This window comes from Anopheles marshallii, chromosome X (assembly GCF_943734725.1).
Source record: "Anopheles marshallii chromosome X, idAnoMarsDA_429_01, whole genome shotgun sequence".
NCBI classification, from domain to species: Eukaryota; Metazoa; Arthropoda; class Insecta; order Diptera; family Culicidae; genus Anopheles; species Anopheles marshallii.
In genome coordinates this window covers 14,275,698-14,347,786 of record NC_071325.1, presented here as the reverse complement: position 1 = coordinate 14,347,786, position 72,089 = coordinate 14,275,698, and the positions used below count along the sequence as shown (strand labels likewise).

General features: G+C 43.9%; 2 protein-coding genes across 2 annotated transcripts; one reads left to right on the top strand and one right to left on the bottom strand.

The window, feature by feature from the left end:
* Positions 1-14,452: 14,452 nt before the first annotated feature.
* Positions 14,453-19,609, bottom strand: LOC128710403 (uncharacterized). The gene is made up of 4 exons (XM_053805460.1): positions 18,404-19,609; positions 16,537-16,650; positions 16,233-16,469; positions 14,453-15,103 (listed from the first exon to the last, which is right to left on the bottom strand). Exons 1-4 carry the CDS (start codon positions 19,607-19,609, stop codon positions 14,453-14,455), a joined length of 2,208 nt encoding a protein of 735 aa, XP_053661435.1.
* A 1,934-nt stretch (positions 19,610-21,543) lies between these two features.
* Positions 21,544-70,909, top strand: LOC128710392 (uncharacterized). The gene is made up of 13 exons (XM_053805449.1): positions 21,544-21,547; positions 32,846-33,171; positions 33,241-33,934; positions 48,226-48,546; positions 55,117-55,464; positions 60,250-60,606; positions 67,716-67,924; positions 67,997-68,320; positions 68,388-68,946; positions 69,496-69,960; positions 70,046-70,287; positions 70,352-70,516; positions 70,613-70,909. Exons 1-13 carry the CDS (start codon positions 21,544-21,546, stop codon positions 70,907-70,909), a joined length of 4,311 nt encoding a protein of 1,436 aa, XP_053661424.1.
* Positions 70,910-72,089: the final 1,180 nt, after the last annotated feature.

The following is a 72,089-nucleotide window of genomic DNA, read 5'->3' as shown; positions in this document are numbered from 1 at the left end:
AGCAACCAAATAGTTGTTATTAGTCTGCGGGGCGGGCCCAGTTGTGTACTGGAAGTGGTGCCAGTCTTCACACGACCGGACCGGTCCAAAATCCCACCCGGAGTAATCCCCCGTAGCAAGGACTGATTATCCGGCCACTTGGTAACATTAAATCTAGTAAGCCAGAAATGGCAGATATGACCTTGAAGGTCGTTACGCCAAGACGAGAGAGAGAGAGAGAGAGAGAGAGAGAGAGAGAGAGAGAGAGAGAGCGAGAGAGAGTATTCTGCATCCAGTCGCTATAAATATTGTATGTGTTCTAGGTCATTGATGATTAATATAAATTAAATCTGGATAAACTGATGATGGTTTCTAAAAAGATATTGTCAAACGATATAAAGATTTTGTTGAGGTAAATATGATTTTAAATAATTGACATTGAGATTGCAAGATGCTTCAAAAGCATGTCTGCCACCAGTGTGATATAGAATCAAGCTATTGAACCCTGCATAAACAGCGTTAGCCTGAAAAGTGCTACAAAAAGGAACAAACATTTTCACGATAAACCAAATTAGATTCTAATTAGACATGCTCCGTGTATATGCACCTTTATTCCTGCGAGACCCTGCATGAGGGAGACCATGGATACCGGTTTGTGAATCATGTTCTCCTCCGCGTCATGCCGCGTAACTCCGCGCGGAGCTACAAACCGATTCGCAATACTTCTTTGTTTTTGTTTTTTGCTCTCCCCTGTCATCATGTCCAAAAAACGAGATAAAATTGGTCGTTAGACCAAGACACTAGCCGAGCTGAGGGGCAAAGCCGGAGCGCAACCGAACCGCGCTGCCTTCCGTTGGCTACTTTTCTTTTTGTTGGTGTGCACCCGTTCAAGTTCAACCCCTTTTAGTGGATCGGGTTGCGGGGCAAACACGGGTTTGCCGAGGTTTGTTTTCGTGCGACGTGCGACTTGCTTTCCCAAAATCGATCTATTTATGTGTTCGATTGTGAGGTTAGGATGGGCACTCATTGGTGCGCCAACTGGGGGTGGTTTCCCCTTGATACTAGCACGCCGTTTTGGAAAGTGTGCATCGGGGTGAGGTAAGAGCTGCCTAGTGCACACGCACCAGCTCTAGAATGTTCTCCTGCCATCGTATACCGCATGCCAGACCACACCGAAGGACGTTTATTCGTAACGATTTTCCATTTTCAGACATGGCTTTTCCGCTATGGTTCCGCACACCGCACGAGGCTCGCTTGCGACACCGGACTTCGATTTCCACTCCGAGTGCACGGTGGTGGGGAGTCCACTTTCCTATCCCAAATTCGTGGTCGGAGTTTTTGTTTTCGTTCTTTGGTGGATGTGTTTTTCTTTTCGTTCTAGTCGTAAACCCGGGAATGAAACTTACGGGAGGGCACACGAATTTAGGTCAGCTTGTGTCGCTGTTCACGTTTTCGTTCCCTACCCCCCCTCTCCCCAGAAACACGACTCGGCTGTTCGATCAGCACGGCCGCACAATTTGTCTCACTTGCATAAGTGCGATCTACTCTCCACCACAAAACAACAGCTTCATGCGCGTTAAACACGCCCTCGGTGGAATGTAACGGCCAGCTAAAGCGAGGCTTCTGCATGTGTCATTGGAACACCTTGTCAGAGAGTATGGGCGAGTCCTCCACAGGTTGTGTTCCCATCGGACGGGTTATTCCCGGCCAAAAAGCGAGAGTTCTCCATGCACAACCCCGTAAACCTCAACCTATTTCTGGTGGAAGTTGTCCCCATGAGCGTATTGCGTAAAGGCAGTGCTACAATTGTTCTGAAAATACTTCTCCGTTGGAGTATGTTTCATCGTTAACATTACGCATTTTTTATCGCAAGTGCTTTATTTTTGTACGCCTCACTTTCAGGCGTCAACGCATGCAAAATGTTTCGCAGAAAAACATAAAGTGTTCGAAACCGGGCGAACAATATTTCGAGCTTAAAACCTCCCCAACCCATCAGCGGGCGCGTCAGCGAGGATGACAGTTCGCGGACGCACGTTCCATTATCCAACGTTGCAAATGTATCTAAGGGGCAAGTTCGTTAAATATTTGCACAGTCTTACCTGTGCCTTACGTCCTCAGGCGGTATTGAGAAGATTTAATGAGACACCATTTTGTTAACGTAATGACTTTCGAGGAATGTTACGCCTTGGCATTGGAGTCGGAGGGTTTGTTAGATTTTGTTTTTTGTAGCGCTTTTTGGAAGAGAAAGGTTGTCTGAATTTCAATTACCAGTGATGGTGTGGGAATAAAGGGAGAATGTTGAGGAGAATTGTTCTTCGTATCAATTAGCGTAAGAAGAGTCTGTTAGTGTGTGCCCATGTACGTCGCTTAATTTTAAAAGCAAATGCATTAAAACAGCTGCATTAAGTTTATAAACAATACATCACCTGCGAGGATATCAACATTTAAATTACGTGTTGAATGGTACCATAAAAAAAATATAATTGACACATTTCAATATCATCCTCGTTCCTTCGTGTTCGCTGCGTAAGCCTTTCGCCAAAACCTTATCATGTCATAGGTCTGATAGTTGTTATCTGGTGGATGTTTCGATGCGTGTTTTTGATTTCTTTGGAAGAACGGCACTGCCTGAAATCGAACCCAAATCAACCTGGTGCCTCGCTGTCTCATCCATCAAGATAACGCACCGCAAATGTAGTTACCTCCGGTGCAGAAAGTCATCCAGCGCTGATCGGAAACCAACGCACTCGAAGGCACACCGTAGTAGTCAAGGTGCATATCGCTAGTGTGGGTTGATCAGTGAAAAAGTGACTACAAGGGGGAAAAAATGCACGTTACATAGTTACCTAGCGTGCTGGTAACACACGATCAACATTGAGCTAAACGTTCGTTCCGCTTGGCTGAACTCGGCAACGCGCAATAAAAAGCGAGTGAAACGTTTTTTTTCTCCCCAGTTTTGTTAGTTCCGAAAATCAAAGCTCCAACTGCAATCAACTCGGTGCTCGGTTATAAGCACTAGCGGAGGCGCCGTCATCAACCTGCTCATCGCAAAAGCAAAGTCATCGCCAATCATGGGTAAATAACGCTTACACAAAGGGAAAGGAGTTGAAGGGGGAGATTGTCGGAAAGGAGATTGAAAATTGGGAATGGGACGTGGTTCAGCATTCGAACGTTAGGAGTTGTCATTTTCCAATAGTTTTCCGCTCGATGGCAATAAATTACGTACGCTTCAACTGCCGCTCCAACGAACGGTAAGACGATGGAACGATGGAGAGAACATAAAAGGGATGGGAAGCAAACATATTTCAATGATTTATAGAACGATAGTACTGAACAGTGTGTAAGGTTTACGCATTGAAAAGGACATAATTGTTCCACCCGCACGTTGTAACTTTCATAAAAAGGCTGAGTAAAGTCCCCAGCTCATTTTCTCTAATTGCGTGTGCTCATTTTGAAGCGATTGGGCTGTGACACACCGTAAGTTCAGGCTTCAATGAACAATATCATGATATCATCATTTTAATGAAAATTATTGATACCAGTATTGTTACGAGAAGTGCAAATTTACATAAAACGTTCTGTAGACTTTGCGTTTTGCGTTTGCAAAAGTATATCAAATATTTTTTTTTTAAACGTTTTACTCAAAAAAAAGGGTTAAAATAGGCCTTTCATCAGGACTAATTCCGTTGGCATAAGATCAAAATCATATATACCCATAAAAAGACATCGGTCTAGACGAGTTAGTTTTTTCTTGTTTCAAGACATCTCATTTGACCGTGATGATTTCTATTAGTGATTGGGCCTATAATATCTGCAACCAGTATTTATTTGTGGAATAAGTTCTGTCCTTGCAAAAGTTTGCCATAAAAACAAAAAGCATAAATGAGCCGTGGTATTGAAGGTTGAGTTATAATTTTCCCAAGACACGGAGAAATAGTAAGTGCTCGACAAATTTCAAAACTATGAACATTTTAAAAATATTTGATAAGCTTAGATGCTTTACAAAGATGCATTTCATATTCTAGGAAAGTAAATATATTGTTAATTACCATTTGTTACAAACGATGATTTATTAAACATAATGCTTTCATACGAATTCTTGAAGAAACTACTTCGACATGGTCGTTTGACCTAGCAGCACTTTGCTCCACATATTCAACCAGTTCTTGCGAATCTAAGCTAGTTCATTCCAGCAGACGATGGAAACTTGGATCAAACTGGGTTTCAAGCTTAAACGATATGAATGTCAAATAAATTCTTTGAATGGAATTCAATGAATAATTCTCATTTCTACAGATCTTTCATAGGGAACTCGAAACACCAGCAGACAGCAGTTCAACGAGTCTCCTAGCTAAGGGCGATATGTTAAGAAAGTTAATAAACAGATACTCGTTACGTTGAATAAGTTGCAAAAACAGAAAGTATGCAATAACCCTGAACGTTTCAAGAATTTATCAACTGCCAGTAGGTGGAGGATACTTCACTCTTTCTGTTTCTTTCAAATTGAATATAACTAGATAATTCTTACTTGCTGACTTCTCCAGCGATACAGCCGCTTCACGGTGGCCTGCTGCAGAAGTCCTCTAAGCTGCTCCTGTTCAAGCGCCGTCGTCTGACAAACCGTAATCCCGGTCTTTCTGGCGCACGCCATTACTCCTCCTCAATTTGGGCCTACCACACCTCTTTTGTCCATGTGGACGACCTTAAAGAACTTTACGGTCTGGGTCTGGTCCGGTGTCATTCTCATAACGTAACCAGCCCACCGGAGCCTGGCGAGTCTAAACCGCTGCACGACAGTAAGTTCTGCGTACAGCTCATAGAGCTCTTCATTGTAGCGGCTCCTTCATTGTATCTTCTTTCATTCGATTCTCAACACCAATGATGTTGTCGATGCTGACTTGACAGACTTGACCCAAGATAGATGGAGTTTTGGACGACTATGAAAGTGCGCTCATCTATTTTTACAATCAATCACCCCTGCGTAAGTTAGGATGTGTTAGCAGGGCTTCTGGTGGTGGCACCATAAACTTGGTTTTTGCTTCGTTAATCTCCAACCCGAGGTTTTCTGTCACCTGCTCAATACTTTGGAAAGCATCTGCTACGTAGAAGAGCCGAAAACTATGGATGTTTATGTCATCAACGTATGCCAGGATCTGGATTGACTTATAGAAGATGGTCGCCGAAGTCTTCACCTCCACGTCCGAGGATGGCCCTCTCCAACCTTTCCATTTTCCAAGATTTGCCACATGGTGAAGATCTGATCAGTAGTTGAATTCTCGATTCGAAATCTCCTCTGATAATTTCCAACTATCTTTTGCACGAATGGGACAAGACTATCTTGCAGTACTAGAGTGAATTCAACACCGTAAAACCCGTTTAGTTGCTGCAGTCTAGCTTATCTGCCTTCTTGTATATGGGGTAGATGATACCAAGATTCCAATCACTTGGCATTGATTCACTACCCCATACCTCAGTAATATATCGACGAATTTTATTTTCTAGTGCTGCACCTCCATTTTTGATTAGTTTGCGTATTATTCCGTCGGTGCCTGGTGACTTACTATTTTTTATCTGCCGGATGGCCTTTCGGGTATCATCAATGCTAGGTGGCAATAGTATGATATTGTCTACTAATGGTGCCTCTAGATGATTGCTAATATCATCTTATATTACCTAATAATAATATCAAAGAGGTCCCACAGCTCTACAACATCTTCAGTATAAGAAATCTATCAAAGGGTTTTGAAACCATGACGTACGTGTTGATAACACCAATCTTTACCTTTTGCACTATAACGCCCATTTTGTGTACGCAACGAAAGACTGAGTGTAAAAAAAACCACCAACACCACTCATCCACTCAATCAACAGCTTTTTGGCACGCCATGTTTGTACGCTTGAATTTTAATACAAAATGACCACACCCTATGCCAATGCGAGGGCCGTGTGTTGCTGCGGAAAACGGAAAACGATACCGTAACAATGTCACTGTGCGTGCACTCGACTCAATAGGTTGGTTGATTGAATCTCCATCTCTCCACCGGTTTGTCGATGCTTGCTATTGCGTAAAACTACCAACCCCGGCCGAGCACATCATGCAAGGGATTCCGGTAGCGTTTGATTCATTTCCATTCCTTCAACTATCGCTTCCGGCAGGCAAGGATATGTGGGTTCCGCACGTTCGAAAATCATCAACAGCATCATTACCGTCTGCCCAGGGTTTTATGCAAGTGCATCGAAGGTTTTCCATATGTCTGCGGCACAATGTCCATGATTACTAGGTTGGGCAGACATCTATAATCAACAGTGTACCGACGCTTTTCAGTGGTGAGGCCTACCATCGCTTGGTGATGGGCTCGCATATTGATAACCTTCCAACTAAGGCACCAATTCTTAAGCCGTTGCGATGGCTACCGAAGGTTTGGTCTCGTATCTTTGCCTCTAGATTTTACATTGCACCGGGTAGGTTTTCGATGTGCTTGGTTTCACTCAATTAAGAAGCCTCGGCAACACAGGAAAGTGTCTGCCCAGTTTGCACGAGCCGGTCCTAATGATCGGATTGCATCAGCCATCGGTCGGAGATGTTGTCTGTTTCCGAAATAAATTTCAATCAAAGATGGGTTACTCCAATATAGGGGACTGGCTTTACTGGTTGCAGCTTTATTTGTCTGCTGCACATTCAAACCCACACACCAGCAGTAAGAAAAACACACACGTCTCCCAGCTGCAAACCCGAGTGACAGTCGGGTTGGAGATGTTTTGCAACTGCGAGGGAACTCCCCAGACCAATTCTGGAAACAAAACCAGGCCACTGCATGCAAACCAATGTCAAGTTCGGGCCTTTGTTCATCTCATTCGATTACGATTTTGTCAAGACTTCTGAGCACGCCGCACCTGCCATCGCTGGTGGAGCTTAGTGGCACGATGTATATATGTATAGTATAGCAGGGCGTTTAGAATTTCAAATGAGCAAACCCTTGCACAAAACCCACCGCTCACTGATGTGGCTTCGCAATCGATCTATTTTATCGCATCGTGTTCGAGAAGTGATTGAACGTCGCCAGTAGATGTGGACGGGCACGTGCGCAATGGTGGGCTATTTCGGGAGGGGTCGTGCGGTTGCTGTAAGCCGCACAACTTATAACCACAAAAAAAACGCTTTTGATGATGATACTTTGTTGATGAAAGGGGGTTTCTTTCTAAACCGTGCTGTCGGATTGAGGTCGATGCGATCTAGATTTACAACTATTTTCGAGCAATGTTCGAGCTCGTTGCATGAGGCGAAAGTAAACGCGCGGAATGTCACGCGTGATATTAAATTACCAGTCGCATGCTGTTAACTATTCCCCTTCACATTACAACGAGGAACGTGGAACCCGCCACAAGGGAAAACAGTACAACGCCACCTACTGCAGCTCGCTTATCCCCAAACCGGATGTTACAAATATTATTTTGGCCTCGTTTTAAAATGCTGCTGTTCCCTCCGGGTGGAAAACTAATTAAAAGCAAAACAAAAACCCAACCCCCCTTAATGCTCGCGCCGTCTTAAGTGATGAATGTGATTGCGAAGCAACATGCGTGCCGTGGAAAATCTTTTTATTATTTTCAATTCGTTTCAAACGGTGGGGAAAGACAATATTTTTCCCCCGGAAAACCGCATTCCAAACGCGGCTTGCAAGCAGGAAAATTAGATTTTTCCAACGGCACATCACCACCCAAGCTTCGATTTGGTTAAACGATTTATTAAAAAGCAAAGCATGTTGTTAGGGGTAATGTAAACGGTTGCAAGTTGGGCGATGGGTCTCACGATTTTCGCTTCATCGCACACAACGTTGCAGCAACCACGTTGTGGGAAATTCGGTACCTACTGAATGCCGGAACCGAATGCAAGTATGCTGCAACCGTACCGGAAGCGTTCGATTTACGAGATCAGGAAGCAACTACACATTCGGTTGGTGGCGTTAGCAAACCACACCACACTCGTGACGACGGTGCAAAGTTGGCGCCCACGAAGAGGGGAAAATTTTGGAAACAGTTTGAAAACACCGCACACCAGTGCGCGTAAAGTCGTACAAGGTTATTAATTATTATCGATTAGCAGTACACGTGTTTGTGTGAAAGTTCCCTGCCGCTTTCCTACCTACAGAAGGAGCAAGTTTATTTCCGGATAATATCGTCCTCATTACTTAGGTAACACACTCCAAATCACATCCACTAATCTGGCTGCGTGTCGGTGTCGGACACGCTATCGGTCCTTGGTTGACCGACGGTCGACATACGGTCTGCTCTTGATGATGACGTGGGAAAGCTTGTAAGCTTACCGTTTGTCTGCTCAAACTCTGGCCGTCCCTGGGATATGGGGTATTACTGAGTGAAAAATCACGTGCCAAAGAGATATTCTTACTCCCCGGCCAACGAATGCTATACTTATTCTACCGATGACGTGTGTTGGGTGCGTTTAGCAGTTTCGCTCGCTTTCCCGAATGACTAACAACTACAGTGTGTGATATGAATATACAGTATATAGTTTTTTTATGCTTAATTACTTAAATACATAAAGAGTACACAAACATGCGCTGTCTTTTACATAGTTACAACTATTTTATATTAAGCTTTTTTTGTTCTGAAATTTATTTTCCACTCATAAATATGTCCCAGTACACAGTTTTATCACGACTGTACGAAATTAAATGGGGATTTTAATGACATTGTGTTATGCTTTATGAATTGTTTAAAAGTTGGCTTTAAAATATATCATTAAAACTATTTTTGTAAATTAACTTATGCATACTTTGAATCACAACATAAAAGTGCGGTTAAATGCGTTTTAAGACTGAATAATTAAACCTGTTATTCGTGTCTTCTGATCAACTAGTTTTCTTATACCAATATTAAAACAAAAGATTAACTTTCTATTAAATTTCAGTTAAACTATATTCGCTCTGTTCTTATAAAAGTTAATTGCGCTTACATGATATCAAGCGCTTTCGTTATGAAAATATTATACAATTAATTTTTAGACGCATAATTTTCTATTGCTGTTTACAATATATGTAGGGTATACGAATTTTTTATAACAATTTCAACACGCTAAACCAACTTTTATATTGTGGGAAATATGGTGCACCCGTACATACTTTTTTTAAGTTATTTAGCGAGCGTATAAGTGGTTTAAAATTATTGTCACAAATGTATTTTTTTTTAACAATTATGGCGTTTTTCCATATTTTGAGGCATGATTATTCATCAGTTAAGCTACAAATCATCATTAAAATCTTCATGGCATTAGTATCTGCTTATACGCAGTGACCAAAATGCTTGTAAATCAAAACTTTAACTATATGGACAGCAGACTTGGATCAATGCTAGTTATGATAAATTTAATGAGATAGTACCACAGTACCCGTTTATTATAGAAAGTAGAGTTTATTTTCTCGTAGTGCTAGAACATTACGTAGTCTAAGAGGGTTTAAGGGACGATCTTAACAACGTTCTTTGGTCTTTAAAGGGGGAATTTACTATGGTATCATCAGCACATGCAAGAGCTACATGTCCTAAAATAAGGTTTAATGACATGACGATAGCGACTTCATAAGAGCTATGATAAAACATAATTTTGTTTTTGGGATATTTTAAACAATTTTATAGAACTAGCTATGAAATTTTGGTTTTTTGTAATTAGAAACCTTCTAAACGGTTTTTGTACGAGTAACTCGCTCGACTAAAACGAATCGAGTTATGTCATGTCTAGCAACAGACAAGGAGGAAATGTTCTTATGTATCCGATAATAAGGCAAAGAGCCATCATAATTAAAATATACAAATAGAACTCGACTCAAACATCCTATACGTCCAAATAGAATAGACCTTTGCTGTGATGAAGAATTATTGACTCGTAATTTAGATTTATTTTCTGACCGCTTTTCCTTCAATGATCGCCAAATTCGAATAAGCTGTGTTAGAAATCATTCCCCGATGAAGGTTTAATAACTCGGAAGCAATACGTAACATCGTAACCCTTCTAATCCCACCATATATAACTATGGCCACTAGTGAATATTTTGATGTGATGTCGGTTATCCTAAATTCTTCAACATAAATTTCCTGGAGCAAAAAGAGTCTTATCTTAGTAATCAAATAAAACAGACATAACCATACGTTTCGCTAACCTAAACCGAGTTCAAGCTATAAAAAGTGGTATCAACTTTTGTAGAACACTGGAAACTTGCTTGTTGATCCCAACAATTTTACTTTTTTTTATCAAGAAGAGCCCAAAAATTTTATAATGCTATAGAACTAAACAACTTTAATACATTTGTATATTGCACGTGTGTGAAAATTTTGAAAAATCATAAAATTATTTTCATTTGTATTAATTATTACGTTGGAAAACAAACACTTAACATTTTTGTCTGATTATTTAAAAATAACATAATGAGCTTATAGTTATGTTATGAACTGTATTCCCATACACGACGTAACTTTTTTCTTCAAACCGTAGAGAAAGCACTAACACTAGTTTTACTCGGTATGAATCATCATGATTAGTTATGAAAATACCCTGCAATTTTTCTAGAACCTTCAGCACCGACCTAGACTTCAGCATTATATTATTAAAGAGAAAGTGTATAGCGAAAGCGCAAGAAAGGGGACGCGCTATTACCCTTTGAACACGTATTAAACGCATTGCACGCGAAACATTATGGCCTGGGGTTTATTAACATTTTTGCCCCTTTTATGCTGCGCAAACCTCTGCCGGAGCCCACGATGATAAATAGTGGGTGCCTTCGGTGGGAAGTAAACATAACGCTCCAGCTAGCGTCGAGACACAAAACACGTATGTTAACAACCACGAAAGACACTCCGGTTTGGCCACAACTTCCCAAGCCGAACCGAACAGTCCTTCGGAAAAACCAATCAAAGGCGTGCAGGTTTGGAAAACTTCGCTCAATCATTCAACGGCTACATTCATTATCAAATTTAATTAAAGTTCAACCCCACCCTACGCTGGGGTCGGACAGCTGGGTTGTGTTGTCGTTAATTCCCATACCCGAGATGCGGGAGCGGTTCTTTAAGTTCACCAATTAGCAAACTTCACTAGCCGTTGCGTTCACCCACCCACGGGTCGCACACGGTACGACATGGAAAAATGCGTTTGTAGGTGTGTGTGAGTGTGTTTGAAGATTTTTCCCGTACCAAATACGGTTCATTTAATCGAAAACGATATTTGCGCTACGCAATGTCAGGTGGAGAGCAAAATGCTCCTCGTAATAACTTCGCGTCGAAATACAGGCTAAGTACGGTTACGAGTCGATGGCGCAAATATTTACTCCAATTTTGACTTTTACCTTTTTCAAAGGAGAACCCCAAAGGAGTGCAGTAGTGCTAGTGAGGTGGGAAGGTAGGAACGGGAGGAGGTATGATGGTGAATACCTCTGCTCAGAAAAACGCTGCTCCAAAAGATCGATTTCGCACAGGATAAAGCATTCCTTGCTATTCGGCTATATGGCACGGTAAACGTTAAACCCCGTGCCGGTCCGTATGGGGTGAGAAAATGTTCCACCCCATACCACCGTTAAACCAACCAGTGTTCGCACGTGCTCCCGCGTGCCGTGAGGTACGGTGACGATGTTTGCCTCAGGAGTGCGAAATTAGTTTGCACGGCCGCTTGTTACCGATCGAATTGCAATGCGCGTAGCCTACCTTCCAGGCGTGTATGCGCTTCAATGACGATTGATGAGTCACGCTGTAGTGATGGGAGATTCGGAGTGGATTCATGTATCAACTCCGACTACGAAAATGAAAAACCGGATTCACATTCGAAAAAAAATCCGGTATCGACTTTGGATTACTTCGGAGCCGACTCGGGATATAACTCTTGATTATCCCGGAGGCGACTCCGTATTTGACTCCTGCTTACTCCGCAGTTGACTCCAGATAGATCCAGAGATGATTCGGGATTTGATTCCTGATTAATCCGCAGTTGGCTCCAAATTTGACTCAATATACAGGATTTGACTTCGGAATTTCACTCTAGTTAACTCCGGAGTCGACTCCGAATTTGAATTAGGAATACTGGGGAGTGAACACGGGAGTCATCACCGGAGTCGAATTTGGTGTTTACTCCGGTGTTTACCCCAATGCTAGCTCTGGTGTTTACTCCAGTATTAGCTTCGGTGATAATTGCTAAATATTCAATCAATCAACGCGGAGGATCAGATTGTATACCAAAGTTTTTAGCTTTTCTGCGGAGTTTCAAACAATGTTAAAATGAACTTCTCCCGTTTTTCCATAGTTTGCAGCATTTTTCTACATATTTTTTCATAGTTTACCTATGAATTTTCTACAAGTTTTTGTGTAGTTTTTTTATTTCTCATACACTATTAGGATTTTTCATAGTATTCGAATGGTTTTTAGTTTCTCAAGTAGTAGTAGTATGTATTCCAACCGGAGATTCTGGTGATTTTTAGTGTAAATTACTGATAGAGTTTAGAGTAGAGTTTAAATTTTGCATAGCTTTCCACTGGTATTTCAGAACTATTATTCTAGGATGGAAATTCTCAGTTTTCTAGCAAACTTTTAAAATCTACCAACAATGATTTTTACCAGTAAATCCTTGTTATTTCGTGGTTTGTCCTGATGGGATGATAGAGTAGTTTCCCAGCGTTTTTTTTCTATAAGTTTCTTGGAGCTTCTTGTGGTTAGCAAAAAGACCATCCAACCGAGGGCAAATGAAGTCAACGTAAGTCAGAAATGCTAGGCCCATCCCATTTCTCTATTCCCAATGAGGTATTAGCGCCACTAAAAAAGAAAACTGTCTGAGTGGTACAGACATGCAAATTGACGAGTTTGAAGCGCTCGCTCTCAACCGAATGTTGGGTGAAATCGTCGAACTGTCGAACCAGGATCTGTGGATTGGAATTTTCCCAACACTAGTGCACACCCTCAAAATCAGTGTGGTTTTTGGGGTCTGGGTTGAGTAGTGCGTGTATGTGTGTTGTGGAGCAAAGGGTGGAGTATAATTAATCGCAATTCGCGAAACGCCTCGATGGTGTCGATATCGAGTATCCAGCGAAAAGCCATCAACAAACGACGTTAGTGGCGTGTCGTGTGACGTACGCTCGACCTGCAGCGACCGCTCGAATCACCGGCACCCGGCGTGTGTGTGAGTGTGTGAGGCGGTGTGGTTACAGATGAGTTACTTCGCCCGTTAACGCAGCAGTAGCAGCACGATGGGCCTTTGAACTTGCGCGGCAAACGGTTGGTTTGGTTTCAGCCCGGCATCAGAGAAGAAAGGATCGCAAGACGCGGTGATAATTAATTCCATCAGGAGCACACCAAACGCTAGCTTCCATTTACTGGGTGTCATCCGTAAGCCGGGTGGTTGGGATGGTGAATTTCTTTATTTATTCATACGCCGAACACTGGCGTGGTGATCGCAGCAATGTCTGGCGGACAAGTTGCCGACCCGTCCGCACCGATCGTGTGACAGCTCGTCGTTACTCAGCAATACCAGCAACCGAATGTCAATCAAAACGTTCTGTGCCATATTGTGCGGGGCGAAAAATCCTCCCCGCCCTGGTCCTTGGATGGATTGCATCGGCATTTCGATGGGTATGCTGCGTACGGAGCAGGTTCATAAATTTTGACTACCGCATAATTACGTTCCTTCCCAGTGGCACAATCTCGGCAACTCCAGGAGGGGAAGAAGCTGTACGGAGGAAGGAAAAAAACAGTTTCCTTTCGCTGGAGGCCACCCATTACCAGCGTTGGGATGGAGAAACATGAAAATCTCATCGTGCTAGTGCGGCTCGGACGAGGTAACGAGTGGTCACAACATGAAAAACAACAGAAACCTTGCTTGGAGAATGTCCTGCTTTCGGACAACGGCCATTAACCGACCGACGGTGTCGGTTCACATGAATGCTTAATGAAACATTGCCCGACGCGCGACGGTTAACGGTCAGAAAGGGGCGAGAAACATATGGTCTTCAATTAAATTGTTCCGAAAGCGAAATATAACACCGGTGAAGTAGTAGATGATATGGTCGATATGAACGTCTTTTGTAGCAGGAGCTGTATCAATTGTGCAGTTTTTTTTTATTTATATGAGGTTCTATAAATATATTGGTAGCCTAGCCTTACTGTGTTCTATCTCGGGAAATATAGACATTCAGGATGGAAGTCCTGATAGTCTCAATCATCCTATGGTAAATAAATGACATCTGAAGGAAATCAAACGACACCCGGGGCGAGCTAAATGGCGTCATCAAATCGGCACCATTTTCTACCCATCGTCACGATGCAAGCCTGTCGTATAAAGCGCCAAATGGACGTGATGTGGCTGAAGGATGTGTGTTTCGGTATGGCGTTTCATTAAATCTGGTTACGGGTAGTAACACGCTTCAAACACTACATCATCCATGGTGGACATCGTTATACGCCACTGACGTAACGTTTTCCGATGGCCTTGTTAACCTCCGCGGGTGAGCGCCCATCTAGCGCGACAATATCGCTCCCAGAGAAAGCACACCGCACCGCAGCTGAGGCCGGCACCGAGCAACATAAACGGTAGCAGCAAGTGATCCAACCGGAGTGTCACCTGCCTTCCACTTCCCGGACGACCGCTACGGATGTACCGCGCGTGTACCTTAAGCGCCCGGTTCATGGCAAGCAGATGGGCGGCATCTCGTTGCCATTTCGCGTATAGGCCGTGCTGCAGAAAGTGTAGTATATGGTCGTTGGCGGCACGGTACAGTGGGGAACCGCGCGGATAAAGGTAGGCGAGCGTGTAGCTCCGGGGACATTCGCGCAATCGATGCAACCGTGCGATACCGTTCGTATTCAGGTGCTTGGTGGATAGCCGCACAAAGTCCTGGTTGCGGATGAGGCCAGCCGTCAAGCCGGCCAGCACACCGTAGGTCGACGTCTGGGAGGTTCTATGTTCGATAACGAGCCGTTGCTTGAGATTACCGATCGTGCTCCCAGGTCGTTCCGTGCCGAACACGTCCACAATGAGCGCTGGTGCGGTGACCGTGATCGTGAGTCCGCTCGCATCCAGTTCCGCGAGTGTGTCCAAGTTTTTCATGGACGTAGGCGTTGTGTAAACTTCGACTAGAGAACCCTGTAAGACATACAAGAAATTATTCTCTCGGTTTAAATGATTTATTCAAAACTCACTATTAAAAGGAGTAATATTGAAGGAAAATAACACTATGATGGTATCCTGAAATACGAGGCTCTTAGTTAACATTTTCTTTAACATGAGCATCTCAGCTGAGAACTCAGTCGCAGTGGTAGTTTCTAGTTTTGAGTGAGTCATATTCATGAAACATATTGAGCCAATTTTAATCTCTTTTCCAAAGAAGTCTTATAACTATGTTTCCATGGAGGTTTATGAATATCAGAGGGTACATGGGTCTACAAGGATTTGTAATTAAAAAAAATCTTCTCCAGATTTAATTGACTCCTCACTAAAGATTAATATGAATGACTCTTCTAAAATGATTCATTAAGCACCATAGTATTTTTACTCAGTTTTGGTTTGAGGTGACGGAAATCATTAAACCCTTGGAGAGCTTTGGAAGCAGCTTTGCAACATCGTGATATTTCCAAGTAATATTGATCAAACCTAGTTAAGTTTTACAACTCCAATGAAGAAGCTATGTCTTGTGGTTGTAGCTAGAAATGAGAAAATTAATTCCATAATTAATTAATTTTAAAATATTTTTTGAGATGATGAGAAAGATGTGAACTCTTCGAGAAACGGTGACAAACGCTAACAATCGGATAGTTACACGATCTATAATCGCAGCAGTGGCAAATTAGTTTGGTAGAGGAACCAAAGATAGGAGACACTGTCGCTACAAGTGGAAGATATTAGTAATGTGGGGAAAAGAACTTATCGTACATCGAAATTGTTCAGTGAATCACGTCTAAGTTATTTCCGCAATATCCCTAACGGGAGGAAGAATCAAACCACCAACAGCAGCAAAAAGTTATCGAACGAATTGAACTTTTAACTCCACGTATCACTGTACATGCACTATGTATTCTATTCATGTATATAAAGAATTGCATATACGCGGGCATCTTTTCAAACAACGCCAACCAGGTATATAATAAGCCCTACATGCTAGTCTTTTTTCAACTGTACCTTTATTAAACACAACCGCTCAGAACCTATTAGCTGTCGGGAATTAGACATTGATGAGGAGTCGTCGGTAGAATTCTTCATTTTACAACTCACTCACCTGGAAGGCGCCGGTTATCGTGAGTCCCCAGATCAAACCGAACGCCACGAACAGCTTCTGATGTGCGGTCGTCCGATGGAAACCGTTCGTCGGGGCGGTCAGCAGTGCTCCCACGATCTGTCCCACCATCCCAGTTCGGTCCAGTTCCTGCGGTCGTTCTGGAAAGAGCCGTACTGGGTAGTATTTTTTTAATGCGCACACCGAGCTACCATGAGGTTGGTTTGTGTTTGAGCTAACCTTGATGGTAGGTGTGATTCAGTCCGTGTGTTGGGTGATTCCGGCTTGGGATGGCCGGGTGGCGTACGGCAATGTACTGTGCCAGGGCTAGGTAGCATAGGCTCACCAGCACGACCGTACTCCAAACGATGATCCAAAGCGACGGTGTGAAGCAGCGAAAAATGAGCAACCATTCCGGCAGCTGAGAAACGAGCGGAGCCAGTTGGGGAAAAAGAACATTCATCGTTAACTGACCCGTAATTTACGCACAGTGGACCGTTTGTTGAGATTTAAATAAAAACACGACCTTTAATAACTGTGGTAGAAGAAACAAAGCCTGCCATTAAATAAATAACCAGGGCTTTATGTGAGCATAGTTGCCATATCAAGTTGTAAATTAGTAGCGGTACTTCCGAACATTCAACAATTCAGGCCCTAACAAGTTATTGAACGAATTTGATCATTGTGCTATTACGCAGTTTCAGCATGCGTCAGAGGAATTCTAACCTTACTCAACACACCACCGAGCGTGTACCGACATTCAACTTCCTTTCAGTGCTCCGATCCGTACGGGGCTTCTTAATGCCCCCTTCCAATAGAATCCTCGCGACGGGCGAAACAAAATCACCCGACGGCGGGGAAAAATCAATCCCGTTCGTATCGGTCGGTTTGTTTTCTTTTCATTTTTGACCTGTTCCTCGCCAGTTCCACTCCACAAGGGCGGCAATCGGTCGTCATCGTTCGATCGGCAACGAATCGATGGGGCATTTGTATGGTTAATGTGTGTGTGTGTCGGTGTGGATGGTTTGAAAATTTTAAATTCCTTGCTTTAAGTCCTCAGTATCTTCATTCCCTTCCGATCATAGCACTTTTCAACCACTTCTGACGACCGTATCGTTAGACGCTGTGCTTTGCTTCCGGGATGTCTGAGAGTCGATGGAGAATGTGGCATAGAGACGTACAGTTTGCGATCGTGGTCGTTGCTTAAAGTCGTTCCTACTCGTCAACCCACAGCTTGCTAAAGAATACCTCCACCCTCCCTTTATCTATCTCTTTCAGTCCCACAATCCCATTCCCTTGTACCACGACAAAGGGGTAGGCACATTCACAAATCTCGATGATTCAATGAGTGCGCTCTCTGAGTACGCCCGAAGCAGTTGATTCCTGGTCGAAACCGCAGCAATCTGGGATGGCTCAATGTGGACGTTCACTACACTTTCGTCCTGTTTTTAGCCCGTACCGCCACCCTATTCTCCCACCCATTTACCTTACCGTTTTAACCCGCCGGCTCAATATTAGTTCGAGCCAACTTCTACGAAACGAGAGGATTAAAGCCCGATCGCAATCGGGCCGTGTGGTACACTCGAACAGGCAAAGGTAGAAATAGTGACGATGGGTGTGCATTTGTGTGCTTGTGTATGTTGCCCAGTGCGTTTGGTATGAACAGCGGTCCGAATGGAACGGAAATGAAAACTGAACGAACGATGGAAATCCGTTTATTTTCCATTTTCATCCCCAGTGACGTTGTGTAGCGCGATATTAACAAACGGCACGTTACGTACGACCGAAGGGCTTAAGAACGGTCAACAATTCGTCTCGTGCTAGTCTCCATTTTTCCCCTCTCCACACACACGCATACACTACGAGTAAGACGGCAGCTTAGTGTGCGTACGTTTTGCTTAAAGTCGTTGATCCAACCTCAATCAAACACAGGACGTGTGGAATGGAGGGCAAAGCGGTGCAGGACGCAATGCGCCTGACGGGTATGCAATCTTCTGTCTAGTGTTGGTGCATGCAAAATTAACCATTCCTGCCAGTAGGTTGTATGCCTGTTAAGCAGCTTACCGGGGTTGGGTGGTGGGTGGAGGGGGTGCGGGGGTAAGTTTCTTAAGATGCTTGGTTAATGATACCATCGCATTGATCCGGTATTGGGGATTAGCGGGCTCTACACTCACCATACCGGCCGCCCGGACGAACACGCACAGGCTGTCCTGGTAAACACCCGCACTGAACTGCAACTCGCGCGTCTCGTAATCCTTCAGGAAGTACACGTTCAGGGACAGCCAGGATTCGCGCGTCAATAGCCGTCCCAGCACGCCCGTAAACGTACCGTTCGCCATCTTGAATCCAAAGTTTGCCCGCGTGTGGTACACCCGGGGCGTGAAGTTCATCCGGATGGCAAGTTCACGCACCGCATTCACATCCGCCCCAAATAGTATGTCCAGCAGTCCGCCGGACGTGTTTGTAGCATTGGGATGTACCGTCGGGAAGGTCCTTGGCATCATGTCGATGTCCTGCCGCCGGTAGGCCATTGCCGCTTCAAATCCATAGATGTCGACTGGCATTCCCTGAAGGTTCATGTGCCGTCCGAAACGCACCAGATCGGTCGGTAGCGATCGGTTCAGTTCGGCCACGGTGTAAAAGATGCCCCATGTCGCGGAACCGGTGAAGGGTGAAGGTGCCGACGCATTCATCGCGAAAAGATCGAACAGTCCGACCGAGATCGCTCCGGGCTTTGTGGAGCAGCGGTACCAAATGGTAGCAGTCCGGATGATGTGTTCCGTCTGCCAGAGGATGGACAGTATTGAGCCCGCGTTGTGTAGGTCTTCTTCAGCTGGACACTCACCAGAGGGTGATCTATTAGCGAGTAAAATTAATTTTAGTGCCAACGGGAAGGCACGACCAATCGATGGCAGTAGAATATCCGAGGTTGTTAGATGCGGGTGCAGCATAATCAACACGATGCAACTAGAATCGTTACCCGCCGTTAACTTGATGGAGGTGACCGCGTTGGCAATGTTATCCTCCGCATCCACCCTAAACACCACCCGTAAAGCAAGCGTCGGTTGTGTGAAAGCTTCGATTACCAATGAAAGGATGTCGGCATCTCCGTTCTCATCTGCCGCGGTACACAGCTGCAGGAACACGATCAGCAGTCCCTGTTCGGTGCAAGGATCTTGCACCAACCTCACAAACCGTCGCTCGAGAACAATCAAGCGCTCGCGAATATTGGCGTCCGCATCGAGACTGTTCGGCGTGCGGGAAATTAAATCAACACCCGCCAGATTTCGGCTCGTTGATTCGCCACACAGCGGATCAACAGCGGCGGAGAGCAGCAGCAACAGCGGCAGCAGACAGCACGGCACAACCGCTTCCGGCATCGTCCGGAAAGCGACTGGTCGACTAAAGCGCAAACCCAACGCATCCAACCCCTATCTCCGCAAAGCCAAACGAAACTGATTTATTTATTTCGCTTGGAACGGAAACGATCGGCCCAAACGAGACACCCGCGTCCGGAGCTGCGGCTCCCTCATCGGCGTCCGGTGAAAGATTGATGGTTTATTTTTCTGTCATCTAGAAATGCGTTGGGACCTCTCGCAAGGAAATCTTCACGTGTCCCGAGTACCTTTTATCTCGCAGCAAGCACCGCTGATGAATGCCGACCGAATCCCGGGCACCAGGTCGGTATTATTTGTTTGTCCGCCGGGTCGCACTACACACCGGCACCGTGACTGCTTTTGTCCTTTTGTGTTCTTTGTTTCGTTTTGTTTTGTTTTGGAGGTCACCTCATGGTTTCATTCTCTCTTGTCAACCCCTTGAATGGTAAGGGTTTGTTGATTCTGTTAGAGGACCCCCAAATGAATGAGCTTGCCGCTGACAACGAGTCAGGGAGAGAAAGATACAAAATTGGGTTTTTAGATTTCTCTAACCTTTCGAGACTGCCGAATGGACAAAGGTGTTTTTTTTTCACCGCTGCTCATTCCTTCCCCTTCTTGACAGGTTATCTTATAGCATTACCTGTCACCTGTGGTATTGACCGAACCGGGGAACAAACCCGGCAACCAACATCATCATCGCTGTCATCGTTAATCAATGTCGAACGCTTTGACCAGGGGTCGTGCAAAAATGGCAGGCAAAAGAAAACACTAGCATCAACAAACGATGACATTTCCAACAATAGTGCCAGCGCACCTACTAATACTCGGCCCCGAGTCCCCGCGATTGTCCCCGGATGTCCATGTGCTGGGGCTATAGCAAGTTATATCTAGTAACTGCTAGAACGGCAACCTAGGTGTGCGTATGTGCCGAATCGAACATCTAAAATCTTGCTGCTGTCGTACTGCATCCCAACACTAACGTCCAGGTCCAAACCATCGGGGTTGATGACCCATTTCGCTATCGCTTTTCGTGCATCTCAATATTGTTTATCTGCCACCGAAGGTTACGAACTGGTGAGGGCCGGAAGATGTTTTCCCTGATTCTTGTTTTTTGTTCATGCCCAACAAATGGCTCGGTCACTCGGTTCACTGTCGCAGCTCGTTTTGGGAGATAAGAAGTTCTCGCATCGCCACTAATGCCAGCGTGCTGGAGGCTCTCCGTTATGGATATCGTGTGCGGCGCAGCGGTACTGTTGATTCAAAACGGTCAACGCACAACTGAATTGTGCCAGTGTTCCACTCCGCAAGCGCTGGCTGTGAAGGCTACTTGACCTTTACGTCTTGCGATAACTTCCTTACGAAACTATTCGCCCTAAGGACATATTCATCCGAGAACGTTCCACCGCTCCTTTACTGATTGAATCGTTTTCGATTGTTTTGTTCAGCAGCGCCCACCCCCGCTTTTGATGAACCATTCTCAACCAAAGTTTCAATCGAAGTTGCTCGCCACTCATCCACCTGGAACCGAGACGAATAATGCTTGGGAGAGATTTCTGCAAGATTCAATTAGGGTAATGGATGCGAAAGCGGACCATCGTGCAAAGCATCGTCAGCGTTTGTTTCCGGTTAGATCCCAGGTGAAGATGATACCGCCCAACAACTCCGCGTGCATCGTGCCGCCTGATGAAGTCAGCAGAATCACCTCCGCATCGGAAGGCACCGGTTGCGGCGGGATTTCGCTCGTCGGTCAATCCCTTTCCTTTCCCACCAGAACCCGACGCGAATTGCCCTAGGTTATCGAACCGCAACCGTTAGCGTGCCAGCGATTACGGTGAAGTCTTCCTTGATGACATCCTTTGCATACACTGGTGGTCGTTTGACGTACCAAAACCCAACGGAGGGAGCTTTTCCAAATCTTGCAAAGCTTTCCTTCAAACATGGGTTAGTTGAAAACACCTACTTGCACAGTACAGGAAACTCACGGAAATTAGTTTTGACCGGAGAGTAGCTTCGGGGATGTGGCTTGAACCACTGGAAAGACGAAAGATAATCGAATGCCAACTCTGGAACGAACGTTGAAAGTGTTGATCGTGTTGGCATGGTTGGGCGTGGTGTGGTGGTCGTTTTGTGGCCGATAGCCCCGTTCCCCCGATTTTGGAATGCTTAGAAAAAAACACGGAATACTCGCCTAGAAGCGGTAGTGAAACTTAAAGATTCTCGATTCTTGAAATGTCCTTCAACGCAAGGATTTCAATCAGGAAATCAATCGAATAAATTGGCTTCATTATGGTTTATGTTTCATTTAATTCCGCTCGGTTCTTTAGCGAATGGAAAAACATGACAAAAGTAACTTGTAAGCATCGCATTCTGTACTTTAACCAACTTTTTTTTTGCATCAACGGAAAAACACTAGAACGATCATAAATAATGCACGTTATATGTGCACGCCCTCTGTTGGGAAAAGTTCACTGGTCGGCTGTTCTCAAATACCTCCAAACATCAATAGCAACAAGCAACAATTGCAATCACATTTATCATGTTTAGATGAACAGTTTGCCTGATGTGTCCACCCCTCCCCACCCCCACGTGTGTTGTGGGTGTGTGAGAAAAGCGGAAAACTTTTCACATTTTGCCAGCGAACGCTACTACTGTCCCGAGCGCTCGGTCGTAACAATAATGCCAAACGGTCCACTTCACAGCCGGTCCATGTAATGCCTACTTCCTCATTATCCTTCAACCAATATCCATCCACCCCCCTTTCTCTTCGTTCATCCCCGTTTCACCTCTCCCGTGGCAAAGGGGTGGTAAACTCTACACACTCGAATGCGCTATTTGCTTTACGCTGTGCGCGTACGTTCAGAGCGGTGCTTCCGTGCAAACGGTCACCGAAAAACAAACCACTTGCTTTAAATGGAAAAGTCTTTTCTGCCTCTCACTCCTTCACGCACACACACACACACACCTCCCACCCTTATAGCACGCCTTTCATCCTTTCATCCCGTTTTTGTTGATCCTCAGGAAAAACAGTTACGATTGCATTTGTTCAGCATTTTCTTTTTTTTCTCACCAAGCTGCGAGAGCAACGTTTTGTTTCCAAATTTACCCTCTCATACCCCCCCCCCCCCCCCACCTTCATTTCCCTTCCTTACCTCTTCACTCTCCTTTCATTCAGCGCTTCCTTATTCCAGACCGTGGCTGCGAGCGGTAACATGGGGGTGACTATTTGAAGGGCGCAAGCGTAACATCATATTTTACACCATCCTGTGAAAGCTCATAAATCATCAACCCCCACGCCTTCTCCTTCTCCTCCTCACCATCCATAGCTACAACCCCTTCCCCAATATGCCATGCCATTCCAATGAGTTCCAGTGTGTCCGAACAGGTTCGGGGAACATTTGTGCATCCTCACCCACCCTCTTGTTCGTGCGCTTGTGGCATGTGTACTCGCACGTATTTGTATGTGTGTAAAACTCTCTCTCTCTCTCTCTCTCTCTCTCTCTCTCTCTCTCTCTCTCTCTCTCTATTACTCTTTCTCTCTATGAGCTTTTCTGCCACCCTGTCTGCCTTTCTTGGGGCTCTTTTTCCGGCGCTTTTCTCGGCAGTTCGCGTACACGTAAAATTGCCACATGAACATGACAGTTTACAAAGCGTCCGTGGCTGCGCACAGTGGGAGTGAAGAATGGGCATAAAACTGGAAACAAAAGAATGTATTGGGAAGTAACCGTACCGACAATCAATAAAGTTTACACATCACAAGTAAATACAAATTTGCATAATCGTTTCGCACTGAAATCCATTTTGGCAATTCTGGCAAATTGCAAGGAATTTTCATTACTTTAAAATTTCCGAATCGATTTTTCCTATTGTTCGTTTTTGTGGTGATGCTGGAAGGGTATTAGAACATGTGAATGGTGTAGTGGAAATACTGGAACACAGGGTAAAAAGCGCGATTCACATTTCACTGCTTTCGAGCGAATAATGCTGAGCTGCTCATTCTCCCGAACGGAACTCCTAAAGAGACCGGCCCGCCCCAACCCTGATGCTTATCAACAGCCCGGAGGAAGTTTGCACGGGTACGGGTCGCGATTTTGAAACCGACATCCTTTCCCACCTCGTTCCCCCTTCTCGCTTCTCCCCTCCCGACCCAGCGCGTAAGAAAAGCCATATGGCTCGCCGTGCCACCCTTTATATCTTCGTTGTGATCATGAATGGACGGTGGTGTAAATATCGGGCCAAATCTCACGCAAACGGTCCCACAATTCTACCTAGCTGCGAAATCTTTTTTGGCGCAACAGAACTGAACCATCCGAACCAGCAATCGTTCATTTTGTCCGCCCTGTTTTTTTTTGTGCCGACGCGATGCCCGTTCGGTTTGATTGAGTAGATTTATTGGTGTATTATTTACGAGCACGAGTGCACGCCTGGTGCCGTATTTACACACACATCGTCACAGGCTGAAAGTGGCAGTTGACGGACTGGTACACTTTCCTGGTACGTTTCCGTACACGTTCCTTTCTTTGTCACGGGTATGGCCCGTTTACGCCCTCTCGCTCTCGCGACCGTTTTGTCCTCCTTGCGCGTATGTTTTATCGCTGCGTGGATTACGGTAGTGCACTGTTAAATGTTTCATGATACATTATACGGCGGCGGCTGATTGATGTGAGGGATACAATGAAGCAATCGACAAACGGTAAAGAATGGCATGAGCCCAACGAAACCGGAGACTAAACGTTGCTGAAGGTTGGGAGTTTTTCCCGAACTGCTTTAAACGGGTATATACACTGAGCAGCCTCACTAGAAAGACAGTTTTGAGATTTTTTTAATAGATGACCTCAATAATATGTATGTCTGATAAAGTATACAACATTCAAAAGTACGTTAGAAATGTACCTACAAATACTATAAATTTTAACAGAACATTCTGCAAAAAACTGTAAAAAACAAGTTTGTAGTACTAGCTGATTTATTTTCGAATATTTTATGATAATAAAATATAATATATAGTTTAATAAATCGAATAATGCTAATATTGTTTTTTGTAAATCATAACATGGTATACTTTTAAAGTCTATATCAACGATTTTTGGCTAAAAGTTGGAAATTACTTTGGCAATCATACAAAACCGATCTCCATTTACGGAAGTAAAACTCTCTACAGATAGTAGTAAATGATGAGAAGAACATCTGTTGAAAATTGCTAGTCAGTCAATTTTCAGATACTCGAGAAATTCTTGATACCGGTTTGCGAAACAATTTTTTGAGGAAAACAACGCGTTTGATCATTGAACTCCTTGGACTCTGAACGCCCCAGGGGATGTGTTTGCTCGTTGTGCGGAGTATTCTATCAGGCATTTCTAAAACGTAAAGCTTCGAGAAAGTATGCTATGAAAATTCGATTCTCGTATTTGATCTTTTCGATCTTGCTAACTACATTCAACTCCCAATCAAAGTTTTAATACATGCTGAAATGGAATTGTTTTTCAATTAGTTACAAAAAAATTGTTCGCCTATAACAAACTTCACGCGATTATGATGCACCCTTATGCCAACATCAGTTTTAGCGGTGAGCACAAATTTCTAATCGGTTCTATCTACATATCAACGCTTGATGACGGCAGTGTGTGCGATGGAGAAACCACTCACACTATGCCGTACCAAAGGGCGGGCCTGGTATCCACCACTAGCACGATAAAAAAAACATAGATAAGCGATAAATTCACGCCTCTCGCCTTTGCTTCTTTGGGAGTGTGATTAAGGATCGCTTGCAATAAACTTTCCACCCTTGTGGACAGCAGACGCACCCGCGGAAAAGGATGGGGAGGAGGTAGAAGGGAAGGTGCAGGTCAGCCCACAAGCCGGTCCCATTTCGGAATGCACAAATGAATTGAAAATGTTACGGAAGAGCGGTGGCCAAAGGAACGAACCACCACTTGCCGGAAAGTTTTTCTCGAGGAAAAGTGCATAAATTTATCAATTCATCCGCGAGCACCCTTCTAACAAAGGAGAGGGGGGGGGGGGAGAAACGCTGGTGGGGGGGGGGGGGGGGGAGAGGGTGGAATGTGGAAGACCAATGTGCGAGATGGTGGTTTCGCTCAAATCGCTTTCCCCGTTTGCTTCTCTGCACGACCCTACCCCCCTTCCTTCCTCTCCAACTCCACCCCACCCCCTCCGCCACAACCCTCTTCAACTTTTTCTTCTACGGGAAAAGAAGAAAGAGGATGGGAGAGGATTTAAAGATGGTAATAAATTTGAAATTCCCCAATCCGAAGGCTTCCCTTTAGACTGCGTTGCGCAGAACGAACTGCGTTGTTCATTCACACACATACACACACACATACGCACATATATACACACAAACAGTCACTCATACAAATGCATTTGCCGACAGAAGTCGAGCGGTGCCATTCGATGCCGGTAGCATTCAATATTCATTCCAATATTCAACGGTAAAGCGTTAGCGACCAGGCGTCTCCATTTCCGCATTGCTCGAGCTACGGTGTGAATTATTTTATATTGGCACGATTTCGTCTTTTTTTGCGTCGTTCGCCTTGTTTTTTGCGTTCCTATTTTCACACTCTTTAAAGTTGAATCATTTCTCGCTTTCGCTCTCATTGCTTCATATTTTGCGTAAAGGAGAATAAAAAAATAGCTCCGTCCTGCATCACTCATGGTGGAAATTTCATTTATTTTCCACCATCGGAAGATGATCGTGCGTGCGTGAAATAGTATGCATGCCCGCACTCGACCAATGTACTTATTGTGATATTGCGAACACTCTCACCCATACCCACCCCCTCGAATGGGGTAGAAAAACTCGTTCTTCACATGTCACTGTCCCGAGGGGAAATGTGATACGCCAATGGGAAGGGGAGGATGAAAGACGCTCGAGTGAAGGATTAGCTAGGTCGGATTTGGTCCGCTTCAGAGTTTTACGGTTTGCTTTCGGATGGTTGGTATCCAACTCTCCCTTTCGGACGCGGTAAACAATGGGCACGGCCAACAGTGGCAAAGGAGGTGCTTTCAACTTGTGCTTTATTTTGAACCAAAAAAAGAAAACCGAAAGAAAATTCAACATTGAAATTAAAGCAACCGATTTGAAGTAGCTTCAAAGATCAATGCTTCAAAAGAAACCTCCGCTTCAATCGGATTGCTTGATCCCGATCCTTTAGTGCTGGGGCTCGAGATTGACGAAGCTTTAACGGCCGGCCACGTGGAAGGAAGTTTTCCGACGAAATAGCGGCGCGTAGGGAACGGCACGGGAAGGAATGAATTAAAAGGCAGCGGTGGCATGGGTGGATAAATCAATGCAAGAAGTTTGTCACAAGGCGTGCCAGCCAGCCGAGGATCTTGCCGCTACCTTTACACTCGTCCCGACCGTGTTTGCTTTGATCTTCACGCGGTGCTCTCTGGATTTATTTCCAGTTTTTTTTTCTCGTTTTCATCGCCTTTTCTCACTTGCTTTGCCATTTTTCCGTTTTAGCAAAGCGAACGGTGTGAGCATGTTAGTTGAGCCGGAAAAATGAAGAGCGAAGAGCGAGAAAGCAGACTTCGTTGTATTCGACGCGAAAAAGGAGACAAAAAAAAACTCCTCACTCATTCGCCTTATCAGAGGCATTAAATCGCTTCTGGTAGCTCAAAAGGATGACACTTCCTTGTTTTTTTTTACTTAGTCTTCTTCTTCTTAGTTTCCCTTCTCTTTCTCTATGACCCTTTGTGACTAGCACTTCGCGGGACATCACTGTACGGAATGATAATTCGTATCACTTCTAGAAGAGCAATCCACAATTCGTATTTTTTACTGAACACTTTAGAGTGAAATCGGCTCCATGAAAAGGGGACGAAATAAATGAGCCTTAGCGGTAGATGCAATAAGCTGCGATGATGTTTAGAGTGTGTTGAAAGTGGATAAGGAAGGATTAGGAGATAAGCAACAATAAAAAAAATGCTTTTACATTTACCATTTCATTGGAAATCCCGAAATTGGAAATAGAAGACACTTACTCTTAATCCGCACCGGTACCGCACAAATCAATTGCCTCGAAAATCGTACGCAAAACACAAAAATAACAGTTTAATATTGACAAGCAGAAAAACAACACAATCGACCCATGCTGGTTGAAACACTTCACTGCCCGCTTTACGCTGCACGGTACTTCAATCTGTGCAAATATTTATCACCTCATGAAGTGTGTGTGTGTGTGTGCGTGTGTATGTAGCCAGTGGGTGGTACATTGAACGATGGCTGCCGGGCACGTCATCGATCGCTTTACTGGTTGGGAAGCTGTAAACTATGCTGAATTTATTGGAAGCATCCGATGCAATTGCGAACCACTCATCGTGAAGTTTCCACAACTTAGATTCCCACTCTTCCCGCTCTTCCTACTCCCCGCCATCTTGTTCACCTTTCCAGCGGTCGAACTCTTTTAGCAGACATTTCTCTCCGATGATTGACATTCAGTACGTAACGTTGGCGAAGATATGCATCATCTGGAAGATGCGCTCCAAGACGATCTGCCTTTCTTCCGATTCAGTTTTCACCATCTTTGTTCGCTGTCCCTCTCGCTCATATCTCTTTTGAAAGCGCACATACACTTCCATACACACACACACATACACGTACAAATCAATTTCCAATCGACCAACAAACGGGTTTTGATGCAGAGTGCAGATTGCAGTTGATTAAATTCAGCACGGTCTTTGTCTCTTTTTATACTCCCCGTCATGCTTTCAAGGCGAGGAGTTGAGCTGGCAGCCAGCTTCAAAAGGATAACATGGGCAGGAAAAGGGGGTTGAGCTGTGGCAAAGTGGAGGAGAGCAGAAGGGACCGAATGGCTGACATGTTTGTTTTAATGTTCATCCGGTATCAAGTGCCCGTTGATGGGAAAACATCCTCACGCTGACTGATTAGATACGTTTGAAGACGGGAACGCCATTTCCCGTCGGTGACTGGTAGCCTCGTTGCGAAAGTAAATCACTATACTTGATGAACAAGTGATATTGCAACAAGCTAAAGAGCAGCTTCCGGGCCGTCAGTCACATCAATCATACGTAGATGATATTATCTGATTGTACCACTATCCTACATTTGCCATTCCGAATTATATACTAACAATTAAAAATATGGCTATTTTACCCTGTATTGAAACACCCTTCTACAAACTCTTTCGCCCCCTCGATACTCTTCGCCGTCGATGAAAACAACAGAAAACAACATTTAAAATATTCTTTTGGCATAAGTTACGGGGCACACGGGGAAAGATTTACTTACTTTTCCGGCGCTACAACCGCTTGACGGTCTTGGCCTGCTGCAGAAGTCCTCTAAGCCATAATCCCGTCCTTTCTGGTGGACGCATCAACGCTATCACTCCATCTCAATTTGGCCTTACCACGTCCCACACGTCTCCGTCCATGTGGACCACCTTACAGAACTTTACGGGCTGGGTCGTTCAGTGTCTTTCCCATGACGTGACTCACCGGGGCCTGGCGAGTCTAATCCGCTGTAGGACAGTAAGTTCGTCATATAGAGCTCCTCCTTTAGGCGGCTCCTCCATTATACTTACACATATATGTAAGGGGCCAAAGATCCTTCTGAGCATCGTCCTCTCGAATGCGACTAAGAGGGTTTCGTCAGTTCTGGACAAAGTCCATGTCTCATAGGGGTATGTGAGTACTGGAACAATAAAAGTTCTATATAGTCCCAGCTTTGTTCGTCGCGACTAGTATTTTGAGTGGAGAAGTTTCCTCAGACTGTAGAAAGACCGGATGACAACCAGCACCCCAGCGCGTATCTTGGGTGAGGAAGTAAAATTTTGGACGACTTTGAAAGAGCGCTCAGCTATTTGTACGTCACCCCATGCGTAGGTTAGGATGTGTTAGCAGGGCCGCTGGTGGTGGCACCATCAATTTGGGATTTGATCTCCCGAGGTTTTTAATCTCCCGAGGTTTTCTTCCGTCTACTCGATCCTTTGTTAAGCATCTGCAACGTAGGAGAGACGTAAACCAATTATATCTATGTCATCAGCGTATGCCATGATCTGGATTGACTTATAGAAGATGGTCCCCGAAGTTTCCACCTCTGAGTCGCGGATGAACCTCTCTAGCTTTATTTTGAAAAGTATACAAGCTAGCCCATTTTGTTACCTTTGATGGTAGCAAAAAGCCCTGAGAGTTTTCCATCCACCATCACTTGGCATAATGTTGGTCATTGTGATTCGTACTAGTCTGGTAAGTCTGGCCGAAATTCCAAAGAAGCTCGTTGCTTCGTAAAGTTTTAGTCAGATTATTGCGGTTGCAACCTTGATGGCGTTGAAGAGATGGAAAGAGTGCAGCTTCTGCTCCGTCATATTCTCCAAGATCTGCCGCGTGGTGAAGATCTGATCAGTTCACAACTATTTTTTTCTACCAATGCGACAAGTCGATCTTGTAGTATAAGGTAGAATATCTTGTGGCATTCAACACCGTAGTCCTGTAATTGCTGCACTTTAGCTTATCTCCGCGCAAAGATAATCAACTTTTAATTCAATTTTTAAACCAAACTCACGATGGTTCTCACTCTCCTTCCTCCTCCTCAAAAATGGAAGTAGAATGGAAATTGTTTTCACATCTTGCCATTGCCACAGAATGCCAGATATAGCATTAACCGAACTTGCGTCCCAATATTTCAATTTTGCGCAAAGAAAATTTCAAATTGCCTTCTTCGTGAAATACCAACAAAAAAAAACATTCTCACACACAAACTCATCCCAGCGAAGACTTGATCCCGCGTTGTCCAGCGGTTCGTTCCACAAACTTTGACGTGTCCCGTGAATGATGTGGTGATTTGGAACGTACAGAGATGGTAAACTGTGGGCGCCAGGGGGTGTAGTGTGTAGGTGTTTACCTTTGATTTACTTCACCCATTCCGCCGCGGGAAAATTGGCTAAGGTGCGTGGTGGATGGTGGATGGGGAAAGGGGAAAAATGTGGGCACTTCGCTGGGCAGTCCATCTCGTTCGTCTGCGTGTGGCACACTCGAGATGATAAATCAGGCCAAGCAGGCCCAGGGAGCCTGCCTTATTAATGAACGCTAACAAGTGAAGCGGAGAAACTATTCCGAAGCGCTTTTGTGATGTGGATTGCATAATATTAGGGTACTCTTAACACTTATTTAGAAGTGTACTCGGGCATGAGTATGCAAAGCTAAAATTTTAAAACGACATTCGTGAAACAATCGAGCAGCAATCGGGCGATAAATTTAAAGCAGGTTGTATTGTGCTCAAGAGTTTATTTGGTTCGGCATAAAATTCAATCTTCGTTAATGTTAGGTTATGATAATGGAGTTATCCAAAGCTCAAATCATTTAATTAACCCAACATCGATAGTTTATTGTTTTATGACATTGATAGTTTATTGCACAAGAAATTAATAGGAAATTTTTAAGTTTGTCTACAATAAAAAGAGATTGCTGCAGGGTTTTATAAAAAATAAGCTTTGTAAAAAAAAGTTTTTGTTACCAAAAGTCATAACGCATACAAGCACAATGCTATATTAGCAGATTGTTTGTTCCACTGTAAACAAAACTGTCAACTGGGAGGCCACTCCAGAGCTCCGTGCAGTAGAAAGTACAGAGAAAAGTCCATTACAGCTTCCTTTCTTTATAAAAAAAAAGCAAAGTGAGTGAATCTTACCATCCCGCTTACCCGCATCCGCTTTGTATCGCCGAAAAGCAATCAAAAACTGACGACTGGTGGCACCCGCGAGTGCCGGGTACTAACGATGAAGCTGTCGATTTAAGCTAATTTCCTGTCGTCCAACTTTAGAGCGGGCCCCATCCGTATGTATTCGTGCTTCGAGTTACATTTCCTTTTATTTTTTACTTTTTGGTTTCCATCCTACCACTCCACCTCGATTGCTGATTTTGCCGTTCCATCTCGTTCAAGCCATTTTGATTACCGGGCGCAAACGTGAGAATGGCGAAATCTCTCGAAAAACAAAAAAAATCAAAGATGGATCACCATTGGAAAAAAAAAACACTCACACACACCACATCTCATCCAGGGGCACTGTGTCACAATAAATATCGACCAAACTGTCAACCCTTCCTCAAACTCTCCACCTTCCACCCAGTTGCTCCTTTCTACCCTTTTAGCGCTACCGAGACAGCATTTCGGCTGCGCACGAAAAATAAATGTGAAAGAAATTCAATTAAAATCGCACGCGGGAAAAATCCTTTGGCAAAAGTTTTTTTTTGCACCCCGGCACGGCTGTAAAGTGCAGTAAAATATTAAACCGTCCCATTGCAATTGCACGTACAGCACGAGCTGATACTGGTGTAAAAAGGCGAAATCGAAAAAAGAAAATAACCAGATTTTTGGGGCAATTCTTCACATTGACTGATAGCGAATGATCCGCTTAGGGTTCACCTCACTCGCTTGCTAATGGGAATTCCGTAGCATTTCCACGTTTTATAAATCTTGATTTCCTCGGAATGTGTTGCCGAATGAGTAACCGGATCGCTCGTCTATTGCACACTAGTCTATTGCACACACTAGACCTGGTCTGGCACAGACTGACACCGAGAGCGCTCACTGCACTGGAAAGTAATAAAATTTATTTCCGGGACTTTTCGGCGATATAAGCGCCCAAGTATGTAGCGAATATTCCACCGGTATTTCAATTGCATTAGAATGATTTGAACCCGAACCCGTCGCGTGATTGGACGAATTCGACCGGTGACATAATTTACCGGGATCTATGTTTAATCGCATTCTGAGCACCCATCGTGACCGGGAAGTATATATTCTTTCTCTCCATTGGTACCATCAGATCGAATCAATGTCTCGCTGTAGCACAGCACAAGCGTCATCGGTACACTGCACACGTCAGCGGTAATTGTGCGACACACGCGTAAAGCAACGCCCGTGGCTTGCGGTGGGCTTCATTCGATACGCATATTACGTTCGAGTGTGACCTCGGCTATCGTTATGCGTGTGCGTGGCTCGTCCGGTCATCTAGAACGTGGCGTGTGTAATTATGCGAATGGTCGGCGATAAATTCGATATCGAGTGGAAGTAAATCGAAACACCAGTGACGGAGGTGGAAAACCACAACCACCCACACTGCACGTACTGGTCGGTGGCCCGACCCATGACACCGCGCACGTACCCTTTTTGCCCGAAAAGCCGGAGGGGGATTCATCTGTCAGAGATGCAACCAAACAGGGTGACTAATGTGTGATGCATCTCTGTTATTTCGTTTACAGGCGATCAGCTCATCAGCCGCACTGGCGAACCCGAACGTCAACGACAACCATCACCTGAGCGATCTGAATCATCCTCACGACTACAACCGAAGCCGTTGACCGTCGGTAACAACACCACCACACCTTGCACCGGTGAACCGGAACGTATCGCACGTAAATCGCCACAATCAACAGCAGTTTGTCATAATGTGTCCGATCGAAGTGAGGTGTGCCCTTTAGCGGGAGATCGAGCAGAGATACGGTCGAAGGCAAAGCAGAACAGTACCGGTGCATCCAACACTACCGTTTCTTCCTTTCTAGCTGACAGCTACAACGCATCGGATAAAGTAAGTGCATCCCTTCGAAACCCGCTTCGAGTTATACTCGCCACTAAACGAACAGCGTACCTCCAACAGGTCCTCCAAAAGCTCGTCCATAGCCTCGGCAGATCGCTAAACACACGTAAGCGTGGCCGGCTGGAGGCGAAGCGAAAAGGTGGCTCTTCCTGGTTGCGCCACGTTCCAGGCTGTTGTTCCGGTTCGGGAAAATCGGTCTCGCCTCCAGCGAGGGACTCGATCGTGTCGGACACGGGCAGCTGTTTACGCTTCCGCAACGAACGCAACCGCTTGCCGAGCGTTACCACTGATACGCTGCTCGATCGGTACACACCCACCACCGGCCGGGAAGCAGCGCCAGCGGAAGTAGAAGACGACGACGAGCACGATCGAGATTTTGGTAGCGAATACGGTGTAGACATCGAACGACTCTTACCACCGCACAGAAATGGACCCTCGTACGGTGAGCGGTTTATATTCGATCGACTTCAGCTGGAGTTCCTCGAGTTGGAACCGGCAGTAGAGCTTACCTGCTATCAGCACAACTGCATCGCCTCCGGTGACGACGGCAGCTACGACAACGACCAAAACGAATACGAACGCGACGATCCGAGTGAACGCGAGTGCAGTGAACGAACGTGCGCACTGCATCGCAGTGCTAGTGAACGAACTGATCGTAATTGTCGCACCCGATCGAATATGGGAGCGAATGTGTCCTCCTCTGCGCGACAGCATGCGAAAGGACTTACCAGTGGACGACGGGCCCAATCGATAGGTGAGTGAATGCATTTTACCATAGTCTTAACATGTCTAAAAATATATATGGAAGCTGTCTTCATAAGTAATGATATATTTGCTATTTAAATTTTTATGCTTTTGATATTTGCTATTTAAAATTGTGATCAATACCTACTTAGGCCGGTATTATTGCAGTATACTATATAACACGCCAGTTTTGTAAAAATGAGACTGTGAACGAATGATTAAATGACCAATCATTAGGTCCTCACAGACATAATTATGTAAAGCGAGTGGTAGCTGGTCGTGAACCACAACGTATATGACCAGAACGTATGGCAGAACTCCAGTAAGGGCTCATTCAATTATTACGTAACGCTGATAGGGTATGGGGGAGGGGGTTAGTACCAGCGTTACAGTTTGTTACATAGGGGGATTTAACCTTTTGTTACGTAACTTTCAAAAAGATAAATGTTAGATTCCCCATAGTTTAAGTATGAAAAATTAACTTATTGAAGGGATTTTTAAACAAAATCCATGTTAACTATCTACTTCTTGATGTTTAAAGGTCAAGATTCTCGGTGTCTTCTGTTACCCACCCATTGATACATTCTGATGTCCACTCAGATCATGGTTTTGGATTCAGTTTTGTAATGGAGGATCCTGTTTACATCCATTTTCACACAACAAGCATCGTCGACCCATAAACCAAATTTTGAGCAGTGGAGCTCAAAACAGTATAAAAATTCTGTTGCATTTAAGGAAAAGCAGTATCAATTTTTAAATCAACAGGCATATATCCAAAATATTATTCAGAATTGAAAGTAAATTGCCTTTTGATGCATTCAAACTATCTCAAAGAACTTCAAAATTTATCATACGTCAGTCAGATCTTATTAATATTAAATAGTTCTCAGACGATTATTTTCGGAACAATGATCAATTTTCGGTATCTAGAACGTGCGGCTTCATGATCGGTGCTTGTATGGCCGTTTTTGAAGTCAGCATACCAGCTAGAAGAATTAAGTTGAATAGTACACAGTTTCATGATGCTTATCAATTCGTTTTAACCGGTTTTTTCCCCCATCAAATAGCAATTTTTCATTGACACTGTAATTTTGTATTTTTTCCAATCAGTGTTAAATGACAGAAAAGGAGTCAATAAATTTACATCATCAACCAATCATCATTTTTTAGAACCTTTAAATTTGTGTTTTATGTTATCAGTGATGTGGGGTGAGTAGTAATTTTATTAGGAAGTATGTTTGTATCCTTTTACACTTGTTGAAATACGATGGAATTAAATGGATAACCTAACCCGTTAACCGCTTAGCCCGACAATTTAGCGGTCAACAAAATCTTTCCACTGTAATGTGAGGAGTAGAGCGCGAAAGTTGTTTTGGCGTACTGGGTCGAAGCAGTCCACCATTTTATTTGATTCACGTTAAACTTAAAGGGTTATGTATAGATTTTTATTATCTAGTTGTCAACATCAACATGTATCAACACATTGAATTATGTTCTAGACAAGTACAATATATAGGTGACAATTTAAGAATTGAGTACTAACAAAATTAGCACAATGGGCAAAGGGTTAAAAACATCTTTTTTTTATAAACGAGGGGTGGGGGGGGGTCGACGAAATGTTATTAATAGAGGGGGGTTGCGTCCAGTGTTACGTTTTGTTACAGTAGAGGGAGGGGTCGATAATTGTTCCTTTTTGCGTTACGTAATAATTGAATGAGCCCTAATATCATGACTATGGTTCACACCGTCTACTAACTCAACCAGCTGTTTAGATGCTGTTGTAGTTCATAAGGATCGGAGTATTTTCGCACTGCCTTAAAAAGTTTAATTCTGTCTGCAAAATTCGTGTGTGATAGGTAACACGTAATACAGATAGTTTACAAACAGCGTGACGAGTATTGTACCAATGATACTACCCTAAGTTCCACGAAACGTCCAAAGGAGATCCAAAGGACTAGCAATGGAAGCTATGTTTAAATTCCAAAGAGTAATTTCGGACTGCTAAATTCAATTGAAGCCCGTATTTTTCCAACGTTTGCGAAATTAGAGAGCTTTACTAATAGATTATTGTAGATGATCCGTTGTACCAGTCTGTAGTCAGTAATCCGTATATTACAATCATTGAGAAATGAATTCAACGACGAGATCTCTTGAGGGCTGATTGAGTAACCTACTTTTTTAAGGACTTTTGACCCTGTCAACGGTAACGTGATTCCTCTGAAAATTTTTTCCTGTTATGTATTTTATTGTGTTACGCTGTTTGATTCTTGTTCGTTAATTTCGTTTAATCGATCGTAGTAGACTGGACAACATTGGAACTGGAATTTTTACACATTTCCGTTGATCAAGTATATTTACTTGAACGCCTGATTTTAAGTTTAGTAGCACTAGGATTGTGTTTAAGGTTTTTTTTGTATTCTATTTTGCGCTTTCAACTGACTCACAATTCTAGTCGTTACTTCAAACTATTTTTCTGTTCTACCTGGATTTCTGGTTCTATTTTTGTTTTGATTATATTGTAATGTAAATTTGCTTCTCGTCCAAAAAACCTGTTGGTATGCTGTAATTAACTAACTCATTAATTTATTGCTTAACAATTTCCTTCCTAACCTCTTTTATCCCCTCTCTAATTCTTCATTTTTTCTATATTTAATGGTACAGTTGGCATCCAGTGGTTAAGTGGGTACTTGTTTTCCATTATCTAACTTTTTCATTAGGACTTATACTATTGCTTCGCTGTACTATCGAATTTTTGTTAATGTTTTTACGTTTTTGTATGCATATGTTAAGCAATTCGTTTATTTCTGATGAAGTATTTTTTCCTCATCACTCATCATTTATGAATCCGAAAAGCTTCGCGAAACCTTACTTACGAAATTATAACCGTGAACAATTGCTGGTAAATCAAATTCTGTTCAATTTGTTTTAGAAATCGAATGCGAGCATTACTTGGATTTCTTTGAAAATGTGGATTTACTAGCGATTCATGCCTGTAAAAGCACTTGAATCAAAACTTTACATTTTATAAACTTATAAAACTAAACGTAAACTAAAATTAAAATCTTTCTTTAAAAAATATATTTCTCATTTCATTATCCATTTCCTCAAATTAATTCTGGCTCCAATTTTTGGAAAAGATCGGTTGAAACTACTGACAAATACAAATTTAGATGTATGTCATCCAATTGATGTAGTCAACGATGTGAATTAACAAATATTTACGTAGCAGTTTATCAATGTTAATGGATTAAGGGTCAATAGTTATGTGAGCTTATATAGATTTTATTACTATTTTTGGTCGCAGTTAGGAATTAATACACTAGTTTCCATTACGGATACTGCTGCTCCTGTGTCAATGGTCTGCGGATTATAAATTTCATTAACGATTTCTATTATCAGTTCATATTAGATTTGCTATAACGGTCATGGATACTAAAATCTCTACCATTTCAAGTGTTTCTTGGTGTAGGTAGGTTAGTGTAGGTCTAAGTGTAGGTTATTGATTTTTGGTTATTATTATTATTATTATATTATTGTATATTATATAAAATTATATTATATTATATTATTACATATGATTATTATATTGTGTTGGTGTTATCATATTTGTTGGCTCCCAAGACATGTGCTTGTGCTAAGATGGCATGCTTGCAGTTTTCAAAGGAATATAACTCACTAAGAATTAATTTCGCGACTGTTATTATACGATGATGAAACCATTGCCAGGGCGGTGTGGTTTCTGATTATAAACTCCAGAGAGACCGATGTTAATAAAGGTAGGTCAATAAAGTGTAGGTCAACGAGCAATTGGCGCGAATCAATTGAACTGAATCAGTTCTACGATGCCTTGCAATTCCCTTAATTACATCTAATGGTGAACTAGATGATAGGACCTTGAAAGATGAGCCGCCGCAAAAAAGGTGCAATGTTACTAACAGCCTACGGATCGGGTAGCGTCTAGCCGAGTAAATTTTTGGGTAATTTTGGGTTTAGTTTTCGATTAAAAGGGGAAAATGAGGGAAAAGGATTCCTGATTCTTTTGAGTTGAAACTCATTATTTTTTTTAGATTTTGGAGTTTTTGGTGGCTTTAACTTAACTGTCACTTGTTACGATGAAACTTTACACCGGGTCCACCTTATTGGTAATACTCTGTAGAGTAGTAAAGATCCTTTCTAGATCGTTGGCACTGAGGCAGGGGGACTCTCGATACTCTTGGAAAAGGAACACACTGGACACTCGCTGGAAACCCAGCAGCGCAATCAACCTGGGTTTAAACATTATGGGTATATACAGTATCTATTGTTGGTTTGGGTCGGCCCGATGGTGTATTGGTAGCGGCTCCGGTCTTCAAACGACAGGAGAGGTACAAAATCCCATATTGACTAATCAATCGTACGCAGGACTGACTATTCTGCTACAGATAAATAAGATCAAGGAAAGCCAGAAATGGCAGGGCTAGACCTCCTGTGATGTTTGTGTCGATAAAGAAAAAGGAGAATCTATTGTTGGTTTACTAGATTTTACATAATACCTAGGTTGTTAGGTATAATATTGTTCTTGCTTTCGAATTTCTAGTCGCTAACATTTGTTTCGATATTTGCAACTGAATAAATATTTGTCGGATTTGGGTTGTTTTACTTTACTCAGTATCCAGACGAATATTTTTTTTAGAGAATTCGACCCTTATTGGACGATCTAGTTTGTGTGAGTTCCCTACTGTTGAACGCATGTTGTATGTGCTACAGGTCACCCCATTGCTTTTTCTTGTTGTCTTTTGTTTTTACCCGCTAGCGTGCTTGCCTGTGTTTTAGAGAGTTGCCCTCGCTCGCCCACTTTGGTTATAGTCGTATCCTTGTTATTTTAAAAGTTTTGGTCTTGTTTTGCTTATTTACTTTTCTGTGTTTCATCATCGTACTGTACTTCGTAAGTAGTGGCTTTTAGGTTGTCCGTTTTTGGGGTTGTTCTCATTTTAGCAATTCCTTCATGCCTTACCTGTATGCGGATCGTTACATTTTTTGAGCGTTTCGTTTTTATAATGGGATGTCTTGAAGCTGTGTCATTTAATGTCATATCTTCATGATAAAATGAATTGCGCTTATTGTTTAGGTATAGCAGTTTTGCGACAGAAAAATTCAAATTTTTAAGCAAAGCGAGATCGTATTGTCTGTGAAGCGAGTAACCCTGTGTCTAGTTATAGATAATTAAAAAGTATCATCTCGCAGGCATACCATCGCTTCTTTATAGCTGCTGTGAGTGCTCTATTCTTAGATGCAATTCAACTTTGCTAAGCATTCCGCTATTAAGTGATTCATTTCCGTACTTTGCATTGATCTGTTATCGTTCTCACGGTCAGCTGTTATTTTTAGCGTACAATTTTCTCTTTCAATCAAATCAACCATGCAAATGAAGCATAGCTATAAATACCAGATGAACAACAAACGGCATCCCAGCAGGTATTACAGAACGGAAAATCACCTTAACGCTTGTATCGTATTTGAGAGAATTTTCTCCTGATCACATTTATCACATCTTATGACAATTTTCTCCATCGCAGTTTTTTTGCTTATAATCATCTGTCGGAGCTCTCCAGAAGTGATTGAAAATAACAAAAAAAGTCTTCAAGGACCTCCTAGCACAAAGCAAAACCTCTCATCTCGTCACTGATTTCTTTCGTCTTTTCGACGAAAAATAAAAAAAAAAGAAAACCCAAATGAAGCCACATCGAAGCGCTGTAAATGAATAAATAAAACATAGAATTGACCGGGCAAGAAAGGCAGGCAAAACGAAATCGCTTCGTCCATTTGATATGCAAGCAACGGTACCGACAGGAAGCAGCAAAACACGGGTTTCGATGTCTCGTTAATGCAGCCAGACAGATTCACCCTTGTACGGCTTGTTGTGTCTCGAGATGCAAGACGAACCGGAACCAAACAAAAGAACCTCCCCACACCCCGCTTCACACACGAACCGTTCACTCTACGATCCATTTTTGCCGTGGCGCTCCCGAGATCCTTCCAGTCCTGGGACGGGAAAATCAGCTCAGTAACGTGCCACGGCAAAAGGGGCAAAACATGAACCATCGTACCGTGTCTTACCGGGATCTGAAGTACACCGAGGCAAGTTCGTGTAATTGAATTTACATTCATTTACGATCATTTACGGAAAAGCCAGCTCGTGCTTGAGCGGCAGCTTTGGAAGCACCAACCAACTGCTGTCGGTCTGGGCGGTTTCGAACGCTTCCGCAGCTGAGCTGGGGGGGAATTGAATGAATCTGATGGGGCAGTTCCCGCCAGTGGTATGGGGTTTTCCGGATGGGATGGCTGTGGTGGGCTTGAATTGTGTACCCCGATCCGCGATTTCGTGCACCGTGGGGATGGTGATGCTGCTCGAACAAAAATAAGTCGACATATTTCGATTTGCCGTCGATTCCCGTTTTGTCCTGGGACAGTCTTCTGTCATTCTCGTCGTTGCGGCGTCCTCTGAATCGTTTGATGGCGAAAATGAACAATTTTTAGCTACCTGTATCGTTCGAATAAAATAACTCTCAAGGAGAAACCGATTGCTTGCTACCGTTCGTATTCCTAAAACGAATGGCCTGTTGAGCTAGTTTGATGTGTTGTAGGGGTCCTATCATCTATAAATGTACCCCGGCAAGCAAGAAACAACCCAATGAACTAATGAAAGTGTTCCTGGAATGAAACGTCCGCGGAAAAGTGAACTCGAAATCGTAGGGTTGTGAGAAAATTGGGGGAAAAATCACGAAACTCGTCCGCATTCGGAGCGCTTATTTCAATACTTCCTACTGACATGGTTCCAGGAAACCATTGCTTTTCTAAAAAGTTGACATTTAACCGCGTTCGATCGCCCGCCACAAGGAAAACTGGGGAAACACTAAGTGTTTCGTGGAAAGCGACATTTACGGTGAGCGTAAACAAAACCCAAAAATTGAACAATCCACGCAAAGTGAATTTTTTTTCAAAAGATCATACAAACACACACACACACTCAAACAACCCTATAAGCGTATTGAATGGATTAAACGCTAAGCACTTGACATTCGTTTTTGTTTGCATAAAACGAAACAAAAGAAGAACAAAAACACGCGAAAGGTTGTGACCATGTAAAATCCTATTGATGTAAATGAGCCGATGAAAAATTATCGAATAAACTAATGGGAATATACCAAAAACTGTATACACATGGCAAGAAAGGCTATGCGAAAAGAAATCAACGCGAAAGGAAAATCGGCTCCATAATGTTTCCCCGACTGTTACTGGTTACTGTTTTCCCGGATTTGCTCTCCCCACCGATGCCCAACTTTTTGCAACATTACAGGGGTTTTAAGAGGGCATGGTAATCCTGTCAAACCATTGTTGGATATTTGTTTTTACAGGTTGAAGTGAACTATGTAGAAGAAGTTGGAAAAATCGATTCTATGTAATGATTTCATTTGACATTTGTAAACCTTTCTGGAATGACTGATGTATCGAGTGCTCTACACAGCCTCTTTACAGAATCGATTTCATACCGGACAAGACTCAAAAAGTGTTAAAGAACTCCACCTTTTCTTTTTCTTTAGTGGTATTACAACCTCCAGCGGTATAAGAGCTGTCATTTTCTACTTTCTGTAACATTATACACTCGTAGCTGCAAAGTTAATTCTGCGTATACGGATAGGATTTGGTACTAGTTCTTACGCGTGAAGCCGGTGCTGCTACCAAAGAGGCGACCGGGACTCCATATCTGACGCAATAAATTCCAGTTCAACTTGGCTTGACTAAACTTCAGAAATGGCTCCAAACTTTACCAGTTGCACAGCCCTGTAAAGCGTGGAAAAGCGTGTGACAACGGTAAAAAAGAGGATTACACGTTTGGACGTGTTTCCTTCCAGTGTTTCCTGCCTTTATCCACCTGCCGCACCCTTTTCTTAAGTAACCTGCCTTTAATCCGATGTTGCCATATTTACAGCAACTTTGCCCAATGCTCGCTTGGCCTGAAAACAGCGCAATAACATAGATGGGCGGGAACATTTGGGACGGGGTAAAGGGTGCTTTTCCCGCCAGAAGACTGCCACGAGTAAGTAAATTTGTATCCGTGTGTGGGTGTGAGAGGAAAACGTAGAGGAAAAAAACAGAAAAAAACAAGGAAATTCCCAACAGCAAAGTACATGCTAATCCCACCGACGGTATACACCGCTCGACCGATGGGCAAGCTTGTTTGCATTTTTTCTTTCTTCTTTAGCTGTTTTTTCCCCTTACGGTATCCCGTGGGAAAGCGGAAAAATACGCCAGATCTGATGGTGGGTAAAATCGCGGGAAAAAAGGCAACAAGAGTAGATTTTTTTTCCCACACGAAGCGATTAAAGACTGAACGGTTGCGATGGGAAGAACGAAATAGGATCGGAAGGACGAAAACAGGGTTGTTCAATTTCCGGATGACTTTGGAATGCATCGTACTCTGGTGTAATAGCCGGGCATGTAATACCCAGTCCACTGTGTCTTCTGTACAGCACGCATATCCTCCCGATTGGAACGCACCGGATCCGTTAGTGGTCGCGTGTTGCAGATCCGGCACCGAACGGATCGATATCGACTCCGGGATGGAACTTAAATGATTCCGTTAATTGGTCGGGTTGCCACATCCTGCTACCATTGCAACTTTAGTAGAAAGTGGAAAATACAATAGGAAGTTGTAGTGCAATACAATAGCTTATTGAGCAAACTACTCTAATGCATTGAGTGTAATAAAAATTATGGAGAATAACTGACGGAAAAAGGATGACGAAGAATGCGGTAGTTGTGGTATAGCTAATTGTTCCAGCTAGTCATTGATAGATGAATAATTACACCGTTTCATTCTGTTCATTTGCTTACTTTAAGGTGATTTTTTATATCTACCTCAACAAAGGCAACAAAGATTTAAAAACCCTTTTCGTTGTTTCATGGCTGTCTGGTCGTTTAAAACCGAAATGTTGCCCTGACATTGTTTGATTAATGCCGAATGTGGTGAGCCCAGTGGTCGACAAAGTTTTAGACGTAAAGAGGCAAATATCTTCAAATTCCTTATATACCTTAAATTACCTAAAAACCCTTAATACCTTCCTTAAAATAACTGAAAAGTAACTCATTGACACATAACATTGACATATATCACTAGCATCTCAAGCAGGTTGTCAGAAGTGCACAGCTGTGCAACATTTGTCCGCTTTTTCCACATAGGAGTCATCCAGTAGTTTCCAACTTCAACGGATACGTAATGAGATATTGAAGAGTACAGCACCACACTGTTTTCAGTCAATTACCCAGAATTCCATCAAGTCCTGGATTGATGGGTTAAGCTTTTTAAGAGCAACAACTACCGAAGTAGGTGAGGAATCAATGTCTGACACAGAAATGCTGACCAAATCACGAAGAAAAGATCTCAGCACATCACTTAAATGACAAAGACCATTTTTGTGGTCAGAAATCTTATTGGAAATTTTATCGGAAATTGTGTTCGATATGTCGTATTCGTTTGTGATCATGATTCCTCATGACCATGAAACCTTCATCTTTCAGATCGTGTCATCTATCAGATGGAGCTACCAGATCTACGAGGTAGTTTGCACATTGAACGCTGAGCACCAGGCAACTATCGGAGGTATAGAGCATGATTTTTAGTTCGTATGGCATTACCTCTACGTTGTAGTATGTTTAAAGACGAAGTTTACTGAGATACTTCCGAATTGCGTTGAACAGGTCGAACGAGCACCAGCCGGTCTTATGTTTTCCTTTCCGCTAGATTCTTGTGATAGCCTTGCATCGGGGTTGATCATGTGTAGATCTCCTTTGACCTCTAACATAGTTGTTTGTGACTTGTTGTCTTTCATATCTGCATATTACACCACTGAGTGGAGTCAGAATTTTGTTATCCCCATTTTGCTGTTCGATCTTCGCTGGAATATGTCAGAATCATATGAAGTCCAACTAACCAGATGTTGAAAAATTAAATCAAACTCGTCCGAGAATCTTCGTCCGATCGTCCGAGAACCAGACTGCCTGTAAGACGGTTTCTTGAACGTAGAGGTACCTCGTTCCATCTTCCTATTGACATCCTTATCGACATTCAAGATATTGAGCCTAGTGTCGCTAAAGGTGTCACTAGAGATGACACAAGCCTTTTATATATTTTTAACTTTAAGTTGTTTTTTAAAAGCTTAGTTTATTAGATATTTCAGATCTTTGAAGTCGTTATATGTCTATGATTTTGCTGTGCGTGAATTCTATTTGCAAGTATTAATGTGAGATAATTTTTGAGGCCACGTTATTTGTATAGTCATGTATGGCACACAACGAAATCTTCGAATAATCGATGGCAACTGGTATAATGTCATCAAAACCTTCAAAAGGACATTAAGTAAAATCATCGACATTGGAACATCGGATTCATAGAAATGTCACATTAAAGTTGACAAAGATTAGCACATTGCCGACCACTGACGAAATGGCTATTTCTCTACACGACAATGAGCACCATTGAGATACGGAAAACACAGAACATCAACAATAAGTAATGTCAATTTTAGATCACCTTGGGGTAGATTGTGTGAGGTAGCAACTCCCAGTAGAATATTACAGTCAATTCCCATCCAAATAACCTTTTTCCCAACATCGAACACTTCATCTCAGTTGCTGAATTGATAACTTCAATTGAACCTTTCTGCGATGGGAAAGTTTCGCTCGAAGAAAAATATCCAATATATTTCACCGAAAGCATCTAGCCGGTCAAACTATTCCTTCCCGAACCCCGTTTCGCCCTTTCCGCTTCAATGCCCAATGCCCGATTCGGAACCCACTTTTGTGTACCGGCCACCGGGGAGCGCATCATAATGCAAAAACCCCCCGAACAACCTTGGGATGGCCGCACCCAAGCCCGACAAACAAAACACACCCATACGGAGAACCATCTTTGGGTCAGTTTTCACGAGATCGATTATGTAAACTGTGTCGGAAAAGTTTTGCCGCTCATAAATAAAATATCCCTGACCAGCGTCCAGCGTCCCGGGGCATTCCATTTTGCGTAGCGACGGTGCGGTGCTTTTTGCTTTCGCCACGGGCAGCCAGCACAAGAAACAAATGGCAGGAGGGAAAATCGCCAAGCCGGAAGGTAAATTTCAATAGCAAATCATCCATGTAAAAGCCACCCTAGCCGTACGCCACCAGTCGACCACTACCGCAGCTCGGAAAAAGCAGGAGCGTGAAGGCACCGGGAGGTGTCTTGAATATTTTAATTCGGGGTTTTTCGGTTGTTATTTTTGCTGTCGTCCTGGCCGCTGTCCAATCACTGTTGGGCATGCATTTCGTGGAAGATGGGACGCTGGGAGGGTAAACCTTAAAAAAGTATGCTAAACGAATGTTTTCAACATCCCGGGCACGGGCGTTGGACATTCCGGACATTGAGTAGCATCGTTGACGGACGGGATGGGTTCAAGGAAAACCCTTCGAAAAGTGACCTATACCTTCGGACGACCATCCATTTTTTTTTCTTTTCACTCGCCCTTAGGAAGGAGTTTATTAATGCCACCGTGAAAAAGCAGCAGCTAGACTACAGAGGCAGTCATAAGATTCGTGCTCCACAAAGTCCAGACATAACCGAACGGTGCCGAGTACGTTTTCCACCAGTCGCGTTAACGGTTCGCCTGCCTAATCTGCCCGATAACCGATCCACGTAACGCACCTGTGTGCTCACGGTCGGGTGATACATTCCGATAAAGCCGGAAGCAGCATGTGAACCGTACAGCCGATCTCACACGCATACCCCGTCGGACGCCATCCATCCCTCGTCCGTGTGCCGTCTAATGTCGGCCCGCCAGCAAGATGCCTAATGCCGGAAAATCCCGGGCATCTCGGCTGGGGGGCGATGCTTCAACGAATGAATAATTTAAAAGCACACCTACCCAATTACTGCTACCCCCCCGCTGCCGCCCCCACGGTTCATCCGCCCACACCACCCAGGTGTTTCGTTCGTTTGGCTATTGCATTCGAGCAAATTCCCGGGCATCGAATATCCGAACCGGAGGGATTGAGTTTGGCCCTAATGTACGGGGCCCACGGTACTACCAAAATGAGGGTTAACTGATGGTGCTTACCTCGAATGCGAAACCTCGCCCCGTTGCGAGCAGTGCCTTGTGCACGCTACTTGTGGCATTAATCTTCCAATCGAGATTGTGCATTCATATCCTATGGCCGAAACCCGGCTACAGAACGTTCCGCACAGTACGCAGTAACAGCTCCACACCAAACGCTCGGTAAATCTGTTCTCGTCGCTGACTTCTTCACGCGCTGCACGTTCCACCGGGTGCCCTCCATCGAATGGTTCGTCAACTTCCGAGGCAGATTCCGCTTTCGAAAGCTAATAAAATTTTATGCACAGCACTGGGGAAATAAGCTGGCTACTGATACTGCTATGAATATTAACTGGAATTACAGACATGCCGTTTGCAGACGGCAGCGGCACATCAGCCCAAAGGCGTCCGCGGGTATGAGGCCGGGCAGTTTGACCCGCCACGCTTCCGATCGATCGAGGAACGGGAATGGTAGTAGGGAGCTGGTGGTGGGGGGAGGGGGGTGTGGGGAGGGGGTGAGAGAAACAATTTCTACCACCGATGTTCAATATTTCGTCCGCCGGACGTTGGTAGGCGGTCCATCCGATGCGGCAAACGATTATTTGAGAACCGAAAACAGCGATTGAGTTTTTCTGATCAAGATAGCAAATATTTGTTGATGTACAATGATTGATACAATTTTGCCTTGTGATAAAGGGAGCAAAAGAGAGAGAGAAAGAATTGCTGTTTTTATTTATTTGTGAACAAAATTAATGAACGATTTAATTTCCGGCAAACATTCTTTTTTTTTTTAGGATAGCTACAAGATGATCTGCATTTCTGCAAATTTCACAATATTTATTTTCTGCACTCGCACTCTTCGTACTTCAGTCATAAATATTTCATACATCTTGATTCTCTGGAATATTCTACAACTTGGTAAAGGCTTGACCAAATTTCGATTCAAATCAACCCCCAACCTTCAAGACAACTAAACTGGAGCTCATCTTCCATGACTTGGACTAAGCCTGGATTTCAATTCTGCAGTTCAATTTTCCTTCCAATGAAGCAGAATTTTGATGCAGAACTACTATGCATATCAGCCTTATCTCGTCGAAAAACGTAATCTTGGATTGAGTTACAAAAGAGCTAAACACGAGAAGGATAGTAAAGCAAGAGCATTTTACAAAGAAATAAATCCCACATATTATTACCCTTAATTGAAGACTCTTATTCACCTGAAATGAGAACTTCTGATTAAACTTCGCATCAAGAAGAATTTTCACTCTTGCCATTGATCTTACCTAAAAGGATGTTAATCCATGAGGACCCTCCAGATACTCCTTTCCTATTATCATCATTGTTGCGATGTGCTCGGAGTGTAGGCGACAGGAAGGGCAAATAGGGATAATTAAAATAAAAGAGAACGGGGGAACTTGGGACTTATAGTCCAACAACACCAGAAGACAGTAGTTTGTTACATCCTCCTATCGATTGTGAAATTAAGTCGAATTAAAATATTGGCTCAATGCAACAATCTTTATTATTGTCCTATATTAATATTCAACATGCCTCGAGGCCTTGATATAGTATATAACAGGTTTTTCTGGCAAAAAAAAACCACAACGAACTAAAACTCGCAGAATAATGACCATGACACGAAGTGTATTACTGAAGTGTTGTGCAGAAATGATGAAGTGAAACACATCTGAGTTAGCTCTTTGGATGAAGGCTTGGGCATTGGTATTTTTTTCATCAGCATTCCTGCTGCTAATACTCCTAATGTAGCTTCTAAGATATGAGAAAGTGAACTGGCCGCTTTCGCAGGATAATGAGGCTAGGGGGTTGGTAATAAAAGCACAAACGGAAGGTTTAAGAACGGTATGGTAGAGTGGAGTGGTCGAGATGGTGCGTGGAACTTGAAGAGTTCTATTTTACAAAAAAGTTTAATACATAAATTCCCCGTGTTTAATTCAAGTACCATGTTTAGTCTTGCCAATTACAACATTGTTTTCTTTACACATCTATTGTCATTTCGGATATTAATAAATTCGGACGGGATAATATCCAATTAATATGCACAGAGCAGATTTAGACATCATTTTTTAACAGTACTATTATATTTACTATTTTTTAATAGAACCATACTTTTCTCTATTAGCTGTAGATGAAAAACATTCCAATAAATCCCAAACTCTCACTCTCTTTTACGTCACAGATAACCTTAAGTCAGACACCACCCAATACTTTCATCAGTACCATAATAACAACAACGGCGATACGTTCCATCATCAAACCTTCCTGGTGGATACTGCTGGCAGTAATGCTGATGGCGAGGGACTCGAAAAGCAACCACCGCCACCGGATTTGGCCTGCCTGCCCGGTACCGGTCAGATACCTCCCGAACAGCAGCATCAAGATCACGTCATCTACGTTAGCCGAAACGATCGTAACAAATTCTGTGGCAGTTTGCCGAACCATCTCGACCTGGACGCGTCCACCATCGATCGGGACTGTGAGGCCATCGTTAAGCAGAACGGTAAGCGCTTACTGACTAACCCATCGCTCCATTTGCGATCTCCAGTGTCTGCCGTACCGTGTTTATGTTTGTCATGTAGCAAAGGAGACAAACACAAATAACACCACTTTGCTAACACTTATTAAACATGACATTCTATCTGTCCAACCGACAGCTTCACAAATCCAGTGGGAACAATTTGACTCTCTATCGATCACTTTAAAACAAATTATTTATCCGTAATTGAATTGCTTCGTCCCTGCTGCGTCCGGACTGACAAACTCAAGGTTGTCGCTGGCCGCAAAAATCATACCCTTCACACCACCGGGCACGTATGACAGTGTCCGTTTTGCATGTCGTGCATGTTACCAGCGCCGTTGCACTGGGAATTGACATCGACAACGGCAGTCCCCGTGTTGCGGACCGGCAAAAAACAATGCCCACAAAAAAAAAAACAAACCCTCCCCCCCGTCAAGCCGAGTCGAAAACATGGCACGCGGGTGTATGTTAATTTTTCGCACTACTCCGCAGTGGCACTCCCGTCAGCACAGGTCAGCGTATCACACGTGCGTAACACAACCGCACGGCTAGAGCTGTACGGGACGGGTAGCAGGGTGGGTACCCCACGCCCCATCGAAACCGTCGAAACAAGTCGACAAACATTTTCACATTATAATTAAATTTTATCCTCCTTTTCTACCGTCATCTTGCGGTACATTTCTCTGCCCGGTACCCGGTTGCACTGGAACCGCTCTTTATCAGCAGATAAAGTCCCCGAGATCCTCCCGGGGTTATTGAGTGTTTTTCCCGTCCGCTTCCGCTTCCGCCTTGCTTGGGGACTGTGGTCGGAAAATTCGGACTTTAAGCTTTTCCCTTTTTTTCTCTCTCTGGTCCATGTCCAACCAACAAAACGCTCTGTAATTGCTCACATAGAACTCATCACTTGAATGGATGTGTTAACGTTCCCTTTTTTTGTTCTTTTTTTGGGTCCGTCCTGAGCTCAGCAGTCGCATCACTACGCCTTGGTTGCGTGTCCGTGTATTTGTTTGGAGAAACTTTTACCGACTCGTTAAGCTGTTCATTTTGTTTGCAGTACTCAGCATCAGCATCCTAAATAGCGACTACATGTTCGCCCCGTTGGCATCCAACACGCCCCCCCCCCTCCCTTGCTCCCTGCATGATACGCAACACGCACTGATATATGGAGACCGGTGGCTGGTTGACAGCAAACCGGGTAACTTAACACCAATCGTCTAGCAGGGTAAGGTCCTATAAATCGTTTCCCGTAGGAAAGAAGCCACACCCATGGTGGTGTAGTTTATTTTATTTTGTATATTTTTTACTCCCCCTTGTTTGCTCTGCACCAAGCGATCCCGAACGGAGTGTCATGTACATGGGCATTAGATGGCTCTCGGTACCCTTTCACAAAGCGGTACCTCGTTCGGTACACTTTACCCTTTCCCTTTCCAACGCAAGCTGTTGTTGAGATCCGGTGGAAATGAATCGACCCAACCCTTGCAAAGGGACTGGACGGTTGGAGTCCATGCAGCATATATCCGCTGCATGTCGCTTTGCCCCATCTTCAGTCGAGAGTGTGTGGGCCTTGTCGCACGGGCACTTCGACCGTTGAAACCGGGAGGCTCTTAATTTATGTACAAAATATGATGCGCAACGCCCCCGGTACCAGAGACCTCGAAATCTCCTCCTCGAAATCGGAGGGGGAATACAAAAAAAAAACCGAATGAAAACAACACAAAAAAAGGGAAACGCCAACGGAACACGTTGCTCCATTTCCAGCGCCTAGGCACAGTGCTGCAATAGTACGGAACCCACTGGAACAGGTCACCTCCCCACCCACTATGGTGCTGCTTTTCATGTGTTCTTAATTTAATAAACTGCTAGAAATAATCACTGCAATAATAACGTCAAACGCAATCTAGGCCAACGGAGGATCAGATCAGCAAAGCGATAGAAGCGTACAGTGTACATACCCTGCGGTTCCACCAGGTTCGTCGTCGGCATTTTGGTCGGCGGAGGAGTTTCGGAGAATCACTTTTTTTAATGCCTCTCTGTCATGCTGTTTGAAGCAGGTTCTTCACCCAGGGTGGCTTCACTGCAATCTCGGGCGCGTGAGGGTTGGCTGAAGCGGTGGTAACTTTTGCCGAGGCAGTTATCGTTATTTTTTGTCTTGTCTTGTCTGTTCTATTCCGTCTACTACCGGTGGTGGTAGTACCCGGTAACGCGAGCGGTGACAGGGTCGCTTTAGCACGATGAAGATGTTGCAGGGCGTAGGCGATTCGCGTAGCAAATAGACGACACGACAAGACACACATACATACCGTTGCGCCAGCAATGGCTGGTCGCTTTCCAAAAGTCGTCTTCAACCTCCCAAAAAGCCTAACCGCAACCTCAGTGCTTTGCGGACGTGATGGTGATATAGGATGGTGGTCGGGGCGGTACCACTTCTGGATCCTAATGAATCCCGCTCGGGCAACTGAGACAACAAAGTCTCGTTAAACAATCGTGTCTTTTGCCATTCGGGGGTCGATTGGGAGGGTGGTGGTGCTGGGAGGGGGTTCAAACCTCCGCGCTCGCTTGCCGGGGAGTATTCCGCTTCGAATTACGACCAGACACTGCCTGGTTGGTGGTCCCTATCTATCTTCCGAATGGGTGCTCTTTGCGTATGGCCGGTAGGGCTCTTCCGGTACGTCCGTGAGCAAATATTTAACGCTGATGTCTATGGCGGATGCTTCTGGTTGGAACATTGGAACAGGATTCCGAACGGCGACGGTCCGTGAGTGAGCGGCTTCGATGTGGCTGGATGCCTCTCGTACACTAACCTGTAGTATAGTTATTAATTTGAAAATAAAAAAAATACACCACCACTGCTCAGCAGCGTGTATGCTCAGTGTTGGAATTCTAATTACGCTTCCATCGCCCGCAATGTACTGGTCCCATACCTCCGAAGGGCCTCGAATGAACTTCCGCCAGCGAACATTATCACAGCCAGTGGTAATAGGTGTTACAGGGGAAGGGAAACACTGCTAAGACAAATTTATTACACGCTTCATTAAAGACCATCTCGGATGATCGGCTCGCCGACCCTTCGGCTTGAAAGCTCTAGCGGCTGGAGAAAGTTGTTTCACGGTCCAGCTATCACCATCACGACATATTGGTAGGTAGACGTCCTTTCGACAGCTAGAATGATTGCACCGCTACACGGTTCACGGTCGTGTTCCATCCAGTGCCATCCGACGATAGAATAATTGATGCATATTGAATTCGATACCGATAGTGGTGGTGCTTTGTTGGGCGGCAGGCCATTTCATCGGGCATCTCCAGTTCTGTATTCTACGAACTGTAATAGAGAACAAAAGAAATGGCGTTGGAAACGAACACCAACAAAAAAACAACAATGTCTACCCATTTCGCACAACGATACCCGGAGCTTCATTGCTGTAAGTATTAGTTAAACGACCGGAATGGTAATTATAATTATAGGGGTTGTCTAATTATAATGCCCCATTGACATTATCACGCCATCGGGCGCCCGCTAGAAAGTGAACCAAAACGAAACTAACCATCGAAGAAGAACCAAACCTGAAACCTTTTACCGACCGAAGACATCACCCCACTCCGATCGATGGATAGATACTGCCATTTTTAACGTCTACTTTGCTTTGGACGTGTTCTCCATCGCTTCCTGGAGGTACGTCTAGTCGCTGTTCGCGTGGCTTCGGCGCGTTTTGGCCAGCGCTGGTCTTCGCGTTGAAGCTGCCGTATAAATTCTTCCGGTGCCTTGAGCTGATGTGTCCGGGATAAGGGTTGTTGTTTATGTTTACCCGGTCCTTTTATTCTCTCTCTCATCGCAGTATTGTTATCACTTTCCTTCCACATTGTTTTTTTTTTCCACTAATCTTTCCGAATTATTGTTGTTGTTTGTTATCACCTCATTTATCGGGTCATATTTTTCTCTTACCCTTGTCCGTTCGTTACGCAACGTCCGTCAGCGGAAATCTGAACCCAGCCAGGGTGTAAAACATCCAAAGGTTAAAATATGAACTCTCGATGCCCAATTTAACCAGTTAACAACTGCTTTTATGAAACCACGCATCCGGCTTACCGTCCCGCTACCTTAAAAAAAAACCGGACAGCTCGTGTATTATTGTTTCTTATTTTTCCGCGAACAGCCCTTCTTGAGTACTTTTTTTTTGCTTCGTTTTAAATGCAAGCGAGTGGAAGTAAATACGTCGAGAAAAAAGGCAAATATCCCCAACTCAAAACCAAGTCACAAAACCTTCGCTGACCGTTCTCAAACTCAACCCGGGGAGGTGGGAGCATAACCGAGCAAAACAAAGCGTCGGTTATCAAACGTGTTGTTTTATGGTTTTTCCCTAACGGAACCGGCAGACAGGGCGAGGTTTGAGAAAAAGAAAACAAAATGCCGAAGGTACTGCTGAAATGAGACAGCTGTGTGTTTTCTTGCCGGGAAAATCCTCCGCTATCTACGGTGCTTGTCCAAAATCCGCCCCTTAGTCTCAGATTCCTCAACATATTAGAGGGATCAGTTTTAGTTTGTTTAGGCAAGCAACTGTATGTACACACCGATATTCTGAACTCTTTGAAATCTTGTCGAAAAGGCGAGTAGAAAAAAACACTGGCAGGATAGGTGAAACCGTTACCGTTTACCAATAAAAAACCATGACGAACGCTATCCCATCCGAAATGTGTGTGGTCCGTTCGCTTCGATTATCCCACTAACACTGATACCGTGATAATTACCGAACCAGAATGAGCACGAAAGCGTTCTATTGATTTGACTTGGCCGAATGTTTGCAATTTTTCATTAAAAGACAACATTTTTATCATCCAACCGAAAGGTACAGCGAGAAAAAAAGGAACTCTAGATTCCCCTTTGATATCTAATCGGGACTGTAATTGTTAATTTTTTCTATCGCTTCCAACATGCTTTCTTTCAAAGAGTCATTAGCTTTGATGATCTTTCTGGATAAAGCTGATTCAGTTGCATTAATCAAAGTGAATTTTCAAGGCGAAGATTCATGATCCCAAAAAAAAAATCATGAATGCTTAAAGAATCTTGCTTCTATTCAGAAGTTCATACTGTTAGGATGTAATCTGACAGCTCTAGTGGTGATGGAAACATAGTGCCTGCCTCCTATTTTTTCAATTTTACCTCAATTGTGTTGATCACATTAGAGGAATACTGTGCAATATTTTATTATATCTTGTTTTCTCATAGTCATTTTATGTTGTAGTAACGAAATATTGCATCTCAACGCTTGAAAGCGTTATATTTTCATATTCGATCGAAATATTGTACCCCATCTCGTAGCACATGCCACAAGAGAAACAGTATTCCGTGAAGTGAAAAAGTCCAATTGCCATAAACTTACTTAGGAGCATTCTGATAATTCCATAAAGTGTTGCAATTGGGGTGTTATTTCGAAATTGAAAATGGAGGATTGATGTTTGGTACAGATCGTATGATGAACTTCAGGCGCACCACATACATAAAAGCACACTGAAGCAAAGAGAAAGAAAAAATATAGTTTGGTGAAGATTTTTTTTTATGAAAAAGGAGTTGCAAGCCTTATGAAAATCGGTTGAATAATGATAGCAGATTACTACCTTAATATACTGCCAGAAACCCTAGAGGTTTCCTGAACAGCCTTGAGGACAAGTTAGTATTTGAACATGACAACGTTCCTTGTATACTTTTCAAAAGACCAAAGATTTCTTATGATCTAGATGAATTTAGCAGCTGGAGACAAAGCTCGCACATCTAACCCATTTGTGAATTTGTGGGCCTCCTTAATACCATGGTTGACAACTCTAATCTAAGGAATATGTACAATTATTTGACGCCACGGAGAACGCTTGGGAAGAATTTGGTCCACAGTTTATGTGGAACCTGGTGGACAGCATGCTCAAATGCTTGAAACAGGTCCTTAAGGTCATTGGGAGACGTATTAGTTTATTTAAAAAAATTGATTTGTTAAAACAATATAATTTCCCCTGAAAATTTGAAGTGGACAGTTTATTTTGTTACTGTAATTTTTTTGATAATTTTTTTTTTTGTATCACCAAAACGCTTTGATTCATTTGGGTATTGTAACTTTAAAAGTTTATGGAAAAACAAGATATAACAATATAGGGCACTATATTTAATTTATTTTTATGAGGATTGTAGAATATTTTAAGACAAGAAAAATGATTTTTAATGACTCTTCTCAAATGATTTTTGAGACGCAATACTAGATCTTCATGTTGAACTGTCGCAACTGTCAGATTAAATCATGCCTAGTTCTTGCGTTAACACACAGATGGCGTGTTTTGCATGATCTGTCAGCGAAAAGTAAATGGCGTTTGTGAACGAACTTTGCAGCATGGTGTTTTCTACAATCTTTGCTTAAAAGTAGTGTTGTAACCAATTCCATCAGTTCGCAAACATGTTTCTTCACTTTACATTCATTCCGGAAAAACATTCCGGAGGTGAACTTTTGTACTGTAATAATAATCAACAACATACACATAACATGCATGGTTTTTTTTCCCACCTTTCCGTTGCAGAATTTCTCCAAGCGAATCTGAAAAACGTACAACAGCACCAGCAACAACAGCAAACTGCATCCCGTACCGTTTGCAATCAACCGGGCGGCGTGAATCCATCACCCCCGAACGGTTCACATCCGCAGCAACAGCAGCTAACCTTCGGCGGAAGCGTCCCGGCCGATCATCCATCGGCTGTTTCGCAACAGCTGCAGAATTTGCCTCCGCAGTTACCAACATATCAACAGCATCACGGTTCACCTTTGCTTTGTTCCAATCCTGCGACGAAGGGTCCGTCAAACACTTCCGCGGCCGGCGGCACTGTTGGACCGGGTGATGGCGTAGGCAGCAGTACATTCCGATCGTCAGGTACGTCCGAACCGGTGGGAAGAATGTGTGTTATTTGGTAAAGGCAACGGATTGTTTGGAAAATTTCGCTTTCGCTTGATGTTGGTGTTAACCGTCGATACGGCATTGGTTGAGGATGAGCGGATAAATGGGTGTTGGTCGCTAAATGTTTCTGCACTGCAGATCGCGAGATGAAGTAAAAAAAGAAAAGGAAAGTGCATTATTGATTTTTCCGCCATGCATGCAAATAACAAATCGGAAGTTTTTCACTGTATAAGGAAGTGTTGTTGGCATGATAACTTTCGGAAGATGCTTCGCAATGAATTGTCCGTGAAACTCTACCGATAAAGGCGCCCCCACCGGGCAGCAGAAATAACAGTGTGTCCTTAATTAACACTGTACCATTTTCTTCCTAATTAAGTCAGTTCTCGGTTTGCTCTACCCCCGTGGGGTCGCCTACGGCAACATCGTTTCTTGTCATTGTCCTGCCACCACCAAACTGTGCAAAGTGCAGCGACATTCCGGTTCGATACTAAGCCGGCCCAACTGGCATCCGTCCCCTTGTGGCATGTTCCCCATGCCCGGTTTTCCGTCGCTTTACGCGATAATTGATTTTGATTTTCCTAATTGGCTACGACAACGGGGGGTTGGGTGGTTTGTATCTTCTTTTCATTTATCCAATTTTAGTCTTTTTCCTTTTTCTTAAGCACGGAACAGCAGTACGGAAGCGTAGCTTCTGCTGCTGTCAATAGTATGTGACTCACTCCGGTTGGACCCACGGTCGGACTGCTTTCTTTGGTGACTTTAATTTCGACCGAGTTGAGCCATCATTATACCAGCAGTGGTTGAGACTGATGGTCATGGTTTGAAATTCAATTTATAGGCAAACGGTAACGCGGACTGGCTATTTGCTATACATTTCTTTTTCATCGCTAGATGCAACATCAATTCAAATCAGAAACGATTGCACAATGAATGGAGTAACAATGAGCGACAGAAAGAAGTTGAAGCTACTTGATGTGTTTCACATTGTATCAAAAAGCTATTACGAAACAACAAAACTGTTCACAAATAATAGCTCCTTTGCAACATTCCGAAAGCAATATTCCTCTCAAAAGGCCATTAGAATGAAAGTGAAATGACCGTATTCGCCCACGGCTGAAATCGATGGAAATTGAAATCAACATAACCAGCAGCTTACCGGATGGGTTTATAAGCTTCCCCATGCATCATTGATCGCGTCTTCACAGCGTGCGGCAAAACCCTCGTTCGAACGAATATTTTCTCTGGCAAGTTCCTTTTTAGCAACAAAAAAAAAAACCATCCCCGTATCGGTCCCGACAGCACAAGGATGTGTGCGTCCACCGGAAACACTGTGTACAGGAGGATGAGAGTTTTTTTTTACTCCCCCTTCTTCAAATGAATATCGACCAAAGCCGTATACACACAACCCCCTGTCCAGCCGCAAACAGTCGGCACAGAAGCAGGAAGCTTACTACCCCTACCGGGCGAAGAATTGGAAATAGAATTTCCACTCCCCACACGCGTGCATTCACGAGCGGCAAACAGGAAGCCGTTGGAAACGTTACTATCGACGGGCAGCCATCGGGTAAAAGCTGCAGTTACGCGTAAATGTGCCACTGCCGGTGCGGTGCCCAATATAGGTCGCAATCCGAAGTGGTTGCCGGAATGGGATGCTGGCTTCCCGGGGTGAAAGCTGATGCTATTTGTACTTCGCCACATGGTTTCCTGTCAATCCTAGTCCTAGTGCGGGAATTTCGATGGCAAACTTAGTTGCACACCGCAGCGCCGGGTAAATAGTTGGCGAAAGCAGACATCAGTGCCCGCACAGTGGCACCTTTCGTCTGAATGGTGGAATCAGTTTTCTTATTTTCGTTTCGTTACGCTGTTACCCATTGCAGTAAGGAAGCAGTAATGGTGCTATTGACGTGAACTCACCATGAACAGACTCTTGGAAACGGTGACGCTGCTCTAGGATTTAAAGAATCGCTCCGTTTGGTGAAGCAGACAGTACGGGGCTGTACGGACGTCCTTCGTTTTAACTGCACCGGGAATAGTTACAGTAACTCGCCCGTTCGCCACGAACACCAACAGTTCGCCATGAATGTTATTATCTGCCCGAAAACACACGGAAAGAGGCACCTTGCGCATGAAAGCACCGAAAGTTCAAGTGCCCTAAAAAAATATGTTACAACCAGCTCGTGCTCTAGTCTGTGTCGTATAATTTGCCGAATATTGAAAGACACTATAAATCTAACGTAACGCTCACGTGCCCATTAAGTCCAGCAAAGCAGGACGTAGGGTGAACATTCCTGAACCGGGGCCACTATATGTGTAGGGATTGGGCGAAAAGTTTCTACCGGCACAGCCCCGAGTCGACCGACGCGATTGTACTTCACACTGTCGTTCCGAACCTGCTGGAACCACCTACTGGTCCTTTTGCCCGGGATCAGATTGTACGGTAGCCAGATCCACTTGTACGTGGAAGGGTTACTATAGCGAGGCGCAATTCCGGGCACAATAGCAACGCACCGAACTTTTGCGCTAGCCTTTCGAACTTTCCACACCATGGAGTTCGTGGAGCTCGCATCACAATAGTTGGGGTATCACTGACTCCCTCAGTTCCAGCAAGATCACGCACACAGGGCCTGGTGGAATGGTTTTTTCTTCTCTGCTTTCATGCGACTTCCATATCATCCAAGATTCTTCAGCATATGGATGTGCTTAAGAATGGTAGTTTGAGACCAACTCCGTCTCCTAGCGACTTGCAAAGCGTGTCACTACTCAACTAGCCTTACGGTATGGCTAGCATGAAATTTAAGTTACCAAAGTTTGAGGCGGTAATTTTACCACCATTTTAGAGGATAAATGGAAACCAATGGGTTTTTAGCCCAGTTTGCGCTCCGAGCCCGCAGACACAGCTGAGCGTGGGCGTGTGTGGATCCTGCGGGCTAAAGTTGCTCCCATTAGTTTTAGCAACACGAGACGGCAAAGTTTACATGCCACTGGATTATGTGCCGTTTTGTGGAGGGACGTTTTGGTGTGTGGTGTTTCACATCCAGCATCATTATCATCATTGCTTCACGTGACCGCTTAAACTGCGGGGAGTTCAATGTGTCATCCTTTAGGAGGTTTTGCGTAAAGATTTAGCTCTTCAAATTAAAGTTGTAATTTAAGCAGCTTTGTAGTGCTGTGCTTAATGAATCTTTGGAAAAGAGTCATCCATAGAAAACTTTAGTGAGGAATCATTGAAACCATGAGTCGGATCCTCATAGATTCATGAATCCTTTAACATATTTATGTTTAATAATGTCCTCATAGTTTAATGTATATCTCCAGAAACATTATTAAAGGATTTTTGTTTGACTTTTGAAATAAGAATTTTTGTACAGTTTCAGTTAGTTGTAAACAGAACATCAGTAAACAGAACATTTTCAAAAAAGTTTAGAGATTTAAAAGTTTGCATGTATGTACGAATTATAAACTAAACTAGTTGCTAGCAAAAAAGTCACCACTATCGGTTTACGCAATCGAATGCTTCTCCTGTTTTCGTTTGTATAAAAGAAAATACATCAGGAGCAAAACGAATGAAAATAATCCGTTTCGCGGTCATGTCCTGCTGCGGGAGTCATCTAAATCACGCATTGAACCTTTCTGGTAGACGCATCAACGCCATCAGTCCATCTCAATTTGGGCCTAGCACGCCTCCTCTGTCCATGTGGACGACCTGAAAAGCTTTACGGGGTGGGTCGTCCGGTGTCATTCTCATGACGTGAACAGCCCACCGGAGCCTGACTAGTCTATTCCAATGTAAGGCAGTGAGTTCATCGTACAGCTTATAGAGTTCGTCATTCAACTCTTTCTCGGCTCCTCCATTGTCTTTCCACATATACGGGCCCAAAAATCCTTCCGAGGATCTTCCTCTAGAACGCGACTAGGAGTGTCTCTTCTGTTTTGAACTAAATCCACCTCTCAGAGGTGTATGTGAGTACTGAAACTATATAGACGAACCCAGTTTCGTTCGTCGCCGAAAATATTTTGAATAGAGAGTCCTAAGACTGTAGAAAGACTGTCAGGCTGCCTACATCCCAGCGCATATCTTTACATAAATATTATTGTCGGCCCTTGATCTTGGACTCAAGATAAAATTTGAGACTACTCCGAAAGTGTGATTACCTATATGGACGTCACCCCTGCGTTAATTAGAATTTGTTCGCAGAGCCGTTGCTGGTACCACCAGTATCTCGGGGTTTGCCTTGTTAATCTCCAATCCGAGGTTTTCCGCAGCCTACTCGATCTCCTGTTACACATCCGTTACGTAAGAGAGCCATAAATCAATGATGTCTATATGATCAGCGCATGCCAGAATCTGGATTGACTTATAGAAGATGGTCCCCGAAGCATTCACCTGTGAGTGGCGGATGACCCTCTTTAACGCTAGGGTGAAGAGTGGACAAACTAACCCATCTTCATGGTGCAAAACCTTCGTGGTAGCAAAGGGCCCTAAGAGTTTTCCATTTACCATCACCTGACATGTGTCATGAATCTATGAGGAATCGTGAATCTGGATTGTTAATGAATCTTTGGAATAGAGATTCAGATCCTTTCATAAATTTCAAAGATTCATCCAGATTCACCCAACATTAAGACTCAGTAATAAGACAACCTTTCCATACCATTCCATACCTTACCAGGTCGTCATTACCCTTAGATATGAAAGAGGCACAAGAAGAAGAAACTAATCGTTTGATTTTGTTTTTTGTTTACATGTTACGCGGGTTTTAGAAGCTTGTGGCAGCGGCCAGCAACCGATCGTGGCAAATCTACAGCTGAAGCTGCCACTGCACCGGACAGCGATCGATGCTGGATGCGATCAGGGTTACGGTAGCGAACGTTCTCCGGAGGACGATCTACCACCACCATTGCTGCTGATGCACGAAACGCAGTACATCGAGATATTGGCCTCGAACTCATCCTCCAACATTGCCACCCCGGCGCCATGCCAGCAACTTCCGGCGGAGTGCGTCGGTCCGTCCGCCGGCTCAGTGCAACAGGGTGAACAACCGCAAGCGCAACCATGCTGGACGCACAGCACCAACACCGGCCAGCTCGTGCTGGGACCGTACAGTTTCATTACCAAAGGTAAGCACACTTTAAAGTGGCCGTGTCGCCGCCAAGAGGTTTTCAAACATTTGCGTTCCAGATAGGAGGGCGTGTTGGCGCGCCGAGGGTTTTTTTTTACTTTTGTTCGCCATTTAGTTTGCCTTTCTTGTAGCGATTGGATTGGCACGGATAACAAGAACAGGCGCAAGCACACACACACACATACACACACCATAAAATGGATTGATTCTGAGAGCCTCGGGATAGTACAAAAACCATACTAAAAGAAAGACATTTGGAATTGAAATTGAACAGGGGCATTTTTTTTTGTGTTACTTTCCCTTGTCCCTTGTCAGTGCCCAGCAGAAGCGGAAGCCTACATTTCATGGCCTGCCGTTATGGAAAGCAGAAATAAGAACGGGCCGCATCAACGTCCTATCTGCCAGATTCAACAACCAAACGGTTTCGCCTACAGAACCAGATAGCGATCTGCGTCCGCTGGTCTGTGCTCTCGTTCTATATACATTTTTTTTGGTTGTGTGTGCGTTGCTTTCCACTTCCACTTCCTGCTGGAACGGTTGAAGTTCTTGGCATCTTCAACCACGAAGCATGCAGCGACAGAAGGGGCAGCATCAATTCCCGACCGCCCAACGAACATTTTGGAAGAAAATGAGATTCACCAACCAGCCGGTGGCATCGCCTTGACGCGCGCACAGGTTTTTTTTTTTTTGGGTGGAATGAGGTGGTCTACATATTTTTTGGTGTCTTCACGCCCACCGTAGAAAAGATGATCCCGACAGTGGGGTTTTTTTTTTTGGTACGCTCAGCGCAAGGGATCAACGGGGGGACCGTGCATGTGTAATTCAAACCAATCCAATTTATTCCATTCCTATAAACAGTTACATCCGTCAGGATAAATAAAACAAAATGTTCCAACAAGCCAGCGAGTGGCCCGGAACCCGGCTGTCCCCACAAAACAGTTGGTACACGGTGCGCCGCGCATTCATAAGGATTCTTGTTTAGACGTTTGCTCTCCAAGAGAAAGAAAAACGCGAAACAACCGGAGTGGTGTTCGCGATTTCGGTTAGCCGTGATTTATGTTTGCGCTGCTGCTCTTCGCGCATAAAGCCCGCCCGGCAACAATGGAAGAAAGTGGGTTGAAATTGCACTTGGTTTTATTTTTATGCCTTCGCGCTGTTTGTGTGCCGTGTGCGTGTACCCTTTGGACGAGCTTCTAGGTTTTCTTGGAACACCGGGAGTGCAGATGTAAGGAGAAGGATTTTGGGCAATACTTTATCCGAATGCGTCAACAAGTGTTACACCGAGACGCGAAACGGGCGTCATTAACGAGTAGTAAATGAGTGTGTAAAACCGGCGAACCTGTAGCTGTCTGTTTTTGGGACGGTGGGGGTTGGCAAATTTCCCGGAACGATACAATACCGAACTAACCAACCGCGGGGGAGCCGCGAGGAAATATGTGATACCGTTGCGGTATGTGCCGGGCAGGGCTTAATACTTTTAATTGCAGTTTGTCTACGAGCATTTATTCGCGCGTGTTTAATGTGTTTAATTTATCGCAACAACAAACAAGAAACCAGAAAAAAACCCTTCTCGAGTCATGTAAAACATACCGGACAAGCTTTTAGATCAGCAAGAGGTGGCGTTATTTACAATTCCACTCACCCTCGACCCCAGCCGCATTAGAAGTTATAATCGTTCGACCCTTCGAGGGTTGCGTTATTGTATTTAAACGAGCCAGACCAGATGAAGTTCGGCGCGAATGGGGTTGGTGTTGATGATCGGGTCCGTGGGGGTGTGTAAACTGCAACCAGTGTTGTTTGGTTACTTTTCTCCGGCCGTTAAGCCAGCTCGAACTAAGGGAACATCCATTTATTACGTAACGCTGAATTGGCTTGGTGGAAGAGGAAGGGTTAGTATCAGTGTTACGATTTGTTAATTAGGGGGAGGGGTGGTTCAACTTTTCGTTAAATAACATACAATAAGATGGAACATACATTTCCGCTTCATAGCGTATTTACGGAAAATTAGCTTATTTTAGTTATTTACAAACAAATTCCTAGCCATCTATCTACTAGTTGATGTTTAAAAGTCAAGATTTTCGATCTTGATATATTCTAATGTCTACTTAGCTCTTGATTTTTGGATTCAGGTGTGTAGTGATCGATCCAAATGACACTCATTGTCACATATCGACTCATAAAAGATGTATTCTGCTTAAAGATCTTTATTCGGTCTTAGAATCATCAAGACGTTTGATCTAACGTGAACAAACGTGGAGAAAGACAAAATTCACAAGAAATAATTAACCGGCTGATTTAAAATTAAAACATTACCTTTTGTTGCTTTCAAAGATAAAAACTAAACTATGAAACTGCAACATTATTAATACACCAATTAATTATTAAACATCATTTTGGTTTCGGGCTCTCCTTCTAAGAACAATGATCGATTTTCCACAACTGAAACGTGCGGCATCATGATCGATGCTTGTATGACCGTGTTTGTAGTCGGCATATCAGCTGAAAATAGTTGATTCTAATAGTGCCAAGTTCCACAAAGCTTTTCGAGCAACTTTTACAACTGTGATCAAAAATGTGACGAATAATGTGACAAAAGATTAATACCAAGGGCAAAATAACTCCATCGTTTCATCGGTAAATCCGTCTAACAGACGAAAGGGTGAAGATCTACTATTGCAAGGTGGACATAATGCAGATAATCACCCAAAAGCATGACTGAAAGTGCTGATAAAAAAATTTGTTCCGAACGAATTCTTGTTCTTACTGGAGGACATCGATTTTCCTGGGTACAATGTAGTGTGAGCTCCCAAGCGAGTTTCTTTTGCGATTGATAATAAACGAATGGAAAATGCTCTTCTGTTTGGGATCTGTCGTGGTTATGATATGGATTCGAAGTGTTTTCTGCTCTTCTGTTTGGGATCTATCGTGGTTATGATATGGATTCGAAGTGTTTTCTGGAAGATAACTTCTTTGGAACTGGAGCCTAGGTTTAGTTAGGCTGGTCCATGTCTATACAGGGTGGCATCGAAGAAGTGATACACTTTGTTTATGAAATACAATTAAAACCAGGTTTGATTTATCTTCGGAATTGATTTAAATAACATATTTTAGTACTAAACTAGTATTTGACATAATTTATTTCCAATCTTTCACCTTTGCATTTGATAACCTTCTGAAGGCGCTTTTGCAATGCGTGACAGGCCGCACGCACAACGTTATCCGGCATTTCGTCCCATATCTTATATAACCGTCTCTAGAACTCGACCAAATTTAACTTTTTGTCGCATTTCATAAGCAGCTACTTCCCTATTGTCGAGATAGCTACGCAAACCAACACCGCTGACGCATTTTAATACCACTCGACTGCTCTTTTATCGGCTGGTATATCCCGATTATATGCTCCATAAACACGATCATTCTGTTGATTCAAAGCTGCCTCCAAACTAAACCATTTTTTGTCCAAAAGGATGATGTTGTGGTGTGGCCTGCGTGCGTTTTCAGCAGCAAGTGAAATCTGGTCACTCTGTCGGGAGTAGTTTTGTTGGTTGAGCCGTCAATTTTCTAAGTAAACACTAAGTGTACGTTTATGTATAAATTGTAAACAAGGCAATTTGTCAAAATATACCCAAGTTTTTTGACACACAGTGACAGAAAACACAATATAGGAGCACTCGAATAAATGTATCACTTCTACGATGCCACCCTGTAATGCCAATTATATTGATGAAAGATACAGACTGGTTGAAAACAATCAAAAGATCATCTTAAAACCGTTTCAAAGTATAAGCATCGATTTACCTAATCAGTCTGGTGACAATATTAAAATTTATCACGCAGTAAGTTTGTTTCATTTTGCTATTGTCGAAATTCGATGCAATGGAGTTGACTACAAAAAAAGAAAGATTATTTCTTTTAAATTTTTTAAAACAACAGGGAGAGTCGACGGCCAACTACGTAACTAATAGAGGGGCGTATTGTTACAGTAGGAGGGGAAGTTGATCGAAAATTGATCATGTTTGCGTTACGTAATAAATGAAAGCACCCTAATCCCATTCGGTCCTTGAGCGCCACAACGTGCACACCCAATTCAATACATCCATCCGGAAAGGGGTGGATGTGAGCCAGGGTGGGTACCACACACCAGAGTGCTTTTGCATGCACCGAGCCGTAAGTGAAGCAGCACTCAGGTGCTCATGTTTTATGAGCACTTTTATTTCGGCCGTCGCACTAACGGGCTATACCCAGGTGCAGTAATTTTAGCAAGCGAGTTGTTTTTGTATCCGATTTTAACTTATGCTTTGCTTGTGTTTCCGTGTGTGAGTGACGTTTTTCGAGGGGTTTTTTTAGTAGCAAAAATTCACCACACTCCAGAAATATCTTCTTTGGTGGAGAAGAAGTTGTGCGCACAGGTGCAAATTTTCAACGGCAGTTTGGAAATATCTGGGAAAAAGGTATATTTTCAACTGTATCTTCCCTAAAATGTCAACCTTCAAAACCCCAATGCCATCTTTCCGGACGGGTGAAGAACAGCGTAGGAGAAGAAAAGAGCGTCCACAAAGAAATGCAATAGAGTTGACCACCGGAAATCGAATTCTAACCTCCCCCTCTTAGGCCATTCTCTGCCTCTACCTTCCGGAGTCTTAAAAGGGTACGGTGCACGGAAGTCTGTCAACTCCTTCGTCCTGCACGTGACTCCGACATTTCGCTAAAAGAAAGAACCGTACTGAAGCACCTTACCAGCTGACGCACAGCACGGCCAAGAAATTCACACAAATTGACAAAAATAAAAAATATCTCAGCGCACGTTTGCCGGATGCAAAAGTTCGCCAGAAAATCATGCACTGTCGATGTTCGTGAGCGTTTGGAGTCGCTTCAGCCAATCATCTTTCATTTCCTGACCAGTGAGGATAATTTTTACTTTTGCTAAAGGGATTGTATCTTTCTTGGTGGGACACAGGGCTTTCATATTGACGAAATCAATTTTAAGTTTTTGCTTGTAGCTAGAAATAGAACTGCGATTGAATAACTGTTTTAAACGCAGGCTCTTCAAAAATGCAATTATGCAGCCACAATTACGCGGTGAGGTTGAGCTTTTGTAAGAACAAATAGTCTCGAGAACTCAAATTACCCAACCGTCTGTTTCATGCACATATACAACACATGATAATTCTTTATTTCCGCCCCGGTACAAAACAACGAATTTGTACAATGGAAATGAACTTCCACAAAAAATATCCTCTCTAGAAACAACAAACAAAACATAAAATGGCACCTAATACGGTGTACTTCACCTACTACCCGTAGCTCCAAACTACAAATGTGTCGCCGCTGGCACCGTCGTGCGGTGCAAATTAAGAATACAAACAGCAGCCAGAAAGTCTGGTGGGAAGTTATGGGAGTTATTATGACTTTTCCTCCATCCTCCGTGGTTGTCCCGCACGAAATGACGCCGAGTGGTGGTACCCGAATGGCTGGAGATGAGAAAGGTGATGTCAAAGTGTTGAGACGATTGAAGGACCAGCCACTGGTGCCTGTTCCGTGGGGTTGGATAATACACCTACTATCGACAAATACTGCTCTTTTATAGCTCGAGCAGAAGTAATACCACAGAAAGCATAATGGGGTTGCCTCTAGTGCACAAACTGCTGTTCAACATACCGTACAAGGTTTGTTCGGATCCATTCACGACACATTTTTCGCTCCGTACGCTCGCCAGTACATTACGTTTCTGACACTCTTTTTTATGTCCGATATATCGTTTATGTGTAGTCGGGTAATAACCGTTTCTTTTTAAGTGACGTTAAGTGATTCTCTTCAAACACGACCGGGCGTCCGGCGATCCAGCAGGAACATACGCTAAACGTCTACTTGGTTGGTGGAATTTGAAGGTCTGGAATAGACCAGAACTATTTCGTTGACTTGACGTTAACGAGGAATAATGCAAAGATTTGTAGGAATACATTTATATTTTACTGTCTACCGATACGCAGACTGATGTAATCTTGTAGAATGTGATCAATAAGTTCGAACACAAATTTGCATCGTCAAGTATGCGTCATTATTGTTGCGCCCTACGCATACTCTGTCCTGATATTGTTGTCAGTTTTAACTACACATATTCGCTTTTAAAATGTGCTAGGTGTTGACATTTTTCAGTTGCTGTTCTTTCAAAGGGATCAGTACAAAGAAGTTGCATCGAGCATAGATTTTCCTCTTTGCGCATGGGGTGGGATGAAGAATTCATTTTTCCGTACGAGACTGTTACTTATCGTGATGCAGTAGCCACATGGAATTTCTGATTCCAATATGAACATCCCACGTTTCCCAAATACATTCTCTGTGGGGCAGTCTCCAACTGTGGACATCTCCTTTGGTATTCTTTGAAAATCAAGGTCAGATTTAACGCAACGTACTTTAAGACTTAGTTTTTTTAGGAACAGGTTGTTGCCTCCGGTCTCCGAAACTGCTACAGAGATGAGCACTACGCGTGCCAACAGGACGGTGCACCAGGATTTACAGGAATTCTGTCCAAATTTGGCTGCTGATCTATTTAACCGACTTTTTCGACACAAATTTGTGGAATCCAAGCTTCCAGAATTTGAATTCTGTTGACGTTTTGCTTGGTTCTGTATGATGTCGATTCTCTACGAATACAAGGACATCAATTAGGACCAGTTCAAGAAGGTAACTTTCCAAACTCGGTCAAAATTCCCATGCAAATAGTACATGCCACTAGCTACTGGCTCGAGCAACATTTGAAGCTCGTCTGAAGTAGAGTGAATTGTACGGGATTTTTTTGAAGATTATGCTGCAAACGATCTATAAAAGCATTGCTTCCAATAGGAAAAACCAGAAACAACAAATATTATCTCGTTTTTTTTTATTGTATTTTGAAATTGTATTTGAACTTATTGATTACGGTGTAGTGCATCAGTAATTTTAAGGCAAATTTAAACGCATCAGTAGATAGATGGAATCGAAATACTGACTCCACGTGCGTATGGTGAAAAAAACTGATATCACTGGGCATCTAGAACTCATTTAGATGTTTATTCGCATTTTTACACAAGCTAACTAAAATTACCCATTATTCTTCCCGTCCCACAGATTCCATATTCTTCGTCCAGGTGTCCAAGGGTTCGCGGGGCCTCGGCTTTTCGGTGTCGGGTGGGACCGACTCGTCCGCACCGTACCCGGGACTGATACGCATCAAACGGCTCTTTCCACACCAGGCAGCATGGGCGACGGGGATGCTCCAACCAGGAGACATCCTTCTAGAGGCGAACGGTGTCCCACTGACAGGACTCACAAACTACGTAAGTATTCGCACGCCTCTCTTCCCCGATGGCCCGTCTGTTAAACGTGCGCTTCCATGCGATATTATGCAGCTTGCCCTGGAAGTTTTGCGCAAAGCGACGAACGTCGTAACGCTCACCGTTTGCCGGCCGAAGGACGAGCAGTATCGGAAACTTTCACCACCGACCGAACCACCCAGACCACCGCTACGCAATGCCCTCTCGTACGAACAGGGTCATGGATCAAACTCGGTACCTCAGTCACCGCTCCCGGCTGGCATACCCTTTCAGCAGCAGCAGCAGCAACAGCATCAAATCCATCATTTCTTCCCTCCTACCAATGCCAGGAATCCGCAGCTGCAATCCGTAGCAGGCTTTCTGCCATCACTCGACCCCATGCAAAGCAGCTTCAGTGGGGTAAGCTACCCACATTTGTTACAAATTAAAATATAAGCATTCAATTCGTTCTCGTTCCATCGCGTAGGAATTCGAGATCGTACTGACGAAGCAGCAGGGTTCGCTCGGATTCACCCTGCGCAAGGAGGATGAATCCGTGCTGGGTCACTACGTGAGGGCGCTGGTGCGTGAACCGGCCCTTAGCGATGGGCGCATCCGGCCCGGTGACAAGATAGTCGCTGTCAACGATGTGCCGGTTTCGTCCATGTCCCACGAGGAGGCTGTGATATTTCTACGCCAAGCAGCGGACGTCGTGCGGCTGCGGTTGTATCGCGACCAGGCCCAGACACCGCTCTCCGCCCATTCGCCCATCGAGTCCGGCGTAAAGGGTCGGGCGCGTTTGTTCCTACGGCCGGAAGCAATCAATCTGCTAACCGATCTCGCTGCCAACCGGTTCCATCGGGCGGCTGCCGGTTCCGGTTCGTCGGTGGCATCGAGCCACACGAACTCTCCGCGACGTTTGCGTCGTGTCGGTGCGCACCAAGCCGCCTTCGACAATCATGGTTTCCAGCAGCAACAACAGCATTCCAGCGATTTGTGCAATTATTCCGATAGCTGTTCCAATGCATCCACTATCATCAGTCAAGGTAACGCACACGGTTCTTAAGGGAAGATATACACTCAGAAGCTCAAAAAAAAGGGTCAGGTCAAGTCAAACGTTTCACAGATTCCCAAGAAATTCGTGCTAGTGATATGTAAAAACACGTTTGCATTAGTTTTTGTTGAATCGGATTCAGATTAACGAATCTGAATGAATGTGTGAACTGAAGCCTTTATTCTTAAGATCAAAGATTCCTCCAGAATTCACGAATCGCTGTAAATCATTGAGGATCTATGAAGATCTCTGATCACTCGCGAATCTATGAAGATACATGATTCATTTTTCTAAAAAATCTCTTTGTTCAACGCTAACTTGAAGTTGCTTTGTCTGTAACTTCGATATATAACCTCTAAATGCTTCAGCTTGAAGAAATATTGCGTTCCCGACAATTATTGATTAATTAATTTTTTAATAACTTCAAACTAACTACAGACTGAATATCTTCCCTTAACTGTTGCACTCACGCACCCTAACAAACAAACACACACACACAAAACCACTCACGCACACGCCCTAACCTTTTGCATGTACACAGCCATGGACGATCTGGATGATTCGTACTACTGCGATGAGGAGATCGATGCGATCGTCGCCAGCGAGGACAGAAAGTCGAACGGTGAAGAGCATGGACCACGACCGCGCCCAACATTCCTCGATCTTGATGCCGGCGCACGGTTTCAACTGGGTAGCGGCGGTGGTGCCATCGTACAGCAGCTAAACAATCTCGACCGTGACGCACTGAACGCACCGTTGCGGTACGGTTTGGCCGGTCCCGGTACGCCCGGTCTCGCCGGTCCGGACCCGGACGGACCAAACTTTGTCAGTCTGCCGTGCGAAACGTTCCTGGTGGCGTGCAAAACCGAACAGGATCTGCATGCTGGCGACCAAACGGAGGCGATATATGTGCAGCACTTTGCACACAAATCCCCCCTCTACTCGTCGGTAAACGTACCGGCACGGGTCGGTGCGGCCGAGTTGGTGGAAGCAGTCGAACGAGGAGGTGTGTTTTTGCTCCCGTCCAGCTCTCCAGCTTCTCCAAGCTCTTTACATTAGCTAAGCTCTCCCTTTTTTGTCGCATCTCGTAGGAAAGAAAAGTCTAATGAAATGGAAGGGCGCTACTCTGTTGGGCGACGAGGAAGAGCAGCACGAACTGATGCAAGCTGTTGACGGTGCACAAGAGCAGCAGGACTCGCTGATAACGCCGGATGCAGACGATTCCAGTTTGGCAGCCACGGCTGGTACAACGCTCAGCACGGCCACACCAACGACGGAACGCGAACTGTTCGATCTGAATGCGAGCTGCGGTACGGACAGTGAAGGAAATCAGGTATCAGAGCTTATGTCGCGTTAATGTAACAATGCGAGAACACTAACCTTATCTCACACGGCAGATTTTCACTGTGGAGCTGAACAAAGGATGGAACAGTCGACTAGGGTTCAGTCTAAAGCAGGAAACGGGCCGCAACGGCAGCATCCGCACCATCATCAGCGCCATCTACCGGGACAGCGTGGCGGCACGCGATGGCCGACTGCGCGTGGGCGACGTACTGATCATGGTGAGTGTTTCGCAAATCGCACACACAAGCAACAAAACGATGTATCAATCTTTTCACACACGTCCCAATGTGACGCACGCACATATACACACGCAGGTCAATGAAGAGTCGGTCGAAGCAGTACCAACGGCACAGGTGATTGAGCTGATGCGTATTGTGCGTGGTGCAATTTTCATCACACTGTTGCGACCGTCCGGTGCTTGCGGTGCCGGTGGAACACTCGAACCGACACCGGAGGAGCCAACATCGGTTGAGCCGTCCGGCAATGTCACTCCGGTACCGCTGGATGATTGCACGGATGTTGGTGATAGCGAAGATGCTAACACCACCACTGCTGTGGCGAAGCACGAAGAAACTACCGAAGCGCAGTCTGCTGAAGTCAGCACGGAGTGACCGTAGGTCGTAAGCGGGACCTCGAATGACCTCGAGTGAAAGATGTGATGGTTTCTTTGTTTTGCGTTCAGAAAGGAAACGTAGGAGTATAGAGATGGGCAGAAACACGGTGCGTTAGAGCGAGATACGAAACGTGAGAGATTTAAGAAACAAAACAACCACAGAGTGGTTCGATTTGTACTTTTACGTCAGAACTTAACAGGTGATTTTAGAGTGTCATACGCGAGATAGAGAAAGAAAGAAAAAAACAAGACAGAGAAAGAAAGTACGAAGGCAGCAAGATGATGGGGATAAACTAGTGAACAAATCTTATTACGAGAGCATATATGTTGTATGTAAGGGTTATTCATTCCGTACCGGAGCCATAAGCTTCATTTCCAAAGAAAAATGCCAGAGATAAAGCAGGATAAGGGAATAGAATTTGAAACATGAAACAACACAGAAAAACAAAAAACAAGGATCTTAAACAACTACACAAGATAAAAACACTCCTAGTGAAGAATCAGAGAACGTCAATCTGCGAACAGGATTGAAGCGATAGTTCCATTCAAACTAACTCTAGTGAAAAAGAAAATGAACGATGATCTAATTAGCATTAGTCGCGAAGCTGACTGTAAGCAAATGTAATCAGAGCTAGTAATTTTAATCCCCCCTCCTCCCTAATCCGTTCCTCAATTATCCTTCCCCCGTATCCTTCCACTCGTCCTTATCACGTGTCGTTTTACAACCCTTCTAAAGGGAGTAAATAGAAAAAAAAAACGGGAGAGATTAAAAGAGAAAGATGAATATGAAGTTGTTAATGTCTTTTCAATCCATTCTGCCACTGCCTTTTTCCGAATCAGCTCCTCCCGAACGCCTTGTGCGCCAGTGCAGGAAAGGAAAAACTAATTTCCCTTTCTTCCCTTCCATTCATCCTCCGTCCCTCATCCTTCACCATCCTTCCTCACGATCGTTGGAGTATTTTAAATGTTGTTAGTGTAGCCAATGCGCAAAATAGAGAAAAACGAAATCAATCCAAAATGGAAGTGAAGTTGTGCTGTGTTGGTGAAGTTCACCACTGCTACGACAATTACTGGTGAAGCAGTAGCAGTCGTGAATGGAAGTCTAAATAAAGATCATGTTTGTACTTTGAGACACAGTGAGTTTTTTTTTCTGACAATTTTGCTTTCTTGTGAGCGGT

Bases quoted from the DNA above. Each gene is read 5' to 3' on its own strand.
- LOC128710392 (XM_053805449.1), top strand. The intron at 67,925-67,996 runs GTAAGTATTCGC...GATATTATGCAG, and splicing joins TGACAGGACTCACAAACTAC to CTTGCCCTGGAAGTTTTGCG. The intron at 68,321-68,387 runs GTAAGCTACCCA...TCCATCGCGTAG, and splicing joins TGCAAAGCAGCTTCAGTGGG to GAATTCGAGATCGTACTGAC.
- LOC128710403 (XM_053805460.1), bottom strand. From the start codon at position 19,609: ATGCCGGAAGCGGTTGTGCCGTGCTGTCTGCTGCCGCTGTTGCTGCTG. The intron at 16,651-18,403 runs GTGAGTGTAGAG...CTCGTTTCTCAG, and splicing joins TCGTCCGGGCGGCCGGTATG to CTGCCGGAATGGTTGCTCAT. The intron at 15,104-16,232 runs GTGAGTGAGTTG...TATGTCTTACAG, and splicing joins CGATAACCGGCGCCTTCCAG to GGTTCTCTAGTCGAAGTTTA.